This window comes from Pelobates fuscus, chromosome 5 (genome assembly GCF_036172605.1).
Source record: "Pelobates fuscus isolate aPelFus1 chromosome 5, aPelFus1.pri, whole genome shotgun sequence".
Lineage (NCBI taxonomy): Eukaryota > Metazoa > Chordata > Amphibia > Anura > Pelobatidae > Pelobates > Pelobates fuscus.
In genome coordinates, this window is record NC_086321.1 from 357,849,634 (window position 1) to 357,921,722 (window position 72,089).

Below are 72,089 nucleotides of genomic sequence, written 5' to 3' on the forward strand. Positions count from 1 at the left end.
AAAAATTAATTCCCAAGTTTATCAAGACATTTTGCAGGAGAACTTAAGGCCATCTGTCTACCAGCTGAAACTCAACAGAAGATGGGTGTTGCAACAGGACAATGACCCAAAGCATAGAAGTAAATCAACAACAGAATGGTTTAAACAGAAGAAAATACGCCTTCTGAAGTGGCCCAGTCAGAGTCCTGACCTCAACCCGATCGAGATGCTGTGGCATGACCCTCATGAAAGCGATTCACACCAGACATCCCAAGAATATTGCTGAACTGAAACAGTTCTGTAAAGAGGAATGGTCAAGAATTACTCCTGACCGTTGTGCACGTCTGATCTGCAACTACAGGAAACGTTTGGTTGAAGTTATTGCTGCCAAAGGAGGTTCAACCAGTTATTAAATCCAAGGGTTCACATACTTTTTCCACCTGCACTGTGAATGTTTACGTGGTGTGTTCAATAAAACCATGGCAACATTTCATTCTTTGTGTGTTATTAGTTTAAGCAGACTGTGATTGTCTATTGTTGTGACTTAGATGATGATCAGATCACATTTTATGACCAATTTGTGCAGAAATCCATATAATTCCAAAGGGTTCACATACTTTTTCTTGCAACTGTATTTCCGTCCAGTGTTGCATACATTTTTTAATAAGATCTTGTATTGATGATGGGAGAGTCGGACCACTGCGCCCGCTCTCTAACACATCCCAAGGATGGGATTAGGGTCTGGACTCTGTGGGGGCCAATCCATGTGTGAAAATTATGTCTCATGCTCACTGGACCACTCTTTCACAATTTGAGCCCGATGAATACTGGTATTGTCATCTTGGAATACGCCCATGCCATCAGGGAAGAAAAAATCCATTGATGGAATAACCTGGTCATTTAGTATATTCAGGTAGTCAGCTGACCTCATTCTTTGGGCCCTTAATGTTGCTGAACCTAGACCTGACCAACTGCAGCAACCCCAGATCATAGCACTGCCCCACAGGCTTGTACAGTAGGCACTAGGCATGATGGGTGCATCACTTCATCTGCCTCTCTTCTTACCCTGATGAGCCCATCACTGGTGGTTCCCCACTATCCTTCCAGTTTTTAATAATGCGTTGGACAGTTCTTAACCCAATTTTAGTCGTTTCTGCATTCTCCTTAGATGTTTTCTCTGCTTGATGCATGCCAATGATTTGACCCTTCTCAAACAGACTAACATCTTTTCCACGACCACGGGATGTGTCTTTCGACATGGTTGTTTAAGAAATAAGAAGCTACTCATTGCATCAGTTGGGGTTAAATAACTTTTTGCCAGCTATTGATAATCATCCATGCAGTAACTATCCAAGAGGAGGCTCTTACATATTTGCTTAGTTAAATCCAGGTGGCGACTTTTTGGGGGGGCCAGGCAGTGTATAAAAGAAGAGCAGGATAAAAAAATATAATGTAGTATTTTAATGTAATTCCAAACGTTAGTAGGAATATAAATGTACACTCACATATTAAAGAGCCCTAATAGTAACTCCCTGGATATAGCGTGAAGTGGTACGATCCCCACGGGGGGAGTAATTAAAGGGATACTCCATTAGCCAACAAACTGTTTCTGCGTTAGGCCTTGGCTTTTGGCCTAAATAATTACCTGTATTTAATCTTGAATTGCACTTTTAACCCAGTCATGCCAGGACATGGCATGGTATGGTACGTTATGTCAGGTTTGTGTAATCACAGTAAACTGGGTATTCCTCAAACTCTGTAAAACAAGCTCTATAAAAGTTTATCACCTCTTGTTTAGATAACAGATAAAGTCATAAAACAGTATTTGTACAAAAATCTGAACACGGAAGTTGTTGACTATCAAGGGGGGGGTGATTTAAAAAAAAAAATGTTTTAATTGTAATATTGTTAAAAATATATAAAAAAAAATGAAAGAAATAAACAGTATTTCACTTAGACATCATGTGCCCTTGTCTACTCTGGAAAACTGACACTTCTTGCCACTCTGGTATGAGTCTGAGTATATATTAAAATAACCCTCCGGTACATAGCCACGAAAAAAAAACCGAAATCTATATAAAAACACCGAAGAAGCTTAATGTAATCCTGTCCGGAGTTTCAGCATAAGCTTATCATGTCACAAAATGTTCTCATGACAATTGGCACACAGTTCTTCTGTTCACTGTACAGAATTCCTCTTATCACAAAGCATCGAGAGGACTAGGGTAAAGTGCCATGCTAGTCCTGCACTAGGGATTAAGTACAGGGCATTTTAGCTTACCTACGTTTAGTTAATCTGTATGGGCATTCCTAACTGGCAGTGGCTGCCCTACTCGGTAGTCAGCCATAACTTGGCATGCATGGCACCAGTTATCTTACTTGTAATACTGAAACTTCCCAGCCATTGGCTATTTGTATCTAAAATTTTAAATTACTTTAAGTACTTTCGCTGTGCTCTCTGTGCACTTAGTCTCTAGTGTCACCAGATGTGTCTTGCCAAACCTGGGACTGCTTGGAGGGCAGCAAATTCACTTTGAAATCAGTTAGAATTTTTGAGAATTGCTGCATTTTTTAATAAGCTTGACTGAGATATTTTAAGTGTTAAATTCCTCTTTGTAAATAATAACGTTTATTCTCTAGTTTGAGAATAGGAAAGATAGAAAATAGAAATGCACATTTTAAAAAATATAATATATGATTTTGGGGTGCGGGGCCTGACCATAATGGCGGCTAGACGTGTTCTGCCTGAGCTCCGCATCTGGTCACCAATCTTACCTGATAAATCGCCAGGTATCATTAATATTTTGTTCCCAGTGGAGACCTACCAGAGCCCTGACATGCATGATCCAGTCGGGTGCAGCTGGAAACTGAGTCTGGCACAGTAAACGCTGGAGAAGAATTGAGGCCTAGCTGATCCGGTAGACAGGAGGGACAGACGCTCTCCTAGTCTGCAGAAGCCTGGACCCACGCATAATTAATCTGTGGCCCTGTTTCCCCCTCCTCTGGACCGGTGGGGGTGATCCCGGTCCACCTCTTGGAGGCCCTATAGCCATACCTGCACAACACCAAGGCGCTGACCCAGCGATATATGGCACATAACTCTGATGGCGGACACCACGTGTCTCCCGGTTCAGCACAGGAATTCAGCCGACATACTCACTAAGCTCAACGAGACCTTTGCCAATTTTTGGAGAAAGCTGCACAACCGCTAATACGCTCCCCAGCAATGAGAAGCACCTAACAGCTCACTCCAGTGCTTACCGCCAGCAACTCAAGAGGAGTAGTGGCTCCAATCCTTGAAAAGACCCGAACATGGCGGCTCAACCCAGCACACTCCCTGAGGGAAGAAACTGCATCAAACCCATCCCTGAGCCTAGGTCCCGGGGGGCTCTATAGGAGACTTTCCCTGGTGTCTGGCACATAGGGGATCCTGTTTCCTACAAGTGGGCCTGATACGCCACCTCAGCAGGAAACCACACTGGAGCTCTACTAGCCTATCTATGTGGCTGAAGCGGGGAAGAGGCCTACCACTGGAGGGTGTAGGCTGATTTGAGGCTTACCGATCATATATCTCACACTGTTAATCTCTCTTGTATTTCTTTTCTTATTCTGTTTTATTTCTCATTATCCACTGATCACTCGCTCACCACTAAGCCACAGAAGGGGCATCGTAAGAGGGCAAATGTCTTTTCTCTGACAAATAGCTTATTAATGTTCACTAAGCATGTCTACTAGTGTATAGATCATGCCTCTCAGGTAGTACTGCTCAATTCACTGCCATTTAGGAGTTACATCACTTTGTTTCTGTTTATGCAGCCCTTGCCACACCTCTCCTGGCTATGATTGACAGAGCCTGCATGAAAAAAAAAACTGGTTTCGCTTTCAATCAGATTACATTTTCCTTCAACAATTTTATCTCTTGTTCTGTAAATTGAACTTTAATCACATACAGGAGACTCTTGCAGGGTCTAGCAAGCTTTTAATATAGCAGGGGATAAGAAAATCTAAATTAAACAGAACTTGCAATAAAGGAAGGATAAACATTAGATGACTCTTTACAGGAAGTGTTTAGGAAGGCTGTGCAAGTCACATGCAGGGAGGTGTGACTAGGGCTTATAAACAAAGTGATTTAACTCCTAAATGGCAGAGAATTGAGCATTGAGATTGCAGGGGCATGTTCTATACACCAAAACTGCTTCATTAAGGTAAAGTTGTTTTGGTGACTATAGTGTCCCTTTAACTACTATGTCACTACAAGCCCGTTTGTATCCATGCATCACAAAAAGAAAGAATCTCAAATATATATATATATATATGATTAAGATTTTTTTCAAAGTTGGTAACATTTGCCTAAAATTTGCATTTACCTTCTCAATTCTCAGTCCACAGAATACGTTCCAGAATGTCTTACTGTGGAATTAGCAGGGTTCTACAGAGCTACTACTGATAATAAATAAGTGCCAACAGAGTTATTCACTAACGTGTGAATTATCAAGAATTCAATGTGCATTTGAAATTCTAGGCTAAAATTATTGCTGAATTAACTGGAGTATTTTTTCCGATTCAGCGATTTTGTTCTAAAACTTGAAGTTCACTCTGAAGTCAATTTGATCTCTCATTAACTCTCAATTAAGTGAATTAACCCCGTCAAATTCACTCTAGCATAGAAACGTACTCATTGGTCTGAAAGGGTTAACAGCACCTATTAAGTCTATTGGCAGTGCCTGTGGTAAGGGACAACCCTGCTGCTGTGTTTCTGATTGAACTTCCTCATTCTTTTTCCTTCCTTGTTCTGATTTCTCATTGCTTCACATATAAAAACACAGATTGCAGGTACCCCGGGACAGTGAGGGACAGGCTGAAGAAATGGCGAATCCCCATACATTGGCCCTTATGCTAGTACTGGCTCTGTGCCTGGCGGCAGACGCTGTCAATCCTGGGTTTGTGGTGAGACTCACACAGAAAGGGCTGGACTATGGTATGTTCCCTTGAAAGCAGGTTTATTAAGACTGTATTTTTTAGTTTTGCAGGGAGACAAGAATAAAATCACAGTATCTGTTGCTTTAATGCCACTGATACCGTTATTGTCAAAGCAAGCCTGCAGGGTTAATTATTCACAAGCTGTGCTCGCTATAGATAATTTGTATTTGTTTACAGCGTTATTTACTTAAGTGTGAACTGTCTTGAATACTGTCAGAAATTCAAAGTGGATTTTAAATTCTAGGCCACAATAGCCGACTTGGGAAAATTCTCCAAGTATTATGATCGCAGTTCAGTTATTTTAGTCTGAAATGTTAAATTCACTTTGAATTTCTGACAGTTTTACTCTTTTTTTTGTGCAGAAACCCTGATGTTGTCCTGGTTGATATCACCCCACGTCTGAGGCTGATGTCTACGCACACAGTTAGGGTTCCAAATATATGATGGACACTTCACTTGAAAAATGCCTTTTTGTTGCATTAAGAACTGATATGCAGTGGATGTCAATGTATTAATCACATTGCCTCCTTTGCAAAGTCTTCATGATTAATTAACCGATTTCCTTCCTGCAGCATAAGAATTCCGCATACTGTGCAGTGGGCAGCACTTGAAGCTCCCTGGAGTATCTATAAGTGCTATTTGCTCTGGAAACACTAATCACAAACTATGATCAATAGGTGGTGTGGAATGCAAAACGCTCTGTCAAAGCAAAGGGACTTTCCCTAAATATTTTGGAATATAAAAGGTGTTTTCCCATTTAAGAGTTACATTAAATGTAACACCAGTAGAACAACTCCTACATATGTGGGCATATTTGTATAGAAAACATTTTTATATCTAGTTTTCTACAAATTTGTGGCACAATTTATTAAATCTGTCAGGTTTTTTTCATCTGATGCTTTATTTTTTCACCCCCTTAACCGTCCCTTTTTTTTTTTTTTTTTTTTTTTTTTTTACATACGCCATTTTATCCTCGAAGGCCACAGATTTAGGAATTTTTTCCACCACTGTAAATTTGCAATTCTTCTGAAATGGAACTTCTGCAAAAACTAAGAGAATTGTAACTTTTTAGGGATCAGAACACTTTGATACATATTTTCCAAAGAGACCGGGGGTGGTATTCTTTTTAGAACCGCAATTATTTAATATGTTTATCATTATCCTGAGTTCATGGTGTGGTGTTGATGAATATAAATCTCAAGTTCATCATTTCGACCATAGTGTTGCTTGTGTCCAATTATTTGCATTTAGACTTATGGTAAATTATTGTCATCTCATCCATTGGTCACATGAAATTATCGTTTTATCTGTCACTCAAATTATTGTCCTGATTAGTTCAATAATTCATTTTTTAGACAAATAGACTACACCCACTTGTGAAATAATGGATCTAAAGTTCCTCAAAGGTTTGGAGGCAATCGATAAACTACGTAATGGTGGTGTGTTTTTTTGAGAAACACAAGCAGGTGCACAAATTTTATTTTTTTCCCCCAAAAATGAAATCAGAATGGGAAACTCAAGGCCAAGTTGTGAATATAGCCGTTAGAGAATATTTACAGATAACTTTTTTTTTTTTTCTTTTTTTTTTCCTTTTTTTTTTCTTTTTCTTGCGAAGGTTTTAGGACATGGATTGAATATGTGAAAATTGTGATTTATTGAATAACCCTGTCTGTTGTTATACAGACTTAATCGGCCTTGAGAATTAATTTAGGGTTAGGCCTAAGCCTAACATACGCTTATGGTAAGGACTGAGTAATGATGCTTTGATTTACTACAGCTATAATATAGATAGTGCGCAATTAATACTTTTAAGTCTATTCTGTGACACAATCCACATTAGTAACTAGATTTTGTGTCACGGTCAGCATTATATACACTCAAGTTTATGATGCAATTTGCGCAACAATGTTGCAACCTGCGTTTCCTAATATCTTTCTTTGCATTTGGTAAATTTCTGCTAAGTTTCAAATTTTTCACTACAATTTATTTAATTTAATTTTATTGCCATGTGTGAGCGGCAGCTTTTCTGGCAAACATTACAATTTAAATTAAAGATGAACTTGCTAATTTGAAAGACTAAACGTTTTTGATTAAATAAATATTTCAATTACCATAACCACTACAGCACGTTGTTGTCAAATCATACTTAACTTGTTTGACTACCTACTGCGGGATGGTGCCACTGCATGGCACCATAATCACTATAGTGGTGTTTGGAGTGTTCTTTAAAAATTTTGTTATTTATGCCATTATTACTATTATATAGCGCCATCAGATTCCATAGCGCTGTACACATTTAGCCAGCGAGATTATATGCTGCGATATTTTAGGCTTGCGCTCTCTCTCTCCTACAGCCCGCCAGGAAGGGATGACTGTTCTGCAGCAGCGACTTTCTAAGATTCACATGCCGGATTTCTCAGGATCAACGCACGTTAAACATCTTGGAAAAGTAAAGTACAGTTTTTATAGGTGAGCCGCTATCTCTCATTCAGTGACTATTCTGACATCTGCTGGAAAGACAATGAAATTGTGAACACGTTTACTACTACCAAGGAAATCAAATATTCACTTTTTGTACTTTAGGATAATGATCTGACTGTCTATACGTTCATAACAAACTGGATCTTTAACGTGTGTACCTGTCATATATTGGAAGAAAGTCCTCGCTTTCCTATAAAAATCAATACAGTATATAATGTGTATGGATGCACACAAAGAAGGCGTTAAAGTACAGTAGAAGATACATGACATAAGTGCCAAAAAGGCCTCAGTCCCAAATGTATGAAATCCCAGAAACGCTAAGTCATGAATGAGTTAAATATAGATATTTTTATTTTTTTTTTATGGAAAAAAACCCCAAATTTTTTACTTTCAATTATTTGTTTAGCGACGATTCGGCGACGTGATTGCAAAAATGAATAGCTTACTCATGTTGCCACATCAAGACTGATGATATAATTGTATTTAACAAGAAGAGCATTTAAAATAAATAAATAAATAAATAAATCACAGCCTGCCTGAGAATGATGGCCGTTTTAGTCCACAGTATCCTAAAGGCAGGGTCCCCCTAGCCCTACTTCCCAGAATACACTGGAGTACCCTAAATCATTACAGAATGGGGTAAAACAGCACTCTATCACACCCATCCATCCATCCTCCCTCCCCTGAAGGACAACCATAATTATAAAAGGTGCCATGCTATTTTTACCATGAAAACATTGGATCAAATAAAGATGCCCTTTTTAAAGTGAATCTTCTGTGGTTTACTGGTTCTTTGTGCAGCCAGTGAAGGATTTGTTTATAAAGAGTTAAACTAAGAAATGATTTGCACAAAGAAAAATATATAGATTTTATAATTTACAGTGCTTTCCACTGTGTACTTTGGTTAAAATTGAAAACTTAAAGTGAGAACGCAGATTAATAAATGTCGTTTTGGGGGGGGGGGGGGGTTTTAGTCCACTGTACGCATTACTTTTTCTTTCTCACTTCTGAATTTTGATAAATATCTTCATGCTTGCACTGGGTAATTGAGCTGAAAGATTGATGGAGTCTGAACGCGTGAATTACTTTTGATATTAGCAATGCTTTTATATTATTTTTTTTTTTTTAATGAATGAATTATTATGACTTTATTTTCTGCTTTATTGTAATTTTTTTTAATTGTGCTTTGTACTTTTTACATTTTTCATATGTTAATACTTTTCTTGATTGTTGTATTGAACAAGAATTTAATGATGTTGCATAGTAAAATGGTGCTTATTACTGCATTAACACTTGTAATTGAACCTGTTTGTAGAAGGCTGCTCTGATTTAATATTAGAAGATTGGATTTTAATCCAAGTGGATTCTGGTTAGATATTAAAACTGGCATTGATCATTGATTGACCGTAACTGTGTCAACATTCTTTTGCAGAATGAGTGTCCGTAGCTTCCAGTTGCCAAACTCGCAGATCAGCTTTGTTCCTGGTACTGGCCTGAAATTGACAATTTCCGGGGCTTTCATCCAGGTAGACGGAACGTGGAGAGTAAGCTACCACCATATGTAAGCAACGTTACCATACATTTCAATACCTTCAACATCAGTGAAACTTTACGTCTCCGGCTGCAACATGACCGTTAAATGTCCTTCCCTCATATGATCCATACAGAGTAATACACCTTGCTAAGTAACTTATTTCATTAATTTATCATGTGTCTAGATCTACCCATGGGGGATTTGATCTGAAGGTTGAGGGACTCAGTATCTCCGTAGGCTTAAAGTTGGGCAGTGATGGATCTGGAAGACCAACCATTGCCCCGTCTGATTGTAGCAACCACATCGGCGATGTCCACGTGCACATCTCTGGGAAGTTTGGGTAAGTTAACTTTTACTATCCATGCTCTGACTGTTGAAAATTGCATGGGGACATAGTACAATGGCCTTTCGCAAATTTAATTCTCCCTCTATATAGATAGAGGGGAAGTTTTATAAAACTAACTTTTTTTGTTTTGCTTTTTGCTTTAGTATTAAGAGCCCGTGGGTAGTACAATCAATAGTAGATATTCGGTGGTCACAGTGATTTTTAGATGGTGGTTCTAGAATTTTGCCCAAGGTTGCTGACTATATTATTTACCAATCTTCATTGTGCATTTGAAGAGCAGAATTTGTAATTGGAGTAAATGACGCTAAGGCTGCGTACATCTGCTCTTTACTGTTCATTAACTGCACATATATATATATATATATATATATATATATATATATATATATATATATATATATATATATATATATATATATATATATATATGACACAAGATACTTCCACCTCGATACATTGGACAATTGACCCAAAGACAACATTCAATGATATATATACTCTATCAAGAGATATTTGAAAGTAAGTCTACCATTAACATAAACTGTTTAGATACAGTAAAATAAAAATCATAAATCACAATAGCACAACTATAAGCACATCATTACTTCTAACACACAACTCAGCTGTTTGCAACTCAGCCTAGAACTGAGGCATCTCCTTTTGTTAGAACATGAACTGATGTGTTTTGGCATGCCCCAACAACTGTGCAAACAATCTAGCATGTAGAAACTTGAAACCTTAAGATGTTGCACAACAGACTGAAAGACAATCAAACAAGCTTTTCATTAACTCAGTAATAAGATATCCATTTAATGTGCTTTCGCATGAATTAAAAAATTCACAATGTCACTCACTAAAAATGCAGGGTGATTCTGAGTTCATTTCTGTATTCGAAGATATTTATAAATCACTAAGCAAATCTCATGGGATTAATTACCTGTTGACTTGTGCAATCGTACGGATTGGAGATAGGCAAGTTCAGACCGTACTTGGGTGAAATGTGTGTGAATGTACTTACCTTGTCAAGCTGGAGAAATTACCAAGATTGTAAGATTACAACTGAAAATGTAATTGTAAAATTCTGGATAAACAAACAAAGTTGTGACTATTATGGAGTTAGTCCAAATTTCAGGACTTTCTTCCTAAATTTTCCAATTAGATTTTCAATGTACTGCAATTTGATTTTTAGTTAATAATCTCCTATATGTTTCCAACCAGACGCACGTTTTCACATAAAACTAATTAGATGACGATTTGTGCATCTTGGTAGCAATTATCCTAATTAATTCCTGCTTCAATGTGTTCAACTATTTCTGTTCTATTGATCCGTGTGCTTCTGAATTTGATAAATGCACTCTTTTTATTTCCATAATTAATGTCCTGCCATCACTGGAGATAACAAAGCACTACATTTCTTTGTGCATATATATATATATAAATTGTAGATTGCCAAAACCTGAGCATTTGGATTTTTTCTATTACTAGACCTGTACATATTTTTTTATAGTCTACTTTACCTCCTTACAAATATCTAGAGGTTTTTCTTAATGATTATTATCATTTTAGTTTTTTATTTTAGTAGTGCCATGAATATCATTTTAAAAATCTCCAAATGCAGCAATTTCTGTCTGAAATAGCTACACAATGTACAAATGGAACAGGGTAGACCTAAAATGTACAGTTTCAAACCTCTCAACACTACTTAAAATTAACTAACCCAACAAAAAAAATTGAAACTTTGACATCACCATTATACTACTCTGTAATATGCCAAAGTATTCCAATATCGGGGAATCAGGCACTCATTTTAACATGGGAGAGAGGTCTTCTAGCTTCAGTCTTGATTGTAAACTCATTCAAGCAGGCTTTTCATTAAGTGTTAACTTTATGATAACACATGCGGGTGCTTCATTGATTTCTGTGATATCCCCATATTAAAACTGTGAAGGGCTGTGGAATATGTTGGCGCTATATGAATTCAGATAATAATAATTGTATTTGCCCCGTCATGGGATAAGGTATGCACAGGAGCTGAAAGTAGTCAGTTCCTGTAGCTCCTGCTAACGTTGTGCCTTGGGAGTTACTGTCCTCCATGCAATTACATCACTGAACGGTCAGTATTCACAGATGGAAGCGAAGCCTTTTTAATGATGGATCCCCTTTAAAACGTAATAATCTGATTCCATTACAGCTGGCTTGCAGACGTATTCCGCCACAGCATCGAGAAAGATTTAAGAAATGCCATTGAGAAGCAGGTACGTACATGTCAATTTTACTTTAAGGGGCGCACACCATTCAATAAACCGATTGTGGAGAACAATGCGGAATCGATCAACATGCTGAGCTTGCTGACGTTTTCGCCCATGATGTTCTGGGTTTCACAACCCGTAGCCTGGCCTAAAAGGCTGTGACTTGGTTTTCAGGCAGGAAGGGAGGATTCACAAGACAGAGTTCAAAGCTAACATTCTGCCAAATACTCACCAAACAAATATCCCAAACCACAAAGTGGATGCATCAGAGTGTGGTTTCCATTTTAACATGACGTAATTATTTTGGTGTATTTTAGGTTGAGATTGAGTAAGCGTTACTCCGAGCACCATGACCACTTCAGTGATTTGAGTTTAACCCATTTGCTGCTAGAGGTACCACTCCCCCTCCACCAGCGTCATTAGGGCGTCAGTGACAGCCAATAAGTTCTGGGCGGGCTAATGTCCGTTTTCTGCATATCTGTCATCAGCACACACAGCATACTTATGACAGGTGTCCACATAAGTTTGACCTTAATTTTATGCTGTGGTTTTCTCTGCATTCAATTTTGTTTTTTTAACTTTTGCTAAAATTTAAAAAATAAATAAATGATTAATCGCTTTCTGGAACATAACTCCACCCCGGCAGCCATGTCTCCTCTTTTTCGCAAAACCTCTTCTTAAAGGACCACTCTAGGCACCCAGACCACTTCAGCTTAATGAAGTGGTCTGGGTGCCAGGTCCAGCTAGGGTTAACCCATTTTTTATAAACATAGCAGTTTCAGAGAAACTGCTATGTTTATAAATGGGTTAATCCAGCCCTCAAATCCTCTAGTGGCTGTCTCATTGACAGCCGCTAGAGGCGCTTGCGTGATTCTCACTGAATCACAGTGAGAGCACGCAAGCGTCCATAGGAAAGCATTGATAATGCTTTCCTATGAGACCGGCTGAATGCGCGCGCAGCTCTTGCCGCGCGTGCACATTCAGCCGAATGGGAGGAGAGGAGGAGGATCGGAGGAGGAGAGGTCCCCGCCCGGCACTGGAGAAAGGTAAGTTTTAACCCCTTTCCTCTCCCCAGAGCCCGGCAGGAGGGGGTCCCTGAGGGTGGGGAGTATGTTTTCCTGGCACTATAGTGGTCCTTTAAACGGAAGGTAAACCGTTGTAAGTTGTGCTGTTATACGAAGTGAGCCTGGATTGTACTTTTTAATCAACAGACTGTTATGTCTGTACAGCCCATCACTGGTCCTTAAAATATAATATATATAAACTGTAGTTGGTCAGATACCCGTAAAGTCTGACCCAACATGTCTGCTCATCCAGGAAAAAAAGATACATTTTCTCACAAATCACTACACATAATTTAAGACTTTCATTAAGTACAATGAACTTTTAAAATAATGTGAAGTGAAAAGTTGACGACAGTTGTCCTTTAACCCCTTAAGGACACATGACATGTGTGACATGTCATGATTACCTTTTATTGCAGAAGTTTGGTCCTTAAGGGGTTAAGTCCCAACATTGCAAACCATTTGCCCCCAGGGAATTGTTCAGAAAATACTTTTGTTAATTCAAAGTATCTTGCAGTAAATAGAGTGAATTTAAAAACAATGCAATACAGTCTTGAAACATTACATTTGGACTTCAGACTCACTAAGTACATAAACCGTGTGTCATGTTCGATTTTTATGTATTGTTTATCTAGATCTGCCCCATTGTGAGTGACTCTATCACTAGCAAACTTGAACCACTTCTTCAAACCTTACCAGGTAAATTGATAACCTACAGACAATGTACAAAATAAATATAGTGTCTAGCAAAAGGGAGAACTTATTAGTTGAGCAAATTAGTTCTACCAAAATTATACAATCGCAACTGATATTTGAATGCATCTATATTATTGTTGACACTGAATTCAGATTCATTCAGGTAGGACAGAAAAGAGCCACAGTGAGGTTGTAATCAGTAAGTGAATTTGTCATGTGGAAACCTACAGGTTAAGATGTTTTTTTTTTTTTTTTTTTTTTTTTATCGCCTGCTCTGTAAATGGAACTTTAATCACACACACAGGAGGCTCCTACAAGCTCTAGCAGGCTATTAACGGAGCAGAAGATATGAAATTCTAAATTAAAGATACTGTGCGATAAAGCAAGTGTAAACATTAGAGCTCACTTTACAGGAAGTGTTTAGGGAGGCTGTGTAAGTCACATGCAGGGAAGGTGTGACTAGGGCTGTATAAACACTTTAACTCCTAAATGGTAGATAATTGAGCATTGAGACTGCAGAGGCATGATCTATACACCAAAACTGCTTCATTACGCTAAATTTGTTTTAGTGACTATAGTGTCCCTTTAAATATGCAATGCTTGTACAAAATGCATATTCAAAGGGAGGACTGTCAAGGGGCCACTAGTATAGAAAGGCGTGTGGGCTACTGCCTCACAGCACAGTGTGTTTTGTTATTATTGTATGCTAGTTGTTGCAGCATTAATATAAAATTAGGAATTTGGAGTGTGATGAGACAATGTGCTGGTTTGGCCTCTAATTGGGCTATATGTTTGTAGTTGACCCCAGCCCAAATGTTGCCAACCCTTAACTGACGTAAGCTACAGAATTCAGTTTTTAGTCTACATTCTAACCTGTTAAGGAGATTGAGCAATTTATTCACTGATGCAAGAATTGTAGAAAATTGTATAAGGAACTGCAACTTATATGCCAAAATAACCAAATTTGGTAAAAAAAAACTCCACCTTGGATATTGAAGCCTAGCATTGTCGGTTTTCTTCTTAATTCTCCACAGTTCTTGACATAGTGAATACATTAATATGTTTATTACTGTCACATAATTAATAATGAAGTTGCTATATTATGTCTCTCCCCCCTCTTGTTGCATGTACTGTAGTAGATCATTGGGTAAGTCATTATTACAGAGACTAGTAATGGTTTAATTAATGTTGGCCATTCAGCTTTATCAGCTTCATGATTAAGGCATTTAAATATACAGCCCAATTAATGGCTTGTTTGAATGTTGTAAATCCATTTTCTCTTTTTAAAAAAAAAAAAAAAAAAAACTTGCTTATATCAAGAAATATCCATTACAAACAGACTTTTAAATGATTAAACTTCTAAGAAACTGTAATAAGATGGAATGATTATCATTACATTTTAAATAATTAGAAGCTCTCAATCTATGAGCGTAGTGGCTCGGATACCACCCAAGCACAGAGAAGCTAATTTAGTTAACTGCTTAATCGAATAATACAATGAATTTTATATCAAAAAGGAACACTTAGAATCATAATTAGAAAAATCCAATGGGCACACACTACTTGTGATTCATGACTAGAATTAATTATCTCTTTATATAATTGTTCTCTACAGTTACAGCAAAGATTGACAAGGTAGCCGCCATTGATTACTCCCTGACGGGACCTCCACCGGTGACTGCTGACTTTGTGGACGTGCAACTAAAGGTTTGGTAGCTTTAATAAATTCCCTCCCCCCCTCCCCACTTTGGCAAATTCCATGGACCCCTTAAAAGGATATTAAAATTGGAACCATAAGGCCATTCTGGGGCGAAACGTCAGTCTATGTGTGACCGTAAACTACTTTTGATTTAACTTGGTTGACTAGCCCTTCATATGTAATAATAGAACATTAAAACACAATTATGTGTTCTTTGATCTCGTAAGGTAGGTTGGATTTGGCGGTTCCTTAACATTCCTCCGTTCCAGAGATATCCCAAAGAGACACTGGCAAGCTCTTGAAATAAAGTTTTAATTGGTTCCCGTGCTTGGTTTTTGTTATTTGTAGTCTTTCCTTTATTGGTGCAATGTATGCACATTAGGAAAAAGCAAATGTACAGAAAGCCTTTTCTTGAAGAGTGTTGGATTGGCACCATGGTACTCTATTTCTTGAAAACTGTGCTCGGGAGCTTGCAATTATTTAATTTTGGTTAGACCAAAGTTTACCCCCTTCCTTTCCTTGATCTATCTCCATAGATGGAATAATAGCCCTGCTAGCAATATACAAAAACACAAGGACTCCTGTTAAAGAATAGAATTCATAATTTAGCACCTGATCTTGACAGATTCTATTTTTTTGGTTTCGACAGGGAGAATTTTTTATCTTCGCAAATCGGACTACTCCTCCTTTCTCCCCACCTGCACTGTCCTTACCAGTGGATCACAGCCTGATGGTTTACTTTGGAGTGTCCGATTATTTGTTTAACACCGCTGGCTACGTCTACCAGTCAGCTGGCAAGCTCACCTTTACAGTCACCGATGATATGGTACGAGGAATGGTGGTGTGGTGGTCACATGGAGAGTCTGTGATTAATTTTTTTTTTTTTTTTTTTTAAATAACAGAACTAATATCTATACTAATATTTGGCAATACATTGGATGTGAAATGCATTGTCATCAATATATGTAATGATGTAATTAAATCTAAACCGCTCTCATTTTTGGATAAGGGGACATTGCAAACTATCCATGCAATTTTTTTGGGCAGAGGAAACTCCACATCAGTTTTACATCCAATTCATTCCTAAGAATTGATTCTTCCCAGCCTTGATTTAAAGAAAAAAAAATGTAATCTAATGAATTTGAAAACAAATGACAAAATTATGCCATAAAAACACTAATTTGGGAAAAAAAATTTAATTCCAACTTGATTATAATTACAGCCAAATTTGCTAGTTAGGCATTTGGTGAATTGTCTCCAGTTGCCTAAAGATAGGATCACTTATCAGTATATTAATATTTCTTAAACTAAACAGTTATGGTGTTTATAGGTTAATCTATATGAAAATATACATATGAAAGTTAATTTTCATGATTTTTGTTTGTTGGATGCCAGTACTTCAACCTAAATGCAACTGATGGAGTTTCATCAGGGAAAAATAACACACCGTATAGTCTCCATGTTATATCAGAGCAGAATTAGACAGAGAGTGACCTTAGGTGGACACCTTGGGTCCAGGTGTTGGATAGGGGGCCCTGAAACAATGAATGTGCTTGACCCCATTTACCATCCCTTTAAAAAGAAGAGTCCCAGACTAGTAACCTGCCTAGGGAATCTTGATCCTTCTGTTTTAACCTAACATTCTTACTGCTAATTCTACTTTCAAATGTATAAACCTGAACATTCTTCAACTATAGATCCCAAAGGACTTCAGTATTCGCCTAAACACTTCATCCTTTGGGACACTTGTACCCCAGGTAAGAGAATACTCTGAATGAAATGATCTTAATTATTTAAACCTATATGGCAGTGCTACTTCCTCAATTTTATATGGATTGATTTACAGATATCAAAAATGTACCCGAATATGCTCATGAAGCTGGTGATCTCATCGGTCTCTGCTCCATATTTGACCATAAAGCCTGGAAACGTGACCATTTCACCTGTGATGGATCTCAAAGCCTATGCCATTCTACCCAACAGCAGCCTGGCATCTCTGTTTGATCTAAAACTGGTTGGTTATTAGCGTTTTAAGTTTACCTATACAAATCTGCTTAAATCATTAGGTTTTCTTCTAGAGCAAAGGTTGCTGAAGATGACCTTTGCAGGATTTTTTTGGTAGTATTGCTCTCAACTCGAGGCTCTTCAGTAGACCAGGATTTAGGAATTTCCCTTAAGATTGAGTTGGGAACCACTGATGCATACATATTTTTACGAAGGGTTGGGTTGTTAACCTCACAACTAGAACGCTGTTAGAGATAACAGCCACAACAAAGTCTTTCATCATTTATAGATTATATTTTGATATGATTCCACAAAACTACCAATACTCCAACTTTACTCCAGGAAATGAAGATCATACTGGGCTCAAAATTCCGGTAACATATCTATTTCTTGGATTAAATTCTAGTGGCCATATCTTCTCTTTGTAGTCCACCTCTGATTGCAATTTCAATTCACTATTATAGGGTCTTATATATTCTAGTTAGTAGATCTAACAAACAACTACAATAAGGTTCCTTTTGCACAATTACGTAGGGCTGATTTTCTAAACTATTGTATCTACCTGCTTACATTTTGATACGTAGTGCTATTGGTATATCTTCTTTTCAGACCACCACTGCTGTGGTGAAGATAGGTGTAACTTCAGGCAGAATTGTTGGTACTTTGGATCTTAGCAGGTAAGTTCGTGAAAGGCTATTGTGGTTTAACCTGGTTCCTCCATTAACCAGTGGTATGAAAAGAAAAAAAGAAAAATGCATCTTCAATGATCCTTTTTTTAATGTATAACCAATAGAGAATTTTGGATTTTAAGGAAGACCGTGGAGTGCAGCCTTCATTGTGGAATTTACATCTTCAATGTTGGCTATAGAAAACTGTGAGTAATTCTGTGAGGAATAATTTATAGAATTTATGAACTACATCTTGGGATTACACAGACTGTAAATGTGGTTGCTACGGCTCCTCCGGTAGGAGAGGGGTTACTGCCGTACAGGACGTTCCCTTACCGAATACAGAGGTAGCCACTGAGCGCTCCAAACTGCCGAACAGCGATCATACGGTTCCCTAATTCCCATAAGCAGCCGAACAGCAATCATCACGAATCCGCTATTCTCCCAATACAGACGAACAAGCGTACTCCATACGAATAATCCCCCCCAATGACGAGACAAAGCTCCGTGTTGAGGGTCAGCAGGAATCTGGTTTAATGAGGGCTACATGCCTGGCTTTTATGCAGATCTCCCACCTGGTGGACACTCCCCTAGGGGACCAGATGGGAGACTGTGACAAGGACATTACAGTAGCCAATCACAGGGTACACACTTAGCCATTCCCCTTTTGTTACCCAGCACCCTCTGCTTTGCCCAGGGAGATAATTGTGAAGTAATTCAATTATCTCCCAGGACAGAGCCTAAACACCATTTTATATGAACATAACAAAAAGACATAAAAATAAATAACTAACATTTTCCAACATAATACCGGCATTCCACAGGTCCCCAGATAGCTAGGATCTGAGCGCACAAAAGTGCCGAATAGCGCACAGTCCAATCGCTGTGGAGCCAAAGAGTTCACAAAGTCAGTTTTCATACGAATGAGCTCCACGGTATGTCTATTTGGGGTATGGCATATTTCATGAACAAAATACCGAACACAGGGCCGTTCGTGACTTTCTACCGAACAAGAAGGGAGGTTGACGGCTGTAGCGGTGTTCATGCCAAAAAGTATCCGTTTTGAGTTCCATGAATTAGGTGTCGAACACTGCTGTGGGTTCGTGGATTTAAAATGGCCGCGACCTCGTGGTCTGTATACGAATGGCGACCACCCAACTACTGTATCAATTTTAGAGGTGTCTGCGGTTAACCTCAACGTTCTAATGGGGCCAAGAGGTTAACCAGCAGCACACTTCTCTACTGGGTGGTCGGCCGTTCGGTAGTTTTATTCGGTACATAAAAAGGGAACAGCATAGAGTCCATGTGAACGGAGAAACACGAATACAACTAACGAATTAATAAAAAGGGTTACTCCAGTCCAAGACAGAGGGATCTGTCACAGTGGTCTTAACAATATTAAGGGCTGCTGGTCTTTACAATACATACTGAGATTATTCAGATTGTGTTATTTTTTTTTTTTTTTTTACACAAGCTTCTTTGTTTCATAATATTAAAGGAAAAAATACATATGTACACAGTAAAAACTGTAAATAATTCCTATACATGCCCAATAAAGGTTTTTCACTGACTTTTTATGTGACCTCTACTAATCAGCTTTACTTTGTATTAACACTAGGGTTCAAATGGAGCTGATAGCTTCTGATGTGGGACCGTTCTCTGTAAGTATTCGGCGCTAGTAAAGTGTGGGGTCCATTTCTTCAGTATTACGTTTTGGCAATAATGTTAATTTATAAAAGTAACAAATAGGTTGGGGAATTTTACTAAATTGATATTGCGTCACTTTTGTAATTATTTATACATTTGGTTCACAGAATAGCCATAGTAAAATGGCAATAATGCAATAATATGCAGAAATTATAGCCACTGTTATCTGAGCATTCCATCAATTTGTACTCAAAGACTCCTCGTGTTATACCGTCATGCAGTGCATTCCATGTTATACCGTCATGTGGTGCATGGCTCGTAAGTAGAACTACAGAAATGAGAGCTCTCAGAACTTCTTTAATTAAATATTCATGTTACAAATAGTCAACATTTCATTTGACTTGGGACTATTCTCAAGGTATATATCTATATATAAATTATTAGGGTGCGTTTATAACTTATATTTAAAATGTGTTAACCACACAAGAATATAAACTACAGTACAAGCTTTGTGGGGAAATAATAAGTAAACATAGTAAAAAATAACATAAAAATCAAGGTGATACAAACCAATAGTTAACTTTTCAGCAAAGGCCAGTAGGAGGCAGCATAGCACAATCTAAATACAAATGTATAATAGGCAAAACACGAACTAGATGCCATTTACAAAAATGTAAACCTCTCGTTTAGACACAATTATATAAAATGTTAACCCTTTAACTCTCAATTTACAGTAATGTCTTTTTGTGTGTTTTAGGTGGCATTATTAAATGTGGCTGTGAATTATTACATCTCACACATCGTCCTACCCCAGGTTAATGGTATGTAGAGAGTATTATGCAAAGGGTATAAATGAGTGCAAACGTAAACAAGAAAGGCTATTCCTTAAACCAGGAAATTCATAAAACTGACTAACTTTTTAGGTCAAATTCTTCTATTTTATAAGCTCAGCTGATTTGCCTTAATTTTTTTTTAATTACTTTAATTCTCTTGATTTAGTGACGAAACCCAAAAAGTGTGTAATACATATTTAGTCAATAACACCCCTACTTTCAAAAAATAATAAATACAAACCGGAATCCCAGTGAGTATGGTGATAATGTCAGTCCAGGAAGTATTTGAACCTTCTCCTTCCATTTCCCAGTCTACTTCTTGTTTTCAATTTAGTGGTCTGTTATGTTTGTGGTCAAATAGTCTACAAGCACATAGGTGTCCACCATAGATACAGCTGAGTCATGTTACCAGATAAATTAAATATCATTTTTATCACTTCTACTAATTTAGTATAAGCATTATATGTTTGTGGTCTTTGAACATACTATAATTCTCATTTAATCTTCCCTCCAGCAATCCTGACCAAAGGATACCCATTGCCATTGCTGGATCACGTGCAGCTCACGGACGTTGTCCTACAACAGAGTCAGGTTAGTTCATGGTTTTTCTTGATGATGAACACCCACAACCCAACACTGTTTAACCTGAAACTACAGTTGTCTGGATATGAAAATGTTCAACATTATTGTGTGGACTAGATAAAGTTCCTGTTAATGTACACCCCGTCGCATAAGTCCTATCTAGATCGATGCATTCGGACATAGAATAACAGCAATTTTATTCATGCACAGCAGTTAAAAAGGACTTGTACACAAGCCTTGAGTTCCACTGTTCCATCACATGTCTATTGTTTTATTATGCTGTTGGCTGTACATTTCACGATAACAAGAACAATAATAATTGTGTTGATATTGTCTTTCTATTTAACCAGAAAGGAAAAGGTAGGCAGCTCAACAAGAAATGCTTTGTGCACAATAAGGAGCTACCGTGCAGGTTTATTTGAAGAACACAGATGTGCACACAGTATTTTTAGTTGCGTTGCCTTCCTTTCTTTTTGATTTCCTTTGGTATATACCCTTGCCTATGCCACAAGGGCTGGACAGAGGTACAGCTTTTCTCTAAACAAACCTTTTCATGTTTTATTCCTGACCTCAATATACACCGTGGCCACATGTGTCTTTCTTTTCAGGACTTCCTTCTTTTTGGGGCTAATGTACATTACAACTAAATAATGGACAGCAACCAACCAAGCTCAGAATAGGACTCGATATGGACAAGATCTGAAGATCTCTTCTGATGTTTTGGCTGAAATTGGCTTAACCAAGACTGGAGTGTTAACCAGTGTGTACATTTTAACATATAGAAATGTATGAAATAACATTAAAATATTTTTATGGAGAGGACACAATCATGCATTATGCACATTGTATGCAAGTCCAAATATGATGTACATTTAACCTATTTTACTTGGCTTATAAAACATTTTTCAGAAATATCCAAATTATGAGCTGCAACTCTTAATGCATCATTTAATCTCCTCTCAATGTTCTGCAATTTACAAGCCGTAGAACCTACACCATCTTCAAGCAATGCTGGATTAGGGACTTCATGTGTCTGGCATTGAAAATTAAGCTAGACCTAAATATACCATTTGAGTATCTGGTCTCATGCACCTGACTTTCATTTTAAGCATATAATATCCACCTTCATAAGCAGGAGGAATTTGCTTAAAAAAACAAGGGTTCAAAGTGGTCACAGCCTGTCTTATGGGTCATGGTGCACAAGGAATCCATACTATGGATATTCTTGGAGCATGGATAGGCCATTCCTATGTGCATTTGGCCCCTCCAGTTCTTAATCAGGACACACATCAGGCAGATCAGTATATAGAATACTAAAGCTATCTTTGGTACTATTAAATTTTGTGGACAGTGTTTACCATGATGCTCTACTAGGTCAATTCCTATGATGCTAAGTTAGGCCAATGAATATTTGGTGCCTTCTTGGCCAAACACATTAATAATGTACCCAGCATTTCAGGACAGTAGTCAAAGATTAAAAAAACACAACAATCAGGCAGCTAAGGTATATTGTAATTCATGAGCCTAGAGCTTCAGCTCCAATAGTTTCTGTTAATCTAATCTAGCACTGGCTTCAGGTCACCATCTAGATCATGGGTCCTCAAACTCCGGCCCCCCAGATGTTGCTGAACGACAACTCCCATGATTCTTTTGAATTACATAGCCAGAAAATCATGGGAGTTGTAGTTCAGCAACATCTGTGGGGCCGGAGTTTGAGGACCCATGCTCTAGCTTCTCGCACTGATGGACTTGATAAAATGAGTACCGCTGAGATGGGTTATCGCATCTATGACTCAGGAAATACATTAAAATGAGTACAAATTTGTAAGCATCCATTACAATTCTCACTTTCAATACTAGTGTTACAATAAGGCAGCTAGACCTGCTTATGGAGTAACCTTCCAGAAAACATCACATGTATCACAGTTCCAAAATCTTCACATTATTTTTTTTCTCACTTTATAAAATCAAAATGTAACCAGCAATGAACATTTTATTGTGTGCTGTTATCCTGTTTGTCTTCTCTGTCTCTATCATTACTTTGTGTTGTTGCTCTTCAGAATGTTCTTGAAAACGAGAAATTCTTGATAAATTGTTATCTTGTTAAATAAATAAAGAGGTACCATCTTAATGTTTTAATCTTGTGTGAAAAATGAAAGCAGGATCATTTGTTAAAATGTTGGTCAATTTAGATTTATTTGTGTATGATTTTTGTTCAATTTTGTATGTGTGTATAGTCTGTAAACATCAATTTGGGATTTTTATGTATTAATCTTTGTGATAAAATAAAGTTTTCTACATCAAGCTTTAGAATCTATCTGCTTTTAACAAAATGTTTTATCAGACGCTTTTCCAAATACATTGAAAAACAGATGTTCTCTAAGAAAATTGCAATAGCTGTCAGCGGTGGATAGGGCAAAGACGACAGAGCAGCTAACACTGTTAAATCCAGAGTAAGAGAGATGCAGAGAGAGTGAGGGGAAAGGAGGGAAAAATAAATGAGTAAAGGGAACAAGAGGGTACAGGAGATGGTAGAATACACAAACTGTCATGCCTAGCTGACTAAGTTCCATGTCCTGAATCCAGAGGGGAGGTCTAGGACAGTGAGGTCTGGAATTCTGGAAAATATCAATATTTGGACTATCTAACTCACCAATCTGTGTACAAACAATATCTATCTTGGAATGGTGATTCGCTGCCTATTTCTTCTACCACTACAGACCACTGGATGGAGAAACATCTAACATAAGGGGAGCAAAGATTTGTCTAGATTTATAACAGGGAGTGTGTGTGTGTGTGTTTTCATTTTTTGTAGGATCTGGGATCCACAGTAATATTGAGTAGAAGGAACAGTTTCTGATTAACAGAGTAGGTCTGTCTATCTATAGACCACATCGAGGACAGAATGTCAAGACCGCACCAGTTATGGACAGCCTTATGAGCTGTGTAGGAGTAAATCTGAGGGAACATCAACCCCAACAGAAACCTTCATAAGACTGATCTATAGTGTGGGGAAGGCTTCTATGTCCAGTAATTTACACAAGATCTCCTGGTTTCGATTATCTATGGGTCAATGGTGGGGTGATGACCTCACGTGACTTTATCTACATTCCCTTGAACAAATTTTCAAAATGAGTGGGTTTTTACCAATACTTCTGTGTGTTCAGCGCCTTGATTGCCCCTTTTGCAAGTTGGTTCACTCCTGGATGTTCTTCACATTATGTGATGTGAGGTATCAAACGTAAAGATTAGTTCCCAAATAAGGATACTCCATATGTAGACATAATGCCAGAAGGTTTCCACTGCCAAATTATAGAAGTAATTTCAGGAGAGGAAGTACATGCTGCTCATAACACACAGTATTTTATTTAAGCAACAAAATACATATATTTTTCCAAAAATCAATGCCACTTTGAAGCTGTTCATGGGACAAAAAAAATTCTATGATTTGTGATTGTAATACTTCTAATAGAGTTATCTTTATTAACATGTAACTGATTCTCCTATTGGCTGTTTCTTCAATTAGAGGAATTTAGGCACACCGTTCTACTGTCAGAACAATCACTATAGATATTTATTTAGCACTTTGTCCCAACAAATTTCTTTGTATATATGAACCTATCTATAAAATATATATTATGACTTATGGAATAATTTGCCCTGTATAAGTCAGAGATCCTTCAGTGCAATAAATTTTAAAACAAATTAGAGAATGTTGTTCGTCTGTGTTGGAAAAACAAAATGCTAAAAGTTTTCTGTGATTCTGGCAGTCTACAGACCATTTGTGTAGTTTGGAATTCAGTGTCATTATGTACATCAATCAGGGATAGGCAACCTTCAGCACTCTAGATGGTGTGGACTATATTTCCCATAATGCTTTTCCAGCATTATAACTGTAAGAGCATTATGGGAGATGTAGTCCACAGCATGTGGAGTGCCAAAGGTTTCCCGTCCTTGACATGAATGATGAATTGATGAATAATGGGCATAGAGGTGGTATGTCATGTCAGGTAGCTCCTTGCTGGCAATCCGTATTGCAGCATATGAAGGAGCTGTCTTCAACAACATATCACAGCCTGCTGAGAAAGGGCTACAAACATGGGAGAAGATCTAGCCCAACATTTTCAGTTAAAATTCCAAGAATTTAGGGTTCTAAGAGTCCAGTGAGCAGTAAGTCAGTGCTCTTCTGCAGGCAAACTGCTCTTCTCCGTTTATCCATAGTGAACGTTTGCCCCAAACAGGAGGAAGTGCTGAAAGGAAGATGGGATGGATCAATACATATAGTTTTCACTAATTAATATTACCAATATTTACAAAGTGGCAATACATTACATAGAAGAGGGCTTGACTGATGATCTCACTGTATTGTAAATATAGTATTTCTCAGTATTTCCTCAGTATTAGCATGGGATATAACTAACCTGATAGGGCTTTATGACAACGTCCGAGAGCTGTATGTGATCTAGGAGAGGAAACGGGTAACCCTTTTGAAGAATGTCTGGAAGAGGAAGAGTGATATTATTTAGTGTAGTTTCTGTATATAATATATGATTATAACAATTTGCAAGTATTTATTTCGGGTAACAAAATTAGTGTGAAACACAAGAGAAAAAACAGTCAAGCACATGTCAAGTAGAAGTATAAGAAGATGCTTTAAGAATAATGTAAATACAGTGGATGTCCAGTCCAACCCAGCAAATTGTATTTATTATAAAGATATCTCCTACATCATGAAAGACATGTCCGGGGTTCATGATGTCATGCCGTACTTACCTTTTCCCAACTGCTTCCTCTTCTATTCCCCATTTCCTACTCTTTCTTTATTTAATTTTTCATCTATTTCTAACTAAAAGCGTGTGCAATCATTAACGATCGATATCCTATTAGTCACTTAAACCAATCGAAGCCCATGTGAGCACTGTAACCATATAAGCCAACATAGCAAAATCAATAACATAACAAATAAACATGTCAACATTTTTTTTTGTGTTTTTTAACTATCTCAAATAAAAAAACAAACTTCAAAGTCTATATGGAAAATTATAGGTTAATTACAAACTTGTCACCAATTAGAATGACTCATGTCCTTGATGATCTGTAACTCTCAAAATGTGATTGTGAGCACTTTGAAAACTGTCATGCACTTCCATCCGATATGCTGGATCAGTGATGTATCCTGGTTTTGTGCTGCCCTAGGCAGGACAAAACTCGCACCCCCCCCCCCCTCCGCACCACCCCATCCTTCCTCCCTGCCCCGCCTTCTAAATACACACACACTCACTAACAGACACATACAGTCACTAGCAGACACACACATTCACTAACAGACATGCATACACTCTCACTAACAGACACACACATAGTAACACACTCCCTAACAGACACACTCCCTGACATACATACACACACACACACACACACTCACTAACAGACACACACTCACTAACACACACACTCACTAACACACACACACACACTCACTAACAGACACACACACACACTCACTAACAGACACACACACACTCACTAACAGACACACACTCACTAACAGACACACACTCACTAACACACACACACACACACTCACTAACAGACACACACACTCACTAACACACACACACTCACTAACAGACACACACACACTCACTAACAGACACACACTCACTCACTCACATACACACACACACACTTGTGGTTTTTTTTTTTTTTTAATTGACCACCCCACAGCCTCCTTACCTTTGGGAATGCTGGGGGGGGGGATTCCTCCTCTCCCTGGTGGTCCAGTGGCTGCTGGGCGGCAGGTCGGGCGGCGCTGGCGAGGGAGCACTTCCCCCTGAGCTCTCTGCTCAGGTCCCTTGCGCGCCGCCCGCAGAGTGAGGCTGGGAGCCGGAATATGACATCATATTCCGGCTCCCAGAATCACTCTGCGGGCGGCGTGCGAGGGAGCTGAGCAGAGAGCTCATGGGGAAGTGCTCCCTCGCCAGCGCCGCCCGCACGGATTTTTACATAGCCGCAAGACTAACAATGCCTTGTTAGCCTTGCGGCTAAAACGTCCCTGTGCTGGATTGAAATATATTAATTTATAAGTAAAAACATTTTTAGATGTTCATGAAAGTTCTAAATGAACAGCTGCATTGGGTAGTTCAAAATACCAGCATTTGATTGGTTTTATTTGATTACAAACATAAATAAGAAAGGGTTAGTTTAAATAATTATAGGGTCATTGTACACGGAAATTATATTTAATCCATTTAGAATTCAGTAAAATAGTTGGCACACATTATAATTGATAGTTGTCTTTATAATAACCCTCTTGTCTGTACAAGCGGCCCAGCTAAAATCTTTTATTTTGCGTCATTTCTTTTAATGCTCTGGTGAAGTTAATTTGATACTCATGGTTTGATACAGTGAATGCTGAAGTCATTCATCATTTATTCATGACAATAGTCTGTATTGTTTTGTCCTGATATTTGTAAACTAAGTCCTAACCAGTGTTATCTCAAAGTACTAAAGAACAGCACAGCACACGGACACTTTTAAAAGGGCTCTGTACACTGATCAGCCACAACATTAAAACCAGCTTTCTAATATTCTGTAGGTCCCCCTTGTGTAGCCAAAACAGCTCTGATGCATTGAGGCATGGACTCCACAAGACCTCTGAATGTGTCATGTGGTATCTGGCACCAATACATTAGCAGCAGGTCCTCTAAGTCCTGCAAGTTGCGAGGTGGGGCCTCCATGTTCCATCTGTTGCTCCAGCACATCCCACAAATGCTCAGACGGATTAAGATCTGGGGAATTTGGAAGCCAAGGCAACACCTTAAACTCTTTGTCATGTTCCTCAAACCATTCCATAATTATTTTGCAGTGTGACAGGGTGCATTATCCTGCTGAAAAAGGCCACTACCATCAGGGAACACCATTGCCACGAAGGGATGTACGTGGTCTGCAATATCTCTAGGTAGGTGTACGTGTCTAACTAACATCCATATGAATGCCAGGACCCAAGGTTTCCCAGCAGAACGTTGCCCAGAACATAACACTGCCTTCTTCCAATAGCGCATCCTGCTGCCATTTCTTCCACAGGTAAATGACTCACAGGCACCCTGCCATCACCCTGATCTAAAAGAAAATGTGATACATCAGACAAGGCCATGTTCTTCCATTGCTTCATGGTCCAGTTCCAATGCACACGTCCCCATTAAAGGTACTTTCAGCAGTGGACAGGGGTCATCATGGGCACTCTGACTGGTCGGCGGCTAAGTAGTCCCATACACAACAAACTGTGATGCGCTGTGTGTTCTGACACCTTTCTATCATGGCCAGCAATTAAGTGCTCTTCTATGTGATCATATCAGACACGGTAGCCTTCACTCCTTGCATACCACGAACACCCCACAAGACTTGACATTTTGGAGATGCTCTGAACCTAGTCAACACTATTTGGCCCTTGCCAAAGTCACTCGTAACTTTTCGCTTGCCCATTTTTCCTGCTTCCAACATATGAAATTCAAGAACTGACTGTTCACTTGCTTCCCAACAAATTCCACCCCGTGACAAGTGACATTGTATCTATATCATCAATATTATTCACTTCTTCTGTCAGTGGTTTTAATGTTGTGGTTGATCAGTGTATAAAACAATGTTTACGAAGTCATACGCATTGGTTTCTACTTAATAGTTTTGGATAAACTTTTAAAATATATATTTTTTTAATATGAAAATATTAAAAAATATATATAGCTTATATGAATATATGATTTGAAAACATCAAAATATTAAAATATTTGTCAAAATATAAAAGGATTTTAAAAGTTTATCCAAAAATATTAAATTAGCTGAAAAGCTCATCCAACAATATTAACTATTAAACAAAGACCCAAGTCAATTAACTAAAGGAACTCTCAAGCATTGGCAAGTATATAACACCTCCCGCTTTCTATTTGCATAAGAAACATCTGCAGTGTTAGTGTAAATTTAGTTACATATTGCTGGGCATATTAATATTCTGTCACTTACCGTTGACCCGAGGAAGCAGTATGTTGGAGACATAATAGTTTACAGCCATATTCAGTAACGATACCTAGAATACAATTATTACAGAGAACTTTCTGTATGCAAAATAATCATATAAAGGACATTTGTGTTAAATATAAGTCATGGCCAATTAAATCTACCTGATTAGAAACATGATTATTACTATAATGTGCATTATAATATGCAAAATTAAGTGTAAAAGAACGCTCTATGCACTATAACCACTACACCTTATTGTAGTGATTATGGTGCAAGGAGTGTTTCAGTACTGTCCCTCTATTTTCTAGACTGCTCTTTAAGAGCAGCTTGACCAAAAACTATGGGAAGCAAGTACTAGCACTCACAGCCATCAATGGTTACCTATCATGCTGAAAAATGGTTGGCCATAAAAAAAAAAAATCAATGGCACCGAAATACTGCTTGTACCATAACCAATACAGTAGACTGTATCAGTTATAGAGCTTGGAGGGTCCAATTAAATTTAAACAAACAGACACAGAATAACAAGGGTCAAAGTTCATTTTTCTTAACAACTGAGAATGTTTATGATGTATCTGTATTTCTATGTTTATCTACTTATTACATACGTTATGACAATAAGACGTATTATGCACACCTTGTCTTTTGCGAAAAAGTGTCTTAAATAAAGATTTTTTTTTATTCTGATAAAAAAATAAATAAGGTTCTTAAATGCAGAAACAAAGATATCAATTATACGGCAGTTCTGAGCAGAGAGAAAGCAGGATTAGTAAACGGTAAAATGTAAGCTGGCATGTAAGCTCTAAAAATCTTTAAATTCGATTTTGCCTTGTTAGTCACTGAGTACTTACCGAGAAAGGCCCAACATCGGAATGTTTAAGTTCTATCTGTATTCTACAAGCAAGAATCAAAGGAAGTAAATGAGAGTTCATTGTTCAGAATAAGATTTACATTATAATTATAATAGACTTTTAATAAATTAGTGTAAATATTGCACACAGGACTTGATTCATATTATATAAGATACTCAGATGCCAGGTTATTGGCACGTGATTGTCTTCCTCCCTCCCAGCCATGGGAGGCTAATCACATGCCCCTCGCGAAACGTATACAGTAACAATCAACTAATCACATGCCCCTCGCGAAACGTATACAGTAACAATCAGCTGGGCTGGGAATGTTCTTGAGTAGGATGTAAATGAAAACCTTGCTTTTCCAGAATCAACAAACAAACATCTACAGACAGGTTAACACGTATTTGTCATTTGGCTCTGTGCCAGCAATCTCTGGGAAACGCCTGATCCAAAAAGCCAGTCCCTATCTCCCCACTACAGCCCGCTACCAATACCCCTCCTGAGATTAGGTTCTGGATCTCTGCATGTTTGAAGGGTAATTACTAGACTTTCAGCCAGTTCATCCAAACCAAATTCATTTTAATCCACACCTGGACAAATTTATCCATCTTGGATTTACTCAGTGAGTCATGCTCAATAAATTAGACCCCTACCTGCCAAGTAAATCCTAGGCAAATTGGTTCACTCCAATGTGGATTAAAAGGAATTTGATTTGGATACATTTTTGCACAAGTCTAATAATTATAGTTTTTCTTAAAGGTAGTGGGGGTGACTGCCGGTAAAGGCCACATCCTACACTAAACCTGGACATATTGTACATTTAAAGGCTGGGCCAACACCCAGTTGCCCTCTTGTTGGGAGGCTTTGTTCACTTACTACTCCCATTGAAGGTGAGACAAGGTGACCTCTAAATGAAGAAACAATGCAAATTCCCAGGTGTGGTCATGCATAAGGGTGGATTAACCATCATGGAAATAGAGTATCTAAAACATGTTGGCATTGACTAGGTTTCTATGAGCTAGGCATAGAGACAGACTTAGTTCTTCATGTTGTAAGATGTAGAAGAAAAATTTGTCTGTCAAACTATTATTGAAATGTGATTGAATACAAAATAAAGACATTTAAGTGGAAAAAAACCCAACTAAATGAACATCTATCATCTTAACAGGACTGCTTTCTAATTTAATAAAGAAAATGACAAGTTTGAGGTATAATCTCTAAATGCTTGGTAATGCATTTATATCTACTCTATATCTCTATTTAGATCTACTCTACTTACTTGGAGAGTTCCAGGTGACCTTGAATTCGACCTACATTGATTGCAACCTTTGCCAGAGCTTGTGTTGTCTGGCGATGAGACACAGTAAAACGGATGGTTATTGGTCACAAAATTCAGAGATATAAGATATAACATATTCGAATTACATTAGCAAAAATTAGGAAATTTGGTAATGACTAAATGTTTCTATTGCAGTACTGTAAATACTGCTATTTTCCCAATTAATAGAAATGATATTAGAATTTTCTACCCAATCATTTTTTTCATATATGCAATACCAATAAAATAATTCCACTAACCAATTCGAGAAGAAATAGGGGTACTAAAGAGGAGTTGGGTAGAATGGCATATGCCTGTATATCCAATACAGGTGAGATGGTTAGGTTTCCTGGAACTATATTCAGTGATGGAGATGTGGGCGATGAAATCTGCAGTTTCATAAGCATTTCAGGATACATCTTGGAGATCTGTGAATAAATTCAATTATTAAAAAGTTGAATCAGGTAAATTAGTCAATATAACAAGTATTTAAAGGGAAACTGATGTGCCCCAATGTCACTAAACTTTATTAAATTCTTTGTTAAATGTCATCTATATATTGTGCTGGCAAAATTGCTAGCAAATATATAGATTTGTCAATATTTCATTTAAAAGATTGCTCCCTCCCCCTCACCCCTTTCAGCAGTCAGACCCTCCGCATTCATTCAATGCTGAGGTCTGGCTGCATCAAAACACACCGAAAGGCTGTTCTCAGTTGGGTTTATGAATCTCACATGTGCGGCTCAAGCATCATCACTTCTCCCGGCACCCTGCGTGGAGACCTGGCAAATGACGGGTTTGTAAGTTCTAAGCGCAGCGTAGTCATTTCCCAGAACTCCACTGCACATTGCACGTTTCCTTCACCTCTCAAGCCAGGTTATGACAGGAAATATGAACAAAGTGATTTCTGATGAAACTCCGTTCAATGGGCTGATGTGCTGATGATGGAGTTGGCAAATTAATGTCATCTGTTGGGGCTGTGCCAGGTGTAGGGAAGCCATCCAACGCCGCTTGGCAGTACTAAAGATACCATTGACGCCTATGAAGGTGGACTTTTGGCGACGCTGGAACCATTTGGAATGACATGAGTGTACTTAATAACATTATGAAGCTTCAATTAAGATAAGTAAAAACAAAAAAGAATTTTTGGAAATTTTAAAGCTACAGGGACATATTGTAATTTTACCCAACAGATTCACATTAATGTCTGAACATCAGCTTCAGGTGAACAGTACAATCAAAAGATAGCAGGGAGGTAAGAATTATATAGCTTAATTATATATGCTTAATAATAACTTAGATGCAGCTGCCCAACAACTCAAGCTGTCTTACTATTATATAAAATCAGTATATAGGGAAAGAAGGAGAACACATACAATCATATTGTTATAATATTTACATTACTACTTGACAATAGAATTAATGACTTACCTGTGGTATCAGTGCCCCAAACGCAGACGTGTTGAGTCTTATAGAAAAGTCCTTGGGTATCTACATTGATAAAAAAGCAACATGAAATGTTTCATAATTATATAGTTTAAAATTCTTAACAATAAAAATGTGCAAAAATTTAAAGAGAAAGTGTGTCAATCAGGGACACTAGATAGAAGAGGTCTCCATCGGTGGTAATGGAACGTACCATCTATGGAGGAGAGGGTGGAGAAGTTCAGAGACCCATTACCTGGAATCTTGAGTGAGAAAGAGTAGACTCTGACACATTATACAAATACTATGGCCTCAATTTAATATTTATCCAAAAATATCAAACGAAGGCTAATGTTCCTTCTTCAATCTATTTATCAAAATTACTAGGTCCGGTTCCTTACTTGTGTTTTAAAACTGTAGATTTAATAAGGTTATTAAAAACATGAGCTGATTTATATGCCATTCTTTAGAGCTAAATAAACAACCTCCCTTCTACGCCAAATATCCTCTTTAATGCATCCCTCATACCATATCATCGGTGACATTGAAGACAAGGGCTCCAGCAGACTGATACACAAAGCCAGCTGAGTTGAAGAGATATTCAGAGGCTCCAAAGTAAACCATGAGACCGTGGTCATCAGGCAAGGACAGAGGTGGTGGAGAGAAGGGAGGCGTAGAACGATGAGAGAGCTCGAAAAATTCTCCCTGTAAATACAAATTGAGGTTACTGATAGGGCCTGTGCTTCTATACACAACAGTGCTCTATATATATTTACTGTGTATGACATTAACAGACATTATATATATTGATTTTTTTTCAAGATATCAAGATATGATATACTTCTAAAAATGCTTTTGATATTTTCATATTTTGAAAAAAAAGTTTACCCAAAAATATTAAATCATTTGAAAATTAATGTATGGCTTGAAAGAAAGACGAGACAGGGGGGATATGATAGAAACATTTAAATACATAAAGGGAATCAACACAGTAAATGAGGAGACTATATTTAAAAGAAGAAAAACTACCACAACAACAGGACCTTAGTCTTAAATTAGAGGGGCAAAGGTTTAAAAATAATATCAGGAAGTATTACTTTACTGAGAGGGTAGTGGATGCATGGAATAACCTTCCAGCTGAAATTGTAGAGGTTAACACAGTGAGGGAGTTTAAGCATGTGTGGGAAAATCATAAGGCTATCCTAGATATAAGATAAGGCCAGGGACTAATGAAAGTATTTAGAAAATTGGGCAGACTAGATGGGCCGAATGGTTCGTATCTGCCGTCACATTCTATGTTTCTATGCTTCTATCCAAAAATATTAAATTAAGGTCTAAATTAAAGAATGTTACTAAGGCCTTGATTAGGCCTCGAGGCCTAAATAAACTACGTTTCTGAATTTATTTATCTGCAATGTTACAATGGCAAGTGCTCTGCAGGGCTGCCCCTATAGTGTAAGCAGTGCTAGTCCCTTTACTGCAAGAGTTTCCTATGTATATATAGTAAAAGAACTGAGTTCCCATGGATTCTCACTGCATTAGCATGCTGCTGCATAGGCTTTAAATGTTGAAGATTCCAACTCAGATAGCATACCTTCAGTTGAGCATCTACATAGTCAGCAGTCACAGTCGGGCATCCCATTAGGGAATAATCAATAGCTGCTACCTTGTCAATTTTTGCAGTTACTGTAAAATATAAATAAATATAAAGACAAAAAAAGAATTACCTATTCTCTGTTAGAAACATTGATAATAATCTCGCATCGTTCGTACTAGGAACACAGTGAAACTATCTGTCAGTGAAAGTTTTTAAGGTGAAACTTCTCTCAGAGCTCGATCTGAGGCATGGATATCACAAATTACTGTGAAAACAGAATCCACAGGAGATTTTTGGACAAGGGGCATAAGTAGCATATATGGAGAATGGGAAAAAAATCTGTCTGCTTTGGTGATACATAATGAGACATCAATAAATCCGAGGAATGGTAACATTTAGCCCTGCAGTTAATTCTTTTTGTGATAGTGCTATGGTAAACGAGGTGATGGAATTTAATTTTTAAAGCGAAAGTCCCCTGCTTTGTTTTATACTTTACTAACTAACTGGCTGCTTTAACAATTCAAGGACGTTGCTCGTACTTTCTGTTATTCCAGCAAACTAATTTTAGACTACGCAGCAACAACTGAAAAATCACAAGCTTTTAACAGAGATAAAATAATGGCTTTAAAATTGTTGGCAGTCTCTTAGAACCTACCGCCTGTGTGTTTGTCAGTCGTTGGGGCTCCTCAGCACAGCCAGAAAGGTTCAGGTTAAAGCAGAGGTTTCTAAATAAAAGTCCATTACATTATGGTCTATCGTATAAAAACACATCTAAATCTATACGAGGGTCTTCACCACTGAATAGTTTTCTCTAACACGAGGTCAGTGTCTAATCTCCACGCTATTGTAAGCTATTTTTTGTTTTGTTTTTGTCGCTGGGTAGCGGGTGATTATACTCACTTTATTATTAGATAAATTACTTTACCTGGAAGGGTCTGGATTAGAGGTTCTAGCTGACTATTAATAGAGTCAATTACACTTGGACAAATCTGTAAGGATAAAAGACAGTAGTTTAAAACCATGAAATCATATTTTGTGAATCAATATATATGCGTTTGTGCACACAGTGTATGTATGTGTGTTTTGTCACACTACTCCAATCCCAATCCACTAGATTTCAGGAAGGAAACTGCTTCTTCAACTTTGGCAAGATTTTTTTTTAAACAAAAGTTTTTGGAGTTGACACACAAAATGAGAAAAGAAGAGAGATGCGTGCATGCTCATCATATTATACGTACTGATTATTACACGTCAAACCTGCATCTGCAAATTATACCTTGTCCTCTAGTGCACTTCGTAGGCCGGATTCTATGCTGTCATGAAATAGGTTTATGAGCCATCTGTAACAGAAACAGAAACAAATATCACATATCTTTTAATGCATTAATATTAGACATATACAATATTGAACACTGTATGGTGTCTCCATAACTCTAAGACTTCTCCAGTCACAAGTTCTAAACATTATTCTTTGTTTCTAAATCCAATGATGTTACTTTCTTCCCGTCTACATATTGACTTATCCCTTTAGTTTGTAAGTTCATATGCCATCTGCAGAGAACATTGGATACAAAGTACTTCAAATGTTGGACTAAAACCTATGGGCACTGGACTCCAGTCTTTCATGTACATATTATGACTTACTACACACAGCAGTCTCTCATAGATATACTTTGTTAAGAAGGTTCCTACATGTAGGATTATTGTGAAGATATGTGCATTTCTCCCTGTGTGCAATAACTGTGTGTTGTGTGTGCAATGTCATTGTGTGTCCGTGAGTTGTTTGTGTTTCTGTATGTGTACATTGTCTGTATATGTATATGTCAGTATTTGTAACTGTTGTGTCAGTATGTAATATGCTAGTGTCCTTGTGTGTATGTGTGGTTCTGTGTCTCCCCACTTGAACTCCTACAATCCACTCTGCACAAGTGTCTATCTCCATTTCCTTGTCACATTTATCAGTCTGCCCCAACTTCCCTTCTCCAGCTCTGCCTCTTAACCATGCTTTCCCTATATCCTCCAATATGTCTCTCCCTCATTGTTATCCTAACATGTCTCTGAAATCTAAACTGCACATCTTTGATTTCATCTTTCTTCATTCCACCTTCTCTCTTATTGTCTCTCCTTATCTCTCCTTCTACCTTGTTTTGACTGGTAGTGAGGTTGAACAATATGTGAAATCCTCATGGCGGTGCCTCCAGCACATACACACGGGTGATTAACGTTCACACCTTTCATCTCACATGCAGTGTCCGCCCTGGGGTCACATACCCAAGGAATGCATTGTGTATAAAATCCTGCTTGGTCTCACTACACAATCAGTGGAAAGTTCAAAAGCACCCTATAATATGTGAATAGGGTCTGAAGTTGCAGTTTTGAGTGGTTCAGATAACTGGCACCATAGATTTAAAAAAAATTATAAACTTTCCCCATGGATCAGAAGAGTTTGCACTTGCCTCAACGCAGCACTGCACTGATTTGCGGGAAGTTCCAAAAAGCTCCTCAAAGACCTTTTATGGACTTACCCAAATGATCCAGAGAAATGCACGTCAATGTCTGCAATGTGGCAGCTGCAGTCAGAAGGACTAACTGTGGGTCTCCCAGTAGCGTCACTCCCCAAACTCAGTCCCACGGAAATGCTGATTCCTTCCACCTTCAGATCAAAATCTCCATCATCGGATCTATAATTATTCATAAAGGTGGCATCATTTAAGGGAAAACCGCTTTAAGATACAAAACAAATATACTTTGCAGTAGTGCCACACAATATATTTATATTTTCAGTACACAAATGTAACATTATTATTATTGGGATGAAAGTCTAGCACCCATCAGTTTGTGTATTCAGTAAACATTGAACAATGGAGTCTACGTGACACATGAAAAGGGCCATGCTTTATAGTTTGCATCAAAGTTAGTTCTGGCTTGAGAGTGTCTCATATGGTTTGTAGCTTATTCGAGGCATTATAGGAGATGCCTTTCTATAGGGAAATCAGTCCCATCCATAAGTTCTCTCCAGAACCAAAAACCCAAAAAGAAAATGATTGGCAGACAGTCACAAAAGGAAGCCTCTTTTAATGGTGGCTCTGTATATCTCATAAAACTGTACAGAAAGGGTGAATTGCATTCCACATTACTTGTAGTATCAGTGGGCAAACCAGGATTGGGTGAGAGATCTCAGCTAGTTCCTGGTTTCTGAAGACATCACAGTAGAAGCACCAGATATGGATTTGCAGCAAATAAGTGATGATAATAATAGATGAGTTTTATTTCTATGTGCCTATAGTCACTTTAGGTTAAGGAATACATAGTACACACTTGGGCAGGGATGAACCTTCTGTTTGCATAATGAGAAGGTGATAACCTATCAGGACTGATCAACGGATATAAATATAAACAGCTGGGGGGCGGAGCTAGCAACCAACTGAAGCAGACGTGCACAAGGAGAGCTCCGCCGAAATAAGCCGGCAAAAAGCTAATTTATCACCCAAAAGCCTACTAATCTTAACCAGCACTAAGACACCACATGATGGGGAAGAAATCAAAGCACCAGAAGGCATCAAAGCCAATGGGAGCCCGCGACATTGGAGACCTACTCCTCCATCCTGCAAAGGCCGCAGAATCCTTCGCGCCAAAATACAATGGCGACACGACCTCGGCCTCCTCGGGGTGGGATATGACCGCAGTTAAACCGTTTCAACCGGCCAACCCCGGTGCCTCGGCTTACACCACCTTCAAAGCCCAGAGGGCTGCCAAACACCCATCAGGCACCTGAGGACTGGAGGGGGTTAAAGGGACTCTGGCGAAAATGACTGCCTGACAGAACTGCCGCCGGCCCATACCTATGCTGAGTGCGGCACCACACAAAGTCCCGTAAATGGAAGCACGACGGACACCGTGCCACACTGGATAAGCGCACAGTCGCAGTTATTGACCCATGTTTACAAGTTTTTGTTTCCAGCAGAACTTATATATTTGTATACTTCAAATGTTGTCCCTAACGGTGTCAGTACTAGCCTACCCACTAGCACAAGTTATAGTACCAACCCAAACCTACTCACATCAGGCAAAAGACAGCTAGGGCATACTCAAGATTAACACATACAGGCACCAATCTAAGCTCAATAGTGCCCCACTTGGGGAAAGATGTATTGTGCCTTTATAAGTTTATAACTCCATGATAATCTCTTTCACTAAGCCTGTTAACAGAACACCTGTTACCTAATAGCCTTCTTCATAGGACCCAGTGGCAGCCTTGTAGTCTACTAAGTTGAGCCAGCATGTTTAACTATTTGTGTTTTTATTTATCTACAAGACTTAGCATACACTTAATGCCTAGCCGTGAAATAAGCATCCACATTTAACTCACTTTACTGGATCAGTATGCACCCTCTCGGGTAATGGTACAGTTAATTTAAACTAGGTTAACGTTACCTCTGGAGGACATTATAACATATAACAATATAAAACGGTCACTGTTTAATTATGCCATGTTACTGCTTCCATATGTTGACTAACTTGTTAACTTTTAGCTGCTTCTAGTCTAATCTACTGACAATTTGTATGTTTCTATTACCTCACTATGTTTTGGCTTACTGCGAAAAAGCTGGTTTTCTTAAAAAAAAAAAAAAAAAGTGCAGCACATCTTGACCTTATTTGTTTAAACATTGTCATTATACCTCTTGTCATAAGTCACAGAGTCATTACGAAAGCTTGTACTTAACACTGCACGTCCAAAATAAAGAATTCAAAAAATATATATATATAAACAAAAAATATATATACATATATAAACAGCTACTGATACTGATATTTTAGCACTTTGATGGCCCAAACTCAGAAATCCTATAATCTTCATAACAGATTATGATGTCTAAGCTATTTTTGCTTAGAATTTTTTGCCCGAAGTTTGAGCTATTGATAAATTGAGATTAACGATTGGCCATGTACAGGAGATATCAGAAATCAGGTTTTTGGGGTGTTTTCCTCTTAATTATGCAAAGGTAAAAGCATACAGATAGGTAGATGTTTCACATTGTCACATCTAATGAGTGAAGGTATAATTTTCTTACATAAAGGCATAGCGTACTTTCCACTGTCCCCCCAGCTGGATGAAGGCTCCAGAGATTGTCACTTTTAGGCCAACGTTAGGGAGAAGGCTTACTTGTGAACCAGGAAGCTGGACATTGCGGATAACCAGACTGTAAGAGGAGAGTATATTTGTTAATATCAGAAAATGATGTACAGACATTGTGTTGGGACTTCTCCAAAGATAGATATTATAATACATTTATTTGTAACTATATCTACATAAGTGATAACATATTAAACACATGGTATAATGTAATGACACATACTTTTTAGATAGGACATTGGTTGGATGATCCATTGATTTAAATAGTTTAGTCACTGATAAAAAAAAAAACCATAGTTTGTGATGTTCTTGGAGACAATCTGTCCAACCCACCTTCTATATAGCTCTTATTCGCTATCAAACCTTGTTCATTCCATATTTCAGAAACTGTCAGCAATACTTCTTTTACATGTGTCAATAGTGCCTCTTCCCATGAATTGAAAAATAAATACGATCCCATTGTGCCTGGATGATGATGGAATTGGATTGGTAGCCATTCACCCCTTAAAAACCTATCTACCAAACAAGCCGTATGCCCAACTGTGAATCTATGTACTCTGAAGTTTAAAATAAAGAATCCTGAAATTGTCAAACTCTCTTTTAGTAATCCTGCAGAAGTTTACTGAAGATTCTGACCTGTTATTGAATTAGAATCTTCATCCACCTGGTTTTGCTCACCTGTGGAAGCTATAATGCACATTTCCAATGACATCAACGTGATATGATCCCGAAAAGTCGGGCAGTTGAATTTTCCATAGTTCCTTCTGAAGAGCAATCATCCCTTGCTGCCTGGCTGTAGAATGAAATGGAAACTATATCTGTGAGATGACAATGCTGTATGTTCATGCAATTCATATGCTAGTATTTATAAAATATCCAGTTGAGTAAAAAAAAAATATTTTAAAAACTGTTATAAATTTAGTCCATCCCTCAGCTGTCAGTGTATTCTTGGTAGACGACTAAGATGACAGCTGTACGGCAGTGATACATGAACAGGCAGTGATACCTTTTGCAGGCAGAAGTCTGCTTCTTTGTCACAGTAACTACAGAGCATGTACTGTAGTTGCTATGATTACTCCTGTAGCAAATGCTAGAGCTTGCTAGAAGGGCATATGAACGGAATGATAGGGCAGGTGGAAAGTGGGAGTTGGAGGTATTTGTTACACTATTGTAACACCCATGAACCTCATACAATGGTGATGCTGGCACACTAGAGAGGAGATTATTATAAGTTAATCAGGCATTTTATTAGAAGTTAGTGATGGTACTTTCTAAGTATTGTACAGCTGTATGCGTCCTGCCTCTGAATTTCCATGTGTCCCTCTAAAATGCTTTGTTTGGAAAAATTTGAAGAAGTGAAAGTAAGTGACGTTCTGTATTTTAACAATTGTTGCTAATAGATGCCTTAACTTTTAGTGAAGTTTGATAAGAGACCAAACCGTATATTTAGTTTTGTTTTTACTTCCATATTTTGGTAAACCAATAACCATGGTTGAATTCAGAGCTAACTGCCGGATGTCTGGAACCATCAACAATCTGTGTCTTAAAAATGTTATATAAAAACGACATTTAATTCTGGTCTTTAGAGTGAGTTTCTTACATGCACACTCGCTGTTTTTTCTAAGAAGCAGCAAAACAGTAACGGTTGTGGCTATACATTTTCGCATACCTTTACGGCCCACAGCAAGAGATTTCTATTTTATTCTAATTTAAATTTTTGACCAGCACACTGCACGGTGTCTGTAATTAACTAACAACTATATAATATAGCAAAATATCCATCAATCTATCAGTGTGTCATATCAAGTGCTGCTCACATCATATCATTTGCTAAATTCTTCCTCTTTCTATTTGATTCTTTGCAAGGTAAACTTACCCGTTCATACTTCTAAGATTTAAATATAGTGCCATATTGAGTTGGATAAAAATTAAATCACGCCCCAGGAGAAAGATAAATGTATCCCCCCCTCCGCCCCCCCCCACACTCCCCCTAATTAAATAATAAGCTGGTATTCATTTTTAGTAATACCAGTAATTTAGTTTTCTAATTTTTAACTTGGCATGTTATGTTTAAAGGAATGTGTATATAATAAACATTTGTTCGTGGAACTTTTGTTCGTGGAATGAGCTGTCTGTGATATAGAAATCTAGGCATCTAATGGCAATATGTTCCTCTACCCTACCCATTCCTAATCTTAATTTCATTGGCTATCAATGGTTATGTTTTTAGGCCAGGACAACAATGTATCTACTCTCCTATTTAATAGTCTCTATCATTTTTGCCAAAGAGGCTAGCAAAGCATATATATATACACACATAAATAAATACAATAAAAAAGGCTGCGCACAAAAATAAAATCCAATGGTTTAGACAAAAAAGGAGAGAATAAGTCCAGCTATTATGTCCTTACAAGTGTCCTTGGTTGTTGAGGTCTTCTACTTGTGTAGTGGTATCACTTAATATGAAAGATAAAAAGGAACAAGGAACAACCAATGGTGTAGTACGTAAAATTCAGATATAGACGTGAAAAATAATAGTATAAAACTCACATTTACCAGAGCTAATGTCCAGCTCTGGAGTGAAGTGCGTACAGCGGTTTAATCCCCGCTTATGGGATATAAAGCAGGTTCCTCTCCGTGAGTGGTTTTCAATTCTCGGGATAAAAAGAAACAGCCAATAGTGCTCACTGTATGGCAATATAAATAAGAATAATAAAAAAATGTACTTACAAAATAAGAGCAGACACACTGCTCTTTGATGACAGCTTGGGTGGATTGATCCCCACCTAAGGATTTCTTTGGGTACAGGAAACTTCCAGGAGTATTCAAGGTTTCTTATAAAACCAGTAAAAAATGATAAAAATAACAATAAAAAGCCAGGGTAAAAAAGAAGTTATGTGTCTATAAAAAAGATAATTGGCACAAACAAATGACCAAAAAATACTTTAATATATAAAACACAATATTTTTAAATATCCATAACGCGTTTCGTTACACAAGGACTTTTTCAAATGGAATAACATGTTTAACCTGGCAGGTAGATATTATATAGGAACATAATTACTTGAATTTTGGCGCCAAAACTTGGTCCATCCAATCAGAATTAAAAGCACGTTTAAAACTTAAAATACGTTAATAACTTAATAGAAGCTTTGTTTGTAATATAGCAGCATGATTCTAATTAATATAAATCAACATCCCCCAGGTAGACCTATCGTCTCTGGGATAGGCTCACTTTTAAGCAACCTTTCACAATATATTGACACCCTACTCCAACCTTCGGTAAAACTTATGAAATTGTACTTAAAAGACTCCATGTCACTTTTAAAATTTTTAAATGATTTTACCTGGAATAATAATTTTATACTAGTCACTTGTGATGTTCAATCACTTTACACCATTATCCCCCATGATATTGGTTGCCAAGCTATAAAGGAAATTTTAACTCAAGAAGCTAGGATTCCTGGTATTCAAATCGATTTTATAATAGAAGGTATCAATATTATTTTAAAAAATAATTATTTCTGGTTTTTAGACTCTTTTTATCTGCAAAGGAGAGGTACTGCCATGGGGACCAGGTTTGCCCCCAGTTATGCCAATTTGTTCATGGCTGACTGGGAAAATGTAGCCATCTGGGGCAATCATACCTGGCGGGCAAACCTGGTCTCTTATTTTAGATACATAGACGACCTTTTTTTTATCTGGGATGGACCAGAAAAACATCTTATTGATTTTATTAATCATTTAAACACCAACAATAGAGGCATTATCCTTACACATGCATTCAGCAAACAATCAATCAATTTTTTAGATCTTAATATTTTTATTAATAAAGGACAACTCCAGACAAAAACTTTTTCAAAAAAGTATGTGTAAATACAGCGATAGACAGATCCAGTTGCCACTACAAGCCTTGGTTAGAGAGTGCTCCTAAGAGTCAGTTTTTACGCCTCCGTAGAAACTGTTCAGAACTCATAGATTTTAATGAACAAGCAGAGGTTTTAAAAAACAAATTTATGGAAAAAAAATATTCAGAATCAGATCTAAATACCACAATTAATACAGTGAAACAAAAGGAACGAAATGAACTTTTGATATACAAAAACAAAGAAAATAGTGAAAATATATCACTTCCAGTTATTTTTAATTTTAATAATAAAAGCAACGATGTTAAAAAAATAATAAGAAAACACTGGCACATACTAAAACACGATGAGGTACTCAATCCCATTATACCCGCTCACCCAAATATTGTTTTTAGAGGAGCACCCAATTTTAAATCAATTTTAACTACAAATTTTACTACAAAATCTCCTCCAAAAAATCTATCCTTTTTCCCTCAGACTAAAGGTTTTTATAGATGCAAATTATGTATTGTGTGTAAAACTGTGGATCATGTTATTTCATCTAAAGTTACAAAATTCATGTCTAATCAAACCAAAAAAGTGTATGATATTTATGATTTTATATGCTGCAATACGAAAAATGTTATCTATCTGCTCGAGTGCCCATGTGGCCTCCAATATGTGGGGATGACCACAAGGTGCCTAAAGATAAGACTGAGCGAACATTGCAGAAATATTAAAAATGGATACCTAAACCATACAGTATCCAAACATTTTATTATGCACAATAAAGACCCACGCCTATTAAAATGTATCGGTATAAAAAAATGCTCTACCTCCTGTCGTGGAGGTGATATAAAAAAGTTACTTGGAAAAACAGAGATGGAATGGGTGTATAAACTTCAGACTCTTATACCCCATGGCCTCAATGCAGATTTTGATTTACATAATTTTTTATAAATATTTATGTAATTTGATGCCTGTACCTTTAAAGCAAGGTTTTACTGTTATTTATTTAATTTACATATATCATGGTCTTATTGCTACCTGTTAATAACCCAATTTTTTATTATAATCTTTTATTTATCCTGCTCATTTTACTAGTATTGGCCCCTTTTTAATATAAGGTGTATTTGTTCATTTTATCAATAATGTATTTATGTTTTCTTCCCATATTATTCCCCTTATTTTACTAGTTCCCTTTGGGTATTTGCCTCTTAGTCTTCCGTTTTAACTACATCTCCCATAAACCATTTCGGCCTCTATTGCCGATAATCACGTGACCATTTTCAACTGTCCATAACTAATATTTGGCATTTTCGTTTTCTACAATTTATCCCTGAATTAACATCAGACGAATATGGGTAAATATATGTCTAAGTTTTAATGTGATTGGAAACGGCCGTTGCTCGCGGCCAAATTGAACTACATTTCCCACTGAGCATTGCGGCTATGCTTCCGAAATGCGGAAGTGACGCCGGTCATGTGACCGTTTTAAAACGTTTAAATTCATACTTTCCCACCCTCGTTTTTGATTTATATTAATTAGAATCATGCTGCTATATCACAAACAAAGCTTCTATTAAGTTATTAACGTATTTTAAGTTTTAACGCTCGCGGCCAAATTAAACTACATTTCCCACTGAGCATTGCGGCTACACTTCCGAAATGCGGAAGTGACGCCGGTCATGTGACCGTTTTGAAACGTTTAAATTTATACTTTTCCACCCTCGTTTTTGATTTATATTAATTAGAATCATGCTGCTATATTACAAACAAAGCTTCTATTAAGTTATTAACGTATTTTAAGTTTTAAACGTGCTTTTAATTCTGATTGGATGGACCAAGTTTTGGCGCCAAAATTCAAGTAATTATGTTCCTATATAATATCTACCTGCCAGGTTAAACATGTTATTCCATTTGAAAAAGTCCTTGTGTGACGAAACGCGTTATGGATATTTAAAAATATTGTGTTTTGGGGGGGCGGGGTCTGAGCGCAGAGCTGAACAGACGCATGCAGGCACAGCTCCCGCTCTGCATGGCGCTCAAAGCGACTAAACTGCACGATAAAGCCCAGAAACGCTATAAAACGGGCCACCAGCAGACGGGTAAAGCTACGCTGAACGTTCTGATACCAGACATGAAGCTAACACAGCCAGATTACCGAGATTCGAATTCAAGGCCTAGCACGGCAAGCAACCTGAATGCCGGGGGAGGCGGCCGATCCCCCGACACAGGGACGGCTAAGCATGACAGCTCTCCTGTTCCCCTGCTACCCCCCCCTATGGACCGGTGGGGGTCATCCCGGTCCCTGCTGGAAACTCACACTCACCTGCCACGGGGAGAAACACCGTCTGACGGCAAGCTACACGAGGCGCCCAAGATGGCCGCCATGCACCATCTCGGGCAACACACAACGGATCTGAGGCTCCAGCAATGGGGATCGCACTTTGAAACCCGGTTCAATCAGATCTGCAACGCATTTTGGAGCAGCCTACAACATAGGCCTCCGTCCCAGACCCCTCAGGCAAAACGAGAAATCGCACCAGCGGCAGTCCGCCTGTCCCACTCCGGGCAGAGGACCCACGCGGGTGGGCACCCACTCCGCCACGCTTCCAACCGGACGGCTCCCTGCAAGACGCAGAACTCCGGGAGTCAGGTACGAAGACCTGCGGTATCTAAATCCGCCAAGCGGCGCCGCACAAAGCAGCGAACAACTGGGAGGAGACGGGAAAGGGATGGACACAGCCAGCATGGGAGCCGACCCGGCTCTGATCCTACATACCAAGCGGAGTCCAAACGGAGAGACCCGAGCGACCACTCTCATGAACGGGCCACACATCAAGCGAAGAGACACCCCATGCAGAGGATCAGAAAGGCTGTTTACCGTTTTACATGCCCGGCGAGCTTCCCGAACCGGGGGATTGGCTGAATCAGAGACACTCTTTGCACAGCGGACACTGAAGCTAAACTCAGAGTCCGCCATGATGATGATGGACGCTATCTTGCTACGCCATACCGCAATTACCATACCGTTCTCCAGCGGATACCTCACCTAGCAACTGCTAACTGTATGACTCTCTAACCTCTCAATGCCTATCTCATATTATGTTATGTTTGTGGTACCAGGTTTCTAGAGACCTAACACTTAGTTGTATCACGACACAAATAGAGCATGTTATGCCCTGGGTGAATAGAAATATATCTACATAGGCAGACTTTAGCGATGTTATATGATGTTTTCCAGCTTATAAACCCATAGTTCAGCTTTGAGGTACACCCTTTCAAACAGCTACTGGTACTACACCATCAGGGCCTCTATACTATGACTAAGACAGCACAGCAAACTAGAATTGACAACTAAACGTCAGTACATCTCATGATACTATAGCTTAACTTACTTTATCGACCGTCACGTGGGCATGTTCATGTCCCTATACTGGCGCCTGAGGTTACAGCATATATCAGTAATGTAGCGTTTAAGTGCCTGCCAGCATACGATGGGTGTATAGCCTACTGAATGTCAGGAAAACGTAAATCTATATCTAAATACAGTCTATCTCCACCTTGAGCAGTATAGTGCCTAGCTAAAATGTATAGATCGGGGCAAAACATCTAACTTATTGCCTAACTACTGACCAGATCCACTTGACCTAACGTAATCTTGATGCATAGGCTCCAGTTTATCCTTATTTACCTGATTTAGGTTTACTAGCCTAGAATAATTAACGTTGTCACTATCTCAATATATTCTGGACTGCTCTCACAATGTATGTCGTAAAAGCTGTCTTATTAATTAATGCAACGCAATACATGTCTAAGCTCCAGTGTTATATTATTTACTCGTTTACCCTAGCATGCTAAACTAATAATTATTAATGTTTACTGACCTGTTAACCTCATGTTAAATTCTTATTTTTTAAAAAATATGTACACATTTAACTCACTCCGGTTAACCGTAACACTTCATGCTAGCCTGACCATTCCAGTACTAGTATTGTTTTATTACCTAATCTTAATGTCAGTATACGTCCAGATCTTCAATGTTTTATGTTGCCTGTTCTACTGACACAAGCTGTAGTTTAACCCTGAACTAAGCATGACACTTATAACAAAAATGTGCAGATGTAAACTATGTCGATTAAGGGCCGGTACCTGCTGTTGTGGCAGTGCCGGCGTGTTTGTTATCACTATGCACGTCAAAATAAAGAATTAAAAAAAAAAAAAAAAAAAAAATATTGTGTTTTATATATTAAAGTATTTTTTGGTCATTTGTTTGTGCCAATTATCTTTTTTATAGACACATAACTTCTTTTTTACCCTGGCTTTTTATTGTTATTTTTATCATTTTTTACTGGTTTTATAAGAAACCTTGAATACTCCTGGAAGTTTCCTGTACCCAAAGAAATCCTTAGGTGGGGATCAATCCACCCAAGCTGTCATCAAAGAGCAGTGTGTCTGCTCTTACTTTGTAAGTACATTTTTTTATTATTCTTATTTATATTGCCATACAGTGAGCACTATTGGCTGTTTCTTTTTATCCCGAGAATTGAAAACCACTCACGGAGAGGAACCTGCTTTATATCCCATAAGCGGGGATTAAACCGCTGTACGCACTTCACTCCAGAGCTGGACATTAGCTCTGGTAAATGTGAGTTTTATACTATTATTTTTCACGTCTATATCTGAATTTTACGTACTACACCATTGGTTGTTACTTGTTCCTTTTTATCTTTCATATTAAGTGATACCACTACACAAGTAGAAGACCTCAACAACCAAGGACACTTGTAAGGACATAATAGCTGGACTTATTCTCTCCTTTTTTGTCTAAACCATTGGATTTTATTTTTGTGCGCAGCCTTTTTTATTGTATTTATTTATCTTGTTTTAAAGGGTCTGAGGGATTCCCTTTTTTTAAGGTTGCTGCCAAAAGTTATCTAGCGCTGTCTTATTCTTTTTATTTATATATACACACATGTAACTATGTAAGTCCGTCCTTATCTTGTAAGCACTTAAGGAATTATGGGTTATTATTATCAGATCTTATTTAAAAAATAATCCAAATAGAATCTATGCCGGTTTAAACATGTCATCATGCTGACTAATAAAAAATAGTAACACAAAGTAAAGCAGAACAGGATAGTACTAGCAACTCCTAGGATGATACAGCATACTTAACCCCTTAAGGACCAAACTTCTGGAATAAAAGGGAATCATGACATGTCACACATGTCATGTGTCCTTAAGGGGTTAAACAATAGTAATAAATGGAATATAAAACATACCATAGTCCAACCCTTTCTGTGTGATCCTCACCACAAACCCTGGGTTTTCGGATTGTGTCCCAGGGCCATGAGCCAAAATGAGAATCAGGATGAATGTCTGTACAGATTCCATCGCTCAACGTTGTGTAATCCGTGTTCTAATGTCTCGAAACAAGTGAAATCAGAACAAGGAAGGAAAAGGAATGAGGAAGTACCTTCGAGAACACATTTGGGGCTGTCCCTCAGTCCCTGCAACCTTATATTTGAATAATTCGAGTAGCACAATACTGACTTTCATTTATATTGATGTTGAAAAGCTAATGTGACTTTTGTTTAGTTTGTCAGTTTAAGAAATTGCTGCTGTTCTGTATTTTGCAGCTACATAAATAAAATATTATAGAAAAATCTAAATGTATGAAAGCATTGTCGCATAGTCAGAGCAAAGAATGTTTCACCCGCTGCATTCATTGTTTTGTCCCTTATTAAATTTGCTGGTTTAAAGGACACTGACGTGAACTTATCAGTGGATCTTAAACAGGTTATTTATCTAGATTGTCACGGTCACCAATCATGCAACTTGGAAGTTCTATTGCAGGTGGTTTTAACGGAAACCTACGAACAGGCTCGCTGGCTAGCTTATTACTAGGGCCTGTGAGCCACCTCTAATGGAAAAAAATCCCCCTCCAGCAGCAAATGAGTTAACAAACAAAGGACAAGTGAGACCCATGAAGGGTTTATTAAAGTAACAGCAGCCAAAGTATTCATGCACGTAAAAAGTTAATCCAAATGAACACTGTGAAACAGGAGCTGTTGATTGGGATTTAAAGGGTTAATCTTTACTGGCATCTAAAGAAAGCCTGTTGAGACAATTGTGAACATCATACGAAAAAAAAGCACATTTTATAAAGGTGGATTGTGTGTGGGTTGTTGGAACTAAAACTAAATTTCTGTGCTCGTACTTTTTAAAAAATGCAGTCCCCATCTCATCCTTCCATGGATCCGTCCTTCCCCATGGTTCCATGGCCATCTAATCCTGGTTGGTGTTGCTGACCGTAAGTAAGTTTTTCCTACAGTACACTTACATGTGGGGGAGCTGCAGTTATCACTACAGAAGAGCAAAGCAAAGGAGCTTCCGGGACAAAGCAGTAGGCATGTACATTCATCTACGTAGATATTGCTCCAATATAGACCTTGATATATTTTTGGATAAGCCTTAAAACAGATTTTTTCAAAATATTGAGATATAATAATATATCATATATAAAACAAATATCGATATCTAAAAAAAATATATTAAATTATTGAAATATAAAAAAAAAATTCAATACTTTTAAAAGTTTATACAAAATATAAATTTATTTGAAAGGCTTATGAAAAAGTTGAAACACATTTTAAGGAGACAAGTGATCTGAGATACACTAACTGACTATTGACGGGCAGAAGAAATACTTTTCTCTCACTACTCTGAAATGGTTAATGTATTGATATTTGGGAGTGATAGACTGAGTCCATCATCCAATGTACTCAGCTTATTAATGCCATCTGTGACAGACCACCTATTCACCTAGGACTGGTACATGTCTCCCAACCGCCACCTTCCTCCAAAAAGAATATAATCTCCAGACAGCCCGTCTGTGGATCCTAGGGACACCAGTTTTGGTCAAACCTCTCAAATATGGGTTGAGCCAAAACCCAGTAATAATGACCAAACCTTCTAGCTCCTTACTTGACTACATCTTGTTTTGGACCATCTTATTCCTGCATGAACTTTCAAACTGCTCCAAGATAAAAACAAGCTTTCTGATCAGAGATCAATTGTATCTCTCCTATACTGACAATATTATTGTATGCTTCAATAAACGTACCTATTCATCAAAAGAAATCTGAGTCATTTTCTGGCTCAGCTATGACAGTTCTTGGTGGAAGCTGGTGGGATTCCAACATCTCAGGAACATAATTGGAGCAAAGTTTTCTAGACCAACCAAGCCATTTAAAAATGGCTAATGTATTGAATGTCTCATGTAACTAGTGACTGAGCAAAGGGCACCAGAGTGAAAAAATCGAATGGGTGAGCTTAATGAGGAATATCTGTATCTTGACCAGGTTTTCTGTGTTTAGCATTGATTTATTTTACTATTACATGATTGATTTTCTTCTTTTTAACGATATTTTGAGTGATATACCAATTCAGGCAGAAACTGTGTCTTTCAGGGAAACTGGGTAACCCTGTGTGACTGTATGTCTTGGAGAAACTGTGTGTTATCATGAAAGCAATATTTTGGAGGGACTGTGTGTGTCTCGGTACAGATACTTCGTATATTGCGCATGTAAGACTGTAATGTTCTAGGATAGGAGACTGAAGGTTGTCTACAGTAGGTTCATGCTCTCTTGGCTTTGTGAATCCTAGAAGATTAGCTTTATCGTGTGTCAGAATAGTTCTAAAAGGAAGGATGAAGATGTGTGTTATCTAGGGGGTTCATCTGCTAAGTCCAATAATACCAAAACCATTAAAGCATTTTAAAAACGTATCCAAAAATATTAAATCAAGGCCATAATTTGCAAGTGTGATTATTGAAAATGTAAAAGAACTCCCGCCATTGCAACCAAATTTCTTAGAATAACTGTCCATAATGACGTAGTATAATTTTGTAGAAATTTTAAGAATGTTTTGCATTTATCTGTAATTTTGTTTTGTTTTTTATATAGAAAAATAAGAATGTTAAATAGCCGGAATATGATTTCAGAAAAAAATATTTTTGAGTTAAGTGTTATGAATGGATTAAATTCAAGTTGTGAGTAGAAATTAGATGACAAAATGCAGTATATTACAGTGGTGGTTGAAAAAGAAAATTATTGTAGCGGAGCTCCGATACCACGACTAGGTATCTCCACTATTCCTTCCTCGAAGCTGAAAGAAGCACTGTAACAATCCAAGACCCTTTCCCCCCAGCAACTAGACGACACATAGTTTTGGGAGTCAACTGATTTTATTTTGTCCACACCCAGCTTTTTTACACTGACCCCTGGCATTGGGTCTCCACATCAAAAATACAAGGGTTTTCCTCCCAGGAGCCTCTGTCTCTGAGAGATAATTGAGAAAACAATAACTCAATTATCTCTCAGTTACAGGAAAACATATAATATTTCTAAAACACCCCCAAAATAAAAATACACATTAATAACATAGGAACCCCACAAAAGTCATATCACTTAATAGCTTGGGAATGAGTGCTCACTTTGTCGAAATAGCACTGCGATTCCTTAGGTGGTTTGGGAATGCCATTCGAATTACGTTTTGACCGGTCGTCCACGAAGTGATGCCCCAAAATAGTTCCACAGAAAACAAGGTAATAACCGGTAATCTCTGGTGGGTTCTCACACAAACACCGATGAATGCTCCCCCTGGCTGTTAGGGAGCGAATGCTCCCCCTGTTTGGTAGTTCGTGGTCGTTAGGAGGTGCTAACAAGGGGACCACACAGAGTTGGTTCGGTAAAGGAACGGGAGTGTACGGACAGCCGAACAACCAAGAATAAACGTGGATTAAGGCATCCATTCTGCTACAATTATATTGTATGAATTATGATCTATGTATAATTGCTGAATGTACTCCAACAATAACAAAAGAGGTGAAGTGCAGGTTAAAATTATTATACTGTTACTGTCTGTCCTACAAAGGTTTAGCACATGTTAACAAATATTTTGTTATTTTACTGTACCTTCTGGTAAAACTTGTGTGGTTTGTGGTCTCTCTTCACGGTTTTGTACATTTCTGAAAAAAACACAAGGGGTAGCAATGTATATATGTTTCAATTACTGAATTATTGACAGGAAAATATTTTCTGGTAATTGTTGAGTCTTAGTATATAACAGAATTCCTTTAAATTGCGTAGTTGTATGGCTAAACCCAACTTCAAATATATCTATCATTTGGAAAACAATGTATATAGTTATAATTTGTATTATCCAAGTCATATATGATTCTTCTAAAAAGTAAATGATCATAGGCGTGCGCAGGGCCGGAATAACATAGGGGCTGATGGAGCTGCAGATCCAGGCCCAGGCCCATGGAATAGGCCCATTAAAAAAAAAAAAAAAAAAAATTTTTTTTTTTTTACACACTACTCTTAGGTTTGCCACCTGACTGGTATTTTACTGGCACAGTCGGTATTTGAGGCTGTCTGGCCGTGCCGTTATTGCAGTAATACCGGCAATACAAATGCAGGTATTTTTCTCAGAATAAATGGAGATTACTCTGCAATACCAGCACCGGCCAGTAGGGGTCACTGTGTGTGGAGAGAGGCAGGGATAGGAAGTTACAGCATATCCCTGCCTCTCTCTACTACTCTTTGATCTGTTGGGGGGCAGCAACACAGCACAGAGTCCAGAAAGCAGCTCTACAGCTCAGGTAAGTGAGGGATGGGGGGAAAGGCAGCAGGGACACATGGGGACACTGAGACACTAGGGGACATATGGGGACACTGAGACACTAGGGGTCACATGGGGACACAGACACTAGGGGACACTGAGACACATGGGCACACAGACACTGGGAGACCTAGGAACACTGAGACACTTGGGGACACTGGAAAACATGGGAACACTGAGACACTAGGGGACATATGGGGACACTGAGACACTAGGGGACACAGACACTTGGGGATACAGACACTAGGGGACACTGAGACACTAGGACACATGGGGACAGACACTGGGAGACCTGGGAACACTGAGACACTTGGGGACACTGGAAAACATGGGGACACTGAGACTCTAGGGGACACTAGGGGACATGGGGATGCTGAGACACATGGGGACGCTGTGAGACATAGGGACATTGGGAGACATTGAGACATTGGGACACAGAGACACTATGTCCCCATGTCTCCAAGCCAGTGTCCCTAGTGTCTCAGTGTCCCCAAGTCTCCCAGTCTGTGTCCCATGTCTCTCAGTGTGCCTAGTGTCCCCATGTGTCCCAGTGTCCCTATATGTCCCAGTGTCCCCATGTCTATGTCCACAACTGTCCCCATGTCTCCCAGTGTCCCCAAGTGTCTGTCTCCGAGCCAGTGTCCCCTAGTCTCCCTCCCCTAGTCTTCCAGTGTCCCCTAGTCTCCCAGTGTCTGTGTTCCCATGTCTCTGTGTCCCTAGTGTCCCCATGTCTCCCAGTGTTCCTATATGTCTCAGTGTCCCCATGTCTCCCAGTGTCTGTGTTCCTAGTGTCTCAGTATGCCTAGTGTCCCCATGTCTCCCAGTGTTCCTATATGTCTCAGTGTCCCCATGTATATGTCCACAACTGTCCCCATGTCACCCAGTGTCCCCAAGTGTCTGTCTCCCAGCCAGTGTCCCCTAGTCTCACAGTGTCCCCTAGTCTCTCAGTGTCTGTGTTCCCATGTCTCTGTGTCCCTAGTGTCTTAGTGTCCCCAAACGTTTCAGTGTCCCCATGTCTCACAGTGTCTGTGTCCCTAATGTCTCAGTGTCCCAATTTCTCCCAGTTTCCTTAAATGTCTCAGTGTCCCCATGTCTCCCAGTGTCCCCGGGTCTCTCAGTGTCCCCATGTCTCTGTGTCCCTGGCTCTCTCAGTGTCCCCATGTCTCACTGTGTCCCTAGTATCCTAGTGACATGGGGACACACTGAGACATTGTGACACTGGGAGAAATGGGGACACTGAGACACTGGGAGACTAGGGGACTGGGCGACATGGGGACACTGACACTGTGATACATAGGGACACTGAGACACTGGGTGACTTGCGAGACTGAGACACTGGGAGACACTGGGAGCAATCCATCTATACAGCAGAATCAAACTGTGAGTAGTTTGTTGGTGATTTTACAGAATTTTCTCTGATGTCACTTGTGATCTACATCATGTGATGTCACACATAACTAATTATACAAATGATTAAGGCTGGAATTTTTTTCCAAGAAAGGTGGCAACCTTAACTACTCTTCACATACTCTTGCTTAAAGGAGCACTATAGGGTCAGAAACACAATCCTGTATTTCTGACCCTATTATGTAAAAACCACCACCCTGGCCCCTTCTTGCCTCCCTAAATATAGTAAAATATTACTTGTATTCAAGCCTGCAGCTGCTGGCTCTGCCTCTGAACTGACTGTCTGCTGACATCATCAGAAGTGGTGGTCTGAACAAATTACAATACTTCCCCATAGGATTGGTTGAGACTGTCAACTAGAACCAGCACAAGTCCAACATAGCCATGGCCAATCAGCATCTCCTCATAAAGATACATTGAATCAATGCATTTCTATGAGGAAAGTTCAGTGTCTGCATGCAGAGGGTGGAGACACTGAATGGCAGTGCTGCACACTAGGCAGTACTGCCCCAGGAAGCACCTCTAGCAGCCATCTAAGGAGCGGCCAGTGGAGTTATTTTCTCTGAAAAGACAGTGTTTACTGCAAAAAGCCTGAATGGAATGATTCTACTTACCAGAACAAATACAATAAACTGTAGTTGTTCTGGTGACTATAGTGTCCCTTAAGTTTGGAAGCTTAAAGGAACACTATAGTCACCTAAATTACTTTAGCTAAATAAAGCAGTTTTAGTTTATAGATCATTCCCCTGCATTTTCACTGCTCAATTCACTGTCATTTAGGAGTTAAATCGCTTTGTTTCTGTTTATGCAGCCCTAGCCACACCTCCCCTGGCTATGATTGACAGAGCCTGCATGAAAAAAAACTGGTTTCACTTTCAAACAGATGTAATTTACCTTAAATAATTGTATCTCAATCTCTAAATTGAACTTTAATCACATACAGGAGGCTATTGCAGGGTCTAGCAAGCTATTAACATAGCAGGGGGATAAGAAAATCTTAATTAAACAGAACTTGCAATAAAGAAAGCCAAAATAGGGCTCTCTTTACAGGAAGTGTTTATGGAAGGCTGTGCTAGTCACATGCAGGGAGGTGTGACTATGATTCATAAACAAAGGGATTTAACTCCTAAATGGCAGAGGATTTAGCAGTGAGGCTGCAGGGGCATGTTTTATACACCAAAACTGCTTCATTAAAGCGGCACTGTCATGCCGAACTTACCTTTCCTCAATCTCTTCCTCTTCTCCCCCTCTCTCGGGATCTGTTATTCTTTTCTTCCTGTCTTCTTTAGTTTTCTTTAAAATTATAAGACAAAGTAGGGACTCTTTGCCTTATGGAGGATTCCTCCGCTTGACCAGCTCTGACCAGCGGAGGAGCAAAGTGTGCTTCATTTCCGCTGGTCAGACCAATTTTCCCATGATCCCTAGCTTTCCTCCCAGTTCCCACAATGCTTCCTGTCAGTATTGCCGAACGTCCTGTCACTTAGACAGAACGCCGGCAAAACTGCCGAATTGCATCCTAACAGAATGAGAAGAGTTTCTCCATTGGTGTTAGGATGCAATTCGGTACTTTGATCGTATCGGAATTTCATTCTAATGAATGAAACTCCGATCCTATTCATTGCTGTGGCTGCATCTTGCAGCCGCTTAGTAGATAACTCCCTAATTCCCACGGTATCAGGGAGCTATCTACTAAAAGGCTGAAAGACCTGAATTGGTCTTGAAGCCAAATGTACTAATACTAAGTAAAGATTACTTAGTATTAGTAAATAATATGCCCCTACTCGCTATACCGCGAGTAGGGGCATGTCTAGTAAGCAGTGAGCAGCCTGTGGCTGCTCACTGTAAAAAAAAAAAAAACACCTAATAACCCCCCCCCCCCTGCGCGGGGGTTAAAGATGGGGGGGACCTACTGTCCTCCCCCCTGGCCCCCACCCCTGCGCGGTGGGTGGGGGCCCTAATAAAATAATAAGGGGGGGGGACCTACTGTCCTCCCCCCCTGGCCCCCACCCCTGCGCGGTGGGTGGGGGCATTAATAAAATAATAAGGGGGGGGACCTACTGTCCATCAGATACATGACGCTTGGGAGGTATGACTGTTTTAGTGTTTTTGGTTGATAAGATTCCGTAATTAGGCCCATCATAATTGTCAGCACCAGACCCACTGTGCTCTTAATCCGGCCCTGGGCGTGCGCACGGGGTGTGCCAGGTGTGCCTGGGCACACCCTAATCCCCGCGACACGCCTCTGTATTGAGACCGGCAGGGGAGATCTCAGGATCTCCCCTGTCTTCTCATGCAGAGCCGGCGCTATCGGATCGCAGGCTCTGCTCTAATCCTCCATTGGTCGGTGAGGAGATCAAAGATCTACCTCACCGACCCACAGCAGCATGGAGGGAGGCAGGAGAGGACCCGGGGAGCTCTAGCCAGCAGCTCTTCCGGGTTCCCTTTGCGAGATCAGAGCGTTGCCGCGGCAATGCTCAGATCTTGTGACAGTGAACTCTAGCCTCGCAGGGATGGCACATGGCAGCAACAAGGATCCCCCTCCCTACATATGGTAAGAAGGGAGGGGGGATTTTAAGTAATCTGCCCCCACCTCCACCCCCACAATCACCCAAACCTACAGCACACACACATACTGCACACACACAGCACCCCCACACACACAGCACCCTCACACATACAGCACCCCCCACACAGCACCCTCACACATACAGCACCCACACACACACAACACCCCCCACACACAGCACCCCCCACACACAGCACCCCCCACACACAGCACCCTCACACATACAGCACCCTCACACACACAGCACCCACCCACACACACACACAGCACCCACACACATAGAGCACCCTCAAACACACAGCGCACACACACACATCACCCTCACACACACACAGTACACTAACAGCACCCTCACAAACACACACACAGCACCCTCACACACAGCACATTAACAGCACCCTCACACACACACAGCACACTCACACACAAACAGCACCCTCACAAACAGCACACTAACAGCACCCTCACACACACAGAACACTAGCAGGACCCTAACAAACACACACACAAACACCCTCACACACACAGCACTTTACCAGCACCCTCACACACAGCACCCTTACACACACACACACACACACACACACACACACACACACACAGCACCCTTACACCACCCTCACACAGCACACTAACAGCACACTAACAGCACACACACACACACACATGTGTATGTATATATATATATATATATATATATATATATATATATACATATATACATACATACATACATACATACATACATATACACGCAGTGTGTGTTTGTGCTTTAGGGTGCACACCCTAATGCAATAGGCTGCGCACGCCTATGTAAATGATTGCACGGTTGAACTAAAATTGCACCTGACACAATCCTGTTCGTCTAGTTTGCATTTTATTGAATAACAAACTATGTATAGTTAACAAAACAACATACTCAGACTCAGAATAAATTATAGTGGTATGCTGATTGTACTGAGTCAAATACTTTTCTCTGTCTTGTGATTTCCCCTGTATCTGATTGTCTAAAAGGCTGTAGATTGACTCTAACATAATGAATAAATCCTCTGTAAATTAAAACTGGTGGCTGTAGTTTGAGCTGCTATCCCCTTAATGAAGCAGCTTCGGAAGTAAAAGGCAAGCATGACGGAAAAATTCTGTCATGTGCCCTTAGGGGGCTATGCTATCCATAGAATACAGATTGAAACTAATTTTTTTTACAGCTGAGAGGTGTGATTTTATGATTTTATGACACAGATGCCTCTATAGATATTTTGTAGCAGGATTTTAAAGTGTTATAAAATATGTTTGAATTATATGAGAACTTTAGTTTGGTATAGTATCTTGTGCTTTCAGAATATTAGTGTGAAATTTGTGCATAATTTTTTTAGAAATTCTGAAATTCTTTATCAAAAATTAGATTTTGAGAGCTGTGTTAGGTCTTTTGCTTATTTACGTTATTGTCAGTTCTTGTCTTGGCAATGTCCTTTAGTTTTTTATTTTAGTTTTTTTTTATTCTTTATTTTGTAGTGCAAAATATTTTCAGACCAGCATATGCTGACATATCAGAATTATCAAGCATCGATGCAGTATACATGGTGTAACATTAGCATGGCACAGAAAGACATTGCACAATTTTAAAAACAGGAAAAACAGAAAACAGTTTGGTTAGTAACATCTACATAGTGGAGTAGGCTCATCAGAACCGAAAGGTTCTGGTCAAGTGCGAGGGTTCGTGGTCTGGGTTTATCTGTATATAGCCAAACAAATGGCATGGAGTAAACAACTGCAGACAAGGATTGGAAACCAAAGTTGGCATCAGGGATATGTTGTTCTAAATCATGATGTTTTGTTGATTTTGTTTATATAGCAGTCCTCTATGGGATTTTGATCATGATGTAGTTGATTTAAACTAGCCAATATTACATATGTATTACCTATTATGCTGGGTAAGGGGATTTCCTATCCATCGTTTTACTACAACTCTTGCAAGGTACATTGACTTGATACGCGGGTGCAGGTATTGGAGTAGTATTTTGGATTGAAGGGAAGTTATGGAATTCCTTACGGAATTTTGAACTCAGAACCATGTTCCAAACATTCACTAGCAGAAGCGGTCATTTGAGGTAGTCTGCTCTAGGCCAGTGGTAGGGAACGTTCGTCACTCCAGATGTTATGGACTACATTTCAGGCATCACAGGCAGCTGCTTTGGGCTGAACACTTCTGGTAGAGCAATATCAAGGTGACAGTCAGAAGGGGAGCACAAAGCACAGCGCTTCTTCCTGACAGTCGCTACTTGTAGCATTACCAAGCGGACAGCGGTACAGGATCTTTTGTATCCTCTATTCTGTCCGTCAGGATGTGCCCACTGAGAGAAACAAACAGCTTCCTGTTACCCCGGGTAGAGGATACAGAAGATCCTCTACCATGGTCCACTAGGCCATTCTACAGAGAGGGAGGTGGGAAGAGGGGAGAAGAGACCTCTAGGGGGAAGTGGATGAGATCACAGAGGAAGGGGGGGAGTGGAAGAGTCACACAAAAGAGGATGGGAAGGCGACACACAAACACACAGACAATGTGCTTGGGGGGAGAAAGAGACACACAGAGCGGCTGGAAGGAGAAAGCGACACACAAAAGGATGGAGATAAAGACACGCACAGGGGGGTTTGGGGAAGAAATAAAGACACAGAGGGGTTAGGGGAAATAGACAAGGTGCTGGGGAAGAAGTGGGGGGGACAATGAGACACAAAGACAGGATGGGGAGAAAGATACAGTGAGGCTTGGAGCAAGAGACACACAGAGGAGCTGGAGGGAAAGAGACACAGGGGAGCTTGGGGGAAAAGAGACACACAAAACTAATTGTAAGAGACACACAAGGGGGGTTGTAATAGACACACAAAGGGAAAAATGGGGATAAAAAAAAATACAAAAGGGGCCACACACCCGGCCATCTACCTAATCTAAAAGAAAACGTGATTCTAAGAGACTGACTATTTTATTATTTTTGTACTTTTTCCGCTATGTGTCATGGTTTCCTGCGATTCTGTCGGCGTTGCCGCACAGAAACATAGCGGCTATGCCGATAGAAAAATCAAATACTTACCTTGGTCGCGGCAAACCACTGCTCCTTCTATCCCGGTCCCCTTCTATCCCGGTCCCCAGCGAGTGCGGCGTTCCTAGAGACACCGGCCACTGCAGTTCCAGTATAAATAGGAGACTTACCTCCGCCCACATTAACAATGGCGCCAACATGCGTGCGACGTCACATCATAGACGCACACGCACGTTTTGGGGTCAGAGGTCAGAAACAGCCAATTACATTCTAAGGAGGGTTTTTTAAACCCAAATTACCTTTTTGTTAGTGCCCTGTCGTGGTTTCCACTAGCTGGTTATCTGTGAGTGTGTTCCTGATTGCGTTTTCTTCACAACTTCACAACTAATGTGTGGATCTAGTTTATAGGTGGGAATATAGTTTACAGTTTACACTGTTCCGTTAGAAGAGAGCAGTGTTTCAGTTAGAGGGATATGTTGTATCATCTTTTTATCTAAATAAATTTAGTAGAAGTAAAAAAAGAAAAAGAAAAAGAGGAAACCAGTAAGTTGGAATAGACAAGCATGACTGCTGACCCGCATAACCCCTACCACCCGTTGCCCAATAGACACAATAACCTTGATATGGGTAAGGGCAACGGCCATAGCTTTATTGATAATTATTGCCCGCGTCCCCACTCTGTCAGCTGTTGGGGGTTTACCAACAAACAGCTCTAGCCAAATGAACCATGAGTCCGGAGCAGCCTGCCCCCGCCATCGGCTCTCAGCAGGCTGCACTCCACAAGCCGCTTGGGAACTTTCTTCCAATTTCCTTCACTGGCCAGGACTACCGTGAGCTGTGACAAAACAAGAAAAGACAACAGCACCCAACCAAACAACGACCTCCACATGGAATTACTAGGGCGGGCGGGAAGCTAGCGCCACTACGCCTCTGACAGGGAACTGGTGAGTACCCTCCCCATTTACCTCTTTTTATGATGTGCCTAGAATGCAACATTGTATCCCCCTTGGGACCATCCCCTTATCCCTGTCATCAGTCATGTCCTCCCTTCCTTATCTTTCCAGGGAGGTACTTGACTGCTGACCTGCATAACCCCTACCACCCATTGCCCAATAAAGACACAACAACCTTGATATGGGTAAGGGCAACGGCCACAGCTTTATTGATAATTATTGCCAGCGTCCCCACTCTGTCAGCTGTGGGGGTTTTACCAACAGATGGCTCTATCCAAAGTGACCACGATTCCAGAGCAGGCTACCCCCGCCATCAGCTCTCAGCAGGCTGCGACTTCCCAAGCCGCTTGGGCACTTTCTTCCAATTTCCTTCACTGGCCAGGACTACCGCCACCGCTGTGACTCCCTAACTGTTCCCCTGGGAGGCACCGCAGCCCCCCGCTGCCAGCGCCTCCTCGATACCAGCCTGGAGACCAGTATTCAGGATATCCAGACCTATCAGCGAGAGGTGGACCCCGTCTCTGCGCATAAGGTTGGAGTTGTCCCCTTCCAACTCCATGTGCCTGACTACAAAGCCCCGAGGCGCCGAACAAATTTACCTATAGACACATTGAGCTTGCGCCTACTACGCTCAACACCCCTAGCATGAGGCAGCACGCGCCAACATGGCCTGGACACTATGTCTGACCAAATTAAAGTCAGATTGAAAAACAGTGCCACACAGCGAGCCAGTCATGTCTTATCACGTGCAGGAGATCTACTGACCTGCTGTGCCCTAGGTCGTTACCCCCCGCATTAATCACTAGCATCACCGGGCCTGTTACATACTTGTGGAGCGACACACACTCCGCATACACTTGCTGCCAAAGCAGACCCCTGATACCCCTTCACCTTACCCTGGCTATCTCATAGGGGAACCCCAAATTCCTTCCATAGGGATGCTCCTCAGCTCGCCGCCCAATAAACGAAGGAATGCCCCAATATCCAAATACAGCGTGGCCGAGGACCTACGGAGAAAAACACGTTATAGAAAGTGAGGCCTGACATAGGACTTGTAGCGATTCGAGCCCCACCTACCCAATCGCTTAATTGCTGCGGCAGAAAATCCCCACAAACTAGCCTGGGTGGCCGCCCCAAAGCAAAAGGAATGAGCCGAGTACTCCCGAGCATCCAACCCACACTCCACCAGCGCAGCGCAAAACATAGCCGCGAACTGGTAGCGTGTAAGAGGAGACCCATCACTATGAACAAACATGGATAGATACCCCCAGGCATGAGCCGCAAATATGCAGAGCATAGAAGGACAGGGCAAAACATACCTACCTGGTCCGTCTTGGAATGCCGGCACCTCTGACAGGGAACTGTGCCTAGGATGCCACATTGTATCCCCCTTGGGACCATCCCCTTATCCCTGTCATCATTCATGTCCTCCCTTCCTTATCTTTCCAAGGAGGTACATGAGAAGCAACAGGCTTGTTTAAAGGAAAATTATGACTGTTCTTTTAAGTATCTCCAATAACCATGTTATGCCTGCATGAATGTTTGAACTGTACCAAGAGAAAACCAAACTTTTTGCATTCCAGAGATGCCCTTGAAGATGTGCTATGAGTGAGGAGAAGGCCTTAGCACGATCAGTGAAAAAAAAAATGCATCTTCACCTGTGTGTCTCTTAACACCCCTTTTAAATTTGTTACCCCCACTCCTTTGTTTTTCCTATCCACTCTTTTGAATGGCTTACACCCTATTGTGTATCTTATTCCTATTTTTCCTCTTGTGTGTTTCTTACAACCCTCCCTTCTGTGTCTCTTACTTACAACCAGCCCTTTTGCATGTTTCTTGCTTCCTCCAGCCCCATTGTGTGTTGTTTACTCTTCCCAGAAGTATGGCTTATTGCATTGGTTATGTCACAAGGAACCTGCAGGTTTTCTCCCCCTTTTTTTCCATCAATCTATTTAAGAGTTACATAGAAACATAGAATGTGACGGCAAGTAAGAACCATTCGACCCATCTAGTCTGCCCAATTTTCTAAATAAACTTAGAGAGAAACTTAGAGAGAGTTACTTAGAGAGACAATAGCCAGTGCTTTGCCAGCACACAATTCCAGCCCCCCGGACAGCTATGAAAGGCTGTGAGCCCTGGCTGGAGTATCCAAGGGGCAGGCAAGAAAATAGAATGCCCTGTTTCTTATCAGACTGCTAGACAGAAACTAGGCAGAGAGCACAGAAAGACTCATTGTACCATAATCACTACAATAAACAGTAGTGGTTATTGCACTTAGAGTCTCTCCTTGAATTAAAAAGAAACTGAGTAGTATTTTCTAAACTGCAGAAGCAAATGTATGAGTTCAAGCTGTACGTTTAGCAAAAGGAAAGCCGAATGAGTTAAATGGTAAGGCCAAAGTCGGCATGTTAGCAAAACAAGATAGTTTTCTTTTTCCAACTAAGTACTTACGGAGAAAGGCCCAACTTCAGACTGTTTAAGACACAGCTGTACACTATAAAAAAACAACAAGAGTCAGTGGAAGGAAAATTAAATGAAAGTTCAGTAGAAAAACAGACTTTTATAGAGAATATAGTACTGGATTAACTTGATTTCCTCAAAGCAAACTGACAATTTGTTCAACAATTCACACAATATAAGATATGAAGATGCCAATGAGATGGGTACATAACTGCTCTCCTTCCCAGCCATGCCTGAGCCGACTGTTCATACCACCCCCACATGCAGCAAATGTAAGAAGAACACACTGGGTTGGTACTCTCCTCGATCAATGCTACATTAACCATAATATAAGAAGAACTCACTGGGTTGGTACTCTCCTCGATCAATGCTACATTAACCATAATATAAGAAGAACTCACTGGGTTGGTACTCTCCTCGATCAATGCTACCTTAACCATACTATAATAAGAACTCACTGGGTTGGTACTCTCCTCGATCAATGCTACATTAACCATAATATAAGAAGAACTCACTGGGTTGGTACTATCCTCGATCAATGCTACCTTAACCATAATATAAGAACTCACTGGGTTGGTACTCTCCTCGATCAATGCTACCTTAACCATACTATAATAAGAACTCACTGGGTTGGTACTCTCCTCGATCAATGCTACATTAACCATAATATAAGAAGAACTCACTGGGTTGGTACTCTCCTCGATCAATGCTACATTAACCATAATATAAGAAGAACTCACTGAGTTGGTACTCTCCTCAATCAATGCTACCTTAACCACAATATAAGAAGAACTCACTGGGTTGGTACTCTCCTCGCATTAACCATAATATAAGAAGAACTCACTGGGTTGGTACTCTCCTCGATCAATGCTACCTTAACCATACTATAATAAGAACTCACTGGGTTGGTACTCTCCTTGATCAATGCTACATTAACCATAATCTAAGAAGAACTCACTAGGTTGGTACTCTCCTCGATCAATGCTACCTTAACCATACTATAATAAGAACTCACTGGGTTGGTACTCTCCTTGATCAATGCTCCATTAACCATAATATAAGAAGAACTCACTGGGTTGGTACTCTCCTCGATCAATGCTCCATTAACCATAATATAAGAAGAACTCACTAGGTTGGTACTCTCCTCGATCAATGCTACCTTAACCACAATATAAGAAGAACTCACTGGGTTGGTACTCTCCTCGCATTAACCATAATATAAGAAGAACTCACTGGGTTGGTACTCTCCTCGATCAATGCTACCTTAACCATACTATAATAAGAACTCACTGGGTTGGTACTCTCCTCGCATTAACCATAATATAAGAAGAACTCATTGGGTTGGTACTCTCCTCGCATTAACCATAATATAAGAAGAACTCACTGGGTTGGTACTCTCCTCGATCAATGCTACCTTAACCATACTATAATAAGAACTCACTGGGTTGGTACTCTCCTCGCATTAACCATAATATAAGAAGAACTCACTGGGTTGGTACTCTCCTCGATCAATGCTACCTTAACCACAATATAAGAAGAACTCACTGGGTTGGTACTCTCCTCGATCAATGCTCCATTAACCATAATATAAGAAGAACTCACTGGGTTGGTACTCTCCTCGATCAATGCTACCTTAACCACAATATAAGAAGAACTCACTGGGTTGGTACTCTCCTCGCATTAACCATAATATAAGAAGAACTCACTGGGTTGGTACTCTCCTCGATCAATGCTACCTTAACCATACTATAATAAGAACTCACTGGGTTGGTACTCTCCTCGCATTAACCATAATATAAGAAGAACTCACTGGGTTGGTACTCTCCTCGATCAATGCTCCATTAACCATAATATAAGAAGAACTCACTAGGTTGGTACTCTCCTCGATCAATGCTACCTTAACCACAATATAAGAAGAACTCACTGGGTTGGTACTCTCCTCGATCAATGCTCCATTAACCATAATATAAGAAGAACGCACTGGGTTGGTACTCTCCTCGATCAATGCTACCTTAACCACAATATAAGAAGAACTCACTGGGTTGGTACTCTCCTCGCATTAACCATAATATAAGAAGAACTCACTGGGTTGGTACTCTCCTCGATCAATGCTACATTAACCATAATATAAGAAGAACTCACTAGGTTGGTACTCTCCTCGATCAATGCTACCTTAACCATACTATAATAAGAACTCACTGGGTTGGTACTCTCCTTGATCAATGCTACCTTAACCATAATATAAGAAGAACTCACTGGGTTGGTACTCTCCTCGATCAATGCTCCATTAACCATAATATAAGAAGAACTCACTGGGTTGGTACTCTCCTCGATCAATGCTCCATTAACCATAATATAAGAAGAACTCACTAGGTTGGTACTCTCCTCGATCAATGCTACCTTAACCACAATATAAGAAGAACTCACTGGGTTGGTACTTTCCTCGCATTAACCATAATATAAGAAGAACTCACTGGGTTGGTACTCTCCTTGATCAATGCTACATTAACCATAATATAAGAAGAACTCACTGGGTTGGTACTCTCCTCGATCAATGCTACATTAACCATAATATAAGAAGAACTCACTAGGTTGGTACTCTCCTCGATCAATGCTACCTTAACCACAATATAAGAAGAACTCACTGGGTTGGTACTTTCCTCGCATTAACCATAATATAAGAAGAACTCACTGGGTTGGTACTCTCCTCGATCAATGCTCCATTAACCATAATATAAGAAGAACTCACTGGGTTGGTACTCTCCTCGATCAATGCTACCTTAACCACAATATAAGAAGAACTCACTGGGTTGGTACTCTCCTCGCATTAACCATAATATAAGAAGAACTCACTGGGTTGGTACTCTCCTCGATCAATGCTACCTTAACCATACTATAATAAGAACTCACTGGGTTGGTACTCTCCTCGCATTAACCATAATATAAGAAGAACTAACTGGGTTGATACTCTCCTCGATCAATGCTCCATTAACCATAATATAAGAAGAACTCACTAGGTTGGTACTCTCCTCGATCAATGCTACCTTAACCACAATATAAGAAGAACTCACTGGGTTGGTACTCTCCTCGATCAATGATCCATTAACCATAATATAAGAAGAACTCACTGGGTTGGTACTCTCCTCGATCAATGCTACCTTAACCACAATATAAGAAGAACTCACTGGGTTGGTACTCTCCTCGCATTAACCATAATATAAGAAGAACTCACTGGGTTGGTACTCTCCTCGATCAATGCTACCTTAACCATACTATAATAAGAACTCACTGGGTTGGTACTCTCCTTGATCAATGCTACATTAACCATAATATAAGAAGAACTCACTGGGTTGGTACTCTCCTCGATCAATGCTACATTAACCATAATATAAGAAGAACTTACTGGGTTGGTACTCACCTCGATCAATGCAATTGGACAAAGGAAAGAAAAAGAATGAGGAAGTATCACAAAACATGCACTTCGGGCTTTCCCTCAACCTGTCAAACTCATATTTTGACTCTTCTAATAAGTTATTGAGGTTTTTGTGTATTTTACTTTTTGTGGTTTATATAAGTGGAACAAAAAAGAGACTAATCTGTGTATGTGTGTGTTTATTATATATTGAATAACTTTATTTGTAAGCTATATAAATAATAAATTGGGGAAAAAAAACAGAATCGTATGATATCTATTGGTACATAAGAAGAGTATGAGACATTTCGTTTACTGCAATAAATGTAATATCTTTTAATAAATATGCAAAATTAGTTTGAAGAACCTTTGAAGTGGACTTGTCATTGGACACATCCATCTTAAACTAGTTATCAATATCATCATGGCGGCCTGATATCTCCCTTAGCTGCTTACCAGTATCCATGTGTTAATCCGAGTCACGAGTACCACATGTCGGCTTTTCCGAAGGTGAGTCTCTACATAGGATGTCAGCATCACTTCTGGTACAAAGCAACAGTGTTGTGAGACCTGTGCCAAATGATTGTCAGGTACCCATTGATAGAAGGTCTCTTTGTTGACCATGCCCAGTTCTTTGTTTCCTATCTTGAGCTTCATTGGTCAATGACAACCTCTTCATATCAGCGTTGGTGGGATTGGCTACTTGTACTTTGTTAGTTGTCATTTTTATATCAAAAAGTTTTCTTATCTTTTCCCAATCCTGGACTCAACTTCAGTGCAACCCACTTTGTCATGGGTCTCGGCTGCAAACTGAAGCGTCAGAACTGCATGCTGGGTTGCTTACATTCTTTATACACATTTCCATTTGTTTTCTCTGTAACTTCATTTGTTTTCTTTATAAATTAGAAAAAAAAAGGTAACTTGCTTCACTTCTGGTGCAAAGAGAATTAAAAGAGAATTGAAAGAGGTCGAGCACTGCCTGCCTGTTACTAAATGAATTATTTCATCAACATAATACGTCACTAACTAGCTTGTTGTTCATGATCTCTCTTTCATAATTTTACTATATTGTTTTATTATCGTTTTTTGTTTTTCTAAATCACAGCCTTCTTACATGGCAATATAATTCTTGAAAATGACCACTAGGTGGCAATAATAGCCTAACTGAGAAACTCTCTGCCGAAACAAAGATAGATATTATTTTGATTATCATAATGCAAGTCATATTTGGCAAGTCATTAGGATCTATTTATTGGCTGGGAGGTGGGCATTTGAAATGGAAATTGAGGGAACTCCCTACTCTCCCAGTGGTAAGACACAAGATTTCTATGAACAAGCTGATGGCCATGATTTAGGACTCTCTCAAAAGGTTTAAGCTGGTTTGTTCTCCATAATGTTAACAGATACAACAGGAACAAAGGCCCTGCTCAAATAACGTTTGCAATCTATTAGCAAGTAAATACTAAGTTGGGCACAGTTTTAAGTCAATAATGTTTTCTGATACCTGCCTTGTTACTGAAAGTAAACTGTTGCTGAATTTCAGTGAAATGTAGAAAACATAATGGATCAGTTACAAACATTGGAGTGTAATGACCCCCACTAATTATGCCTACTGCAACATAGTCACATAGCTAAAAAGAAACATGCGTCCGTCAAGTCCGGCCTATCTTCCATCTGATTTTCTGTTGATCCAAAAGGAGGCAAAAAAAAAAACTATTTGAAGAGCTTCCAATTTTGCAACAGACTACGAAAAAAAATCCTTCGATCAAGAAGATATTACCCCACAAATCAAAATTCCTATAACTGAATATTATGTTTTTACAAGTATTCATCCAGGTATTGTTTAAACATCTGTGCAGACTCAGATGAAATCACCCCTTCAGGCAGAGAATTCAACATCCTTATTCTTACTGAAAAAACAGGAAAAAAAAAACATTTCCTTTGCCTTAGACTAAATTTCATTTCTTCCAGTCTAAATGTGTGATGGTTATCAGGATTGGTCAGCTTTAATATAAGGAATATTTCTCCCTAAAATTTCTAAAAGTTAACGAGGTCTACAGCTACAGCTTTTTAACTTCTCTACATTCACAGTCTTAACAGGCAGTCTATATATTCAGGATGAAAAACCACTTAAAACACAAAATGCTAGATTTTAATGCAAGATATTGTTCTTCATTACGGACAAATTTAGTATATTTTACTATCAGATTGTACTTGTTTGGCTGTCACTCCCCGTGACAAAAGGTTCCACATCCTCTAGCAGGGATATGCAAGTAGGATGTCAAGGGGAGCCATCACAAAGACTCAACTGTACTTAAACAAATTAAAACAGTTCTTATAAAGTGTTACAGAAAATAGTTACTCAGAGGGTTATTCACTAAAGTGAGTATTCTAATTAAATTCAAGGTGAATTTTAAATTTAAGGCCAGAGCAGCCGAACTGGATACATAGCCAAGTCAGATCATTTTTCCAACTCTGCTATTTTGACCTTAAAACGGCCTGTAGATAATTCCGGGACTTGTACTCTTTTCTAAAAATGTTCCCAGGGATAAAAGGTTTGAGAACCACAGTCTGTTACAGAACATCATTCCCTCACCCACGTAAACACGACCAAAGGGCTTACAGTGGGGAGTTGTGCAGTGGAGGTGAGTCTAAAACACACTTACTTTATCAGCACTTATATATCCAGGGCAAGTTTAGTACCCCATGATGCTCTGGGTGTGCTGATGTGAGTTTGGGTATATTGAGAAATGATGTACGTGTGCATGAATTTTTTAGGTATTATTTCTATTGTGCCTTATGCGTGAGTCTATGTGCAACACAAAGGTGGATATGTTTATGTTCAACATGTGAATAATGGAACGGCAGCAATGAGCTGAAATACATATCCCGTAAACGTCTGCTGTCCAGGGACTTAAAGGAAAAAATCAGACCTTATAAAAATCAGAGTGAAAGGCTACTGATTGGTTGAATTTCTTCCTTGTTCGAAAGGGGGCTTCAACTGCCCTAGTTTGTCTGATTTCTATGTCTTTCTTTCTATTATTTGTTGTCTTCATACTTTTACACTGCTTTGTGTATAAAAATATCAAATATTAAAAAACATGACTCAATTTCCTATCGGAAGTGTGCCTTTACCAGCAATAATAGGTTCTTACGCACTTCTCTGCAAATCAATTTGTTTATTTATTTTTTTAAATTAAACAGTGTCATTCAATATGCATGCAATTTAGCTAATAACAATAATTGTATTATTATACATCCACATTAATAAGTATTGAACTTCACAGAAAAACTGTAATTGTTCATTTATTCCTTTATACATTTTCATATGGGTCTCAGAGGAACTAACTAATGTGCGCAATGTAAAATAAAATGTGATCAGTGTTTTTCAATCCCAGACCACAAGCGGATGTACAACCTAGATCACTTGTAAATTACAAAACCATCATCTCTTCTACAGATACATGTAAAATACTTATATTATTAGGAATGACACCTTATGTAACACTTGTGGGGGAGATTTTTGACTTTCAGGATTATCCACTAAGGTGAACATTCTAAATTAAATTTAAGGTCAAATAGCCGACCTTGAAAAATTCTCCAAGTCAGCTACGCTTCCATTCTGGATACTTTGGCCTTACCTTTGAAATTCACGTTAAATTCCCACTTTGGTGAATTGCAGAGACAGTTGACATTTGAGACTGTTGAGATTTTAGTGTTGTTTCTTTCCATGTCACTCCAACCCCTGCGTCTCTCTGCCTCCTCTTTAGCTTAGCTTGCTCTTGATTATGTCATCCTACAACTTTCAGACTATTCATTTTTTTCCCTAAAAGCCTCCACCAGTTTTCTACGTCTCTGAGACATGCACTACTGCACTATCTGATCCGATTGTCAAATTCTCCATTTCACTCCCAAATACAATATTTGGGAGCCACTCTGCAGCTTTGTTGTGGATCGCCGCTTTAAAGGAACACTCTAAGCACCATAACCTCTACAGTGCATTATAGAGGTTATGGTACACTCCATTGCAAATAGTCAAACCGTTTGCTAATACTTTGACTTCTTACTCTGTTTTTTTCTCTACCGGAATAGAAAGACGGAAGGTCCTGCTTGAAGCTTCCATTAGCTCTCATTAGCTAAGCTCTATGTGCAGGACTAGATCGTTGACTAATCAACAGTTGATCATTCTCCGGCAATCAGCTCAGTCCTGCTTCACCAACTTAGCTAAAACAGAGATCTTCCAGTTGTAGAGACGCAGAGAGTAGTGTTTGATGAATTACACTGTGGAGACACCAGTGCTCTCTAGCACACTGTAGTGTTTATGGTGTAAAGGAGTCAGACAGGGGCTGGAGGAGAGACACCCATAGGGGCTGGGTGGGAAAATGAGACAAGGTCCTGGGGGGGGAAGAGACACACATGAACAACTGGGGCAGAACAAAAGACACACAGAGAGGCTGGCCAAGGAGAGAAAGAGACACGCAAAGGAACAGGGTGAGAAAGAGACACACATATGAGCTGGGGGATAAAGAAACACACAAATGGACTGAGGTAGAAAGGGACACAAAAAGGGGCTATGGGGAGTAGGAAACACACAAAGGGGCATTTAAGAGATTCACAAATGTAAAACGCAAGAGCAAACGGGGCAGCTGCCCCGGGACCAGTTACTTCTGAGGGGCCCAAAGCAGCTGACCCGTGGGCCCGCTGCCCTCAAGTATTGTTTCCTGCCATGAACCTGCCGGTGCAGCCAACGGCCCACACACTAAGGGTAGCCCATGCTGTTAGGGCCACCCGGTGGGCTTGTATCAGCAGGGGCCCAGTCGGGCGCTGTTGCTTGTTTATTGGCAGTCAGTTAGGAGAAAGTAAAAGCCGCAAGTCACTTCTTCCCATAAAGAGAGGAGCCGAGCGGGAGGGAGGAGGTAGGGGTTCCTCACTCCCATCAGCCTCAGGCAGCACACTGGACCCAAGGGAAGCAACAGGTAGGAACCTCTCAGTGTATGTACCTGTGTGTCAGTATGTCTATTAGTGTATGTGTCTGAGTGTCAGTATGTGTATCAGTGTATGTGTCAGTGTGTGTGTCAGTATGTCTGTCAGTGTATGTATTATAAAAAAAGGTAGGATCACACTCAGTCACAACAATTAAATACAGGGTGCTACTGAGCATAGGTAAGCAAAGAACTCCAAGGGATATGTACAAATAGAAAAAATCCCAGGCACTTACTGCGATTGTCTCCAGGCAGATTTATTGCAACGTTCTGACCTGCTTGATAAAGACCTTAACAGGTCAAAACGTTGCAATAAATCTGCCTGGAGACAATCGCAGTGAGTGCCTGGGATTTTTTCTATTTGTCAGTGTATGTATGTCAGTATGTCTATCATGGTATGTGTGTGTCAGTATGTCTGTCAGTGTATGTGCCTGTGTGTCAGTATGTCTATCAGTATATGTATCTGTGTATCAGTATGTCTGCCAGTTTATGTGTATGTGTCAGTATTTTTTATCAGTGTATGCATCTGTGTGAATCAGTAGGTCTGTCAGTGTATGTGCCTGTGTGTGTGTGTGTGTGTCAGAATGTCTATAATTGTATGTGTGCGTCCCTATGTCTATCAGTGTATGT

General features: G+C 39.4%; 2 protein-coding genes across 3 annotated transcripts; one reads left to right on the forward strand and one right to left on the reverse strand.

Moving 5' to 3' along the window:
• The first annotated feature begins 4,777 nt into the window (after nt 1-4,777).
• LOC134611784 (bactericidal permeability-increasing protein-like) lies at nt 4,778-22,739 on the forward strand. Of its 2 annotated transcripts, none has more exons than XM_063456003.1 (15): nt 4,778-4,957; nt 7,314-7,428; nt 8,873-9,001; nt 9,159-9,314; nt 11,512-11,575; nt 13,269-13,332; nt 14,945-15,036; nt 15,678-15,854; nt 16,726-16,785; nt 16,875-17,042; nt 17,642-17,709; nt 19,319-19,361; nt 20,105-20,168; nt 20,695-20,771; nt 21,371-22,739. In XM_063456003.1, the coding sequence occupies exons 1-15, from the start codon at nt 4,846-4,848 to the stop codon at nt 21,407-21,409; spliced, it is 1,428 nt and encodes a 475-aa protein (XP_063312073.1). In that variant the 5' UTR covers nt 4,778-4,845; the 3' UTR covers nt 21,410-22,739. The 2 variants fall into 2 exon arrangements, with proteins under 2 accessions (XP_063312073.1, XP_063312074.1); XM_063456004.1 differs by having other exon boundaries at nt 20,710-20,771.
• Nucleotides 22,740-24,359: 1,620 nt separating this feature from the next.
• Nucleotides 24,360-48,392, reverse strand: LOC134611786 (bactericidal permeability-increasing protein-like). The gene is made up of 15 exons (XM_063456005.1): nt 48,240-48,392; nt 39,785-39,899; nt 39,045-39,173; nt 36,498-36,653; nt 35,249-35,312; nt 34,898-34,961; nt 33,970-34,061; nt 32,904-33,080; nt 32,382-32,441; nt 31,211-31,378; nt 30,912-30,979; nt 29,630-29,672; nt 28,782-28,845; nt 25,184-25,260; nt 24,360-25,012 (listed from the first exon to the last, which is right to left on the reverse strand). The coding sequence occupies exons 1-15, from the start codon at nt 48,349-48,351 to the stop codon at nt 24,974-24,976; spliced, it is 1,428 nt and encodes a 475-aa protein (XP_063312075.1). The 5' UTR covers nt 48,352-48,392; the 3' UTR covers nt 24,360-24,973.
• Nucleotides 48,393-72,089: the final 23,697 nt, after the last annotated feature.

Excerpts from the sequence above, each read along its gene's own strand:
- LOC134611784 (XM_063456003.1), top strand. The coding sequence starts at position 4,846 with ATGGCGAATCCCCATACATTGGCCCTTATGCTAGTACTGGCTCTGTGC. Across the intron at positions 9,002-9,158 it reads AGAGTAAGCTACCACCATAT|ATCTACCCATGGGGGATTTG; the intron begins GTAAGCAACGTT and ends TCATGTGTCTAG. Across the intron at positions 15,855-16,725 it reads TTACAGTCACCGATGATATG|ATCCCAAAGGACTTCAGTAT; the intron begins GTACGAGGAATG and ends CTTCAACTATAG.
- LOC134611786 (XM_063456005.1), bottom strand. The coding sequence starts at position 48,351 with ATGGAATCTGTACAGACATTCATCCTGATTCTCATTTTGGCTCATGGC. Across the intron at positions 34,962-35,248 it reads GAAGTGCACTAGAGGACAAG|ATTTGTCCAAGTGTAATTGA; the intron begins GTATAATTTGCA and ends TTATCCTTACAG. Across the intron at positions 31,379-32,381 it reads TTGGGGCACTGATACCACAG|ATCTCCAAGATGTATCCTGA; the intron begins GTAAGTCATTAA and ends ATTTATTCACAG.